Source organism: Hypanus sabinus, chromosome 14 (assembly GCF_030144855.1).
Source record: "Hypanus sabinus isolate sHypSab1 chromosome 14, sHypSab1.hap1, whole genome shotgun sequence".
NCBI lineage: Eukaryota > Metazoa > Chordata > Chondrichthyes > Myliobatiformes > Dasyatidae > Hypanus > Hypanus sabinus.
In genome coordinates this window covers 97130438-97202526 of record NC_082719.1, presented here as the reverse complement: position 1 = coordinate 97202526, position 72089 = coordinate 97130438, and positions in this window count along the sequence as shown.

The window sequence follows — 72089 nt, the reverse complement described above, 5'->3', positions numbered from 1 at the left end:
CGGCTCCAGAGTTATGAAAGCTGCCAAATTAAGGCCAATTTTTCTTCTTCACTATCTCCTTCTCAGCATTTTTACTCTGAGAAGATTTTGTGTTATCCAGGGGATCAACAAAAACTGCGTAAGTGGATTCAAATCAGGGTTTCAGTGAAGAATGAGATGGAAAATTGTAGATAAGAGTTCAGGTCTCTTTTAAATCACACCTCTTGTCTTGTATCTGTGACCCCTAGTTTTGGATTCCTTAACACTGCAAAAAAGATTATGACCATCTACCTTAACTCTCTTGATTTTTATAAACTGCTCCTGTACTTAATGAATACCTTGCTTCAGTATTCACTACGGAAAAGGACGTTGGTGACTGTAGGGATGACATACCTTGGATGGAAAAGCTTGGGCATGTAGATATTAAGAGGAGGTGCTGGAGCTTTGGAAAGCATCAAGTTGGATAAGTCACCAGGACCGGACGAGATGTACCCCAGGCTACTGTGGGAAGTGAGGGAGGAGATTGCTGAGCCTCTGGCAATGATCTTTGCATCATCAATGGGGACAGAAGAGGTTCTGGAGGATTGGAGGGTTGCAGTTGTTGTTCCATTATTCAAGAAAGGGAGTACTGTATAGATAGCCCAGGAAATTATAGACCTGTGAGTCTTTCTTTGGTGGTTGGTAATTTGATGGAGAAGATCCTGAGAGGCAGGATTTATGAACATTTGGAGAGGCATAACATGATTAGGAATAGTCAGTATGGCTTTTAGAAAGTCAAATCATGACTTACAAGACTGATTGTAATTTTTTGAGGATGTGACTAAACACATTGATGATGGTAGAGCAGTAGATGTAGTGTATATGGATTTCAGCAAGGCATTTGACAAGGTACCCCATGCAAGGCTTATTGAGAAAGCAAGGAGGCATAGGATCCAAGGGGACATTGCTTTGTGGACTTGCCCACAGAAGGCAAAGAGTGGTTGTAGATGGGTCATATTCTGCATAGAGGTCGGTCACCAGTGCTGTGCCTCAGGGATCTCTTCTGGGACTCTTACTCTTCGTGATTTTTATAAATGACCTGAATGAGGAAATGGAGGGATGGGTTAGTAAATTTGCTAAAGACACAAAGGTTGGGGGTGTTGTGGATAGTGTGGAGGGCTGTCAGAGGTTACAGTGGGACATTAACAGGATGCAGAACTGGGCTGAGAAATGGCAGATGGAGTTCAACCCAAATAAGTGTGAGGTGGTTCATTTTGGTAAGTCAAATATGATGGCAGAATATAGCATTAATGTTAAGACTCTTGGCAGTGTGGTGGATCGGAGGGATCTTGGGGTCCGAGTCCATAGGACGCTCAAAGCAGCTGCGCAGGTTGACTCTGTGGTTGAGAAGGCATATGGTGCATTGGCCTTCATCAATTGTGGGATTGAGTTTAAGAGCCGAGAGGTAATGTTGCAGCTATATAGGACCCTGATCAGACCCCACTTGGAGTACTGTTCTCAGTTCTGGTTGCCTCACTACAGGAAAGATGTGGAAACTATAGGGTGTAGAGGAGATTTACAAGGATGTTGCCTGGATTGGGGAGCATGCCTTATGAGAATAGGTTGAGTGAACTCGGCCTTTTCTCCTTGGAGCAATGGAGGATGAGAGGTGATCTGATAGAGAAATACAAGATGATGAGAGGCGTTGATCGTGTGGATAGTCAGAGGTTTTTTCCCAGGGCTGAAATAGCTAGCACGAGAGAGCATAGTTTTAAGGTGCTTGGAAGTAGGTCAAGAGGAGATATCAGGGGTAAGTTTTTTTACACAGAGGATGGTGAGTGCGTGGAATGGGCTGCCGGCAGCAGTAGTGGAGGCGTATACGATAGGGTCTTTTAATAGACTCCTGGTTAGGTACATGGAGCTTAGAAAAATAGAGGGCTGTGGGTAATCCTATGTAATTTCTAAGGTAGGGACATGTTCGGCAGAAGTTTGTGGGCTGAAGGGCCTGTATTGTGCTGTAGGTTTTCTATGTCCTATGAACCCGAGTTGACTATGTACATGTTGAAGCGCAGCGAGATGCTCAAACAAAAAAAAGTGCAGCGAGACATCTGAGTTTTAAAAAACGCTGAGAGAAAATGTGAGTGAAACAGTGCAGCACATACTTCTTCAGAAAAGGAGATGGTAGAGTTTCAAAAAAAGGCATGAAGCAGACAAATTCACAAGTTCATAACCAGTGAGTACCAAGTAATTATAAACATATATTGAAAAAATGTAAATGACTGGCTACATCAGAAAGATTGACACATTCAATTTTACAAGAGATGACTGGATATGTATATTGAGTAAATTAAGCTGTATATTGAAGCAAATGAAATATTCAATGAAAAGCGAGTACTGCATCAGCTTTGCTGGGTACATTGGGTGAAAAAGCATACAGGAGCTTAGGAGTTTAATTGCTCCAAAAAACCAGCCAGAATGAGCTTTGTTGATATCATGAACTCAAAATTAGACTCAAAACCATTGTTGACTACAGAACGCTTTAAGCTTCATAAACAGAAACAAAAGGAAGCAGAGTCTGTTTTGGTGTATGTGGCTCAGTTGGAGATTGACTGAGCATTGTCAGTTCAGTGATGGGCTTAATAATGCACCGAGATTAATTTATGGAATCTTACAAGAAAGCATTTGAAAATGGCACCTAATTGAAGCACAACTTAAGTTTAAAAGAACAGTTGAAATACTGTAGATGTATCAATGGAAACAGCAGACAGAGATGCAACTGAATTGCACTCAGGAATAAAAGTAAGAGTGAACAAAATTGTGATGTCCGAACAGAAACCATCCTGGCCAAACAAATTGTGTTACCATTGTGGTGGGGGCTCACATATGCCAGACAAATGCAGATTTAAGAAAAAAAATTCTCAGATGTAGCAGCAGAAGTAGGCTATTTGGACAATCAAGTCTGTTCCGCCATTCAATTCTTCCAGTCATCCCCACTCCCCTACCTTCTCCCCATACCCTTTGATGCCCTGGCTAATCAAGAACCTATCTACCTTTGCCTTAAATACACCCAATGACTTGGCCTCCACAGCTGCGTGTGGCAAAAAATTCCACAGATTTACCACCCTCTGACTAAAGTAATTTCTCTGCATCTCTGTTCTAAATGGACGTTCTTCAATCCTGAAGTCATGCCCTCTTGTCCCAGATTCCCCTACCATGGGAAATAACTTTGTTATATATAATCTGTTCAGGCCTTTTAACATTGAAATGTTTCTATGAGCTCCCCCCTCATTCTTCTGAACTCCAGGGAATACAGCTCGAGAGCTGCCAGATGTTCCACATACGGTTACCCTTTCATTCCTGGGTTTAATAATACTGTAGTAATATTAAGAACTTTATTGATCTCAAGTGGGAAATTGTTTTGTTTCAGCAGCAATATTTAAAAATACACTTAAGAAGTGTGCAGGCAACTAATACAGAATAATAATATACACAATAATAATTTTCCAATGTGCAATAATAATGTACTAAATAATAAAACAGAGACTATTGTACAATAATATGTGTTCTCCTGTCACAAAAAAGATGAACTGCTGTACATGCTTATTGCATTTGATATTAAAGATGTTCTGTGATGATCCTTGTGACAGTGGAGCTGAATGAGTCCGTTTGAAATGGTGCTCTGCTGCTTATTTTGTAAGTCATGGAGAGGATGTGCCAGATTGTCCAAAATGGATAACAGTTTGTTCAGTGACCTCCTCTCCACCAGAGTCCAGGGTGCAGCCGAGGATGGATCCAGACTTTCTGATGAGTTTATTTAATCTTTTTGCATCACCAGCATCGAAGCTGCTCCCCCAACATAAAGCCGCAAAGAAGATTGCATTTGCTACAACAGACTGGTAAAAGATCTCCAACGTCCTGCTGAAAACACTGAAGGATCTCAGCTTCCTTAGAAAATACCATCTGCTCATCATTACTTGTAAACAGCCCTGGTGTTGGTTTTCCAGTCAAGTCTGTTGTCGAGGTGAACACCCAAGTATTTGTACCCCTCCACCATTGCAACTTCTCCCAGAATGTATACAGGACGCGTTACAGTCCTCTTCCTCCTAAAATCAATCACCATCTCCCTGGTTTTGGCCACATACATGGGGGAGCAGATGATTCCTCCCGCACCACTCCACAAACTCATCCACCAGTCCTCTGTACTCCGACTCCTGCCCATTTCTGATAATGCCCAACCACTGCAGAGTCACCAGAGAAACTTGAAGAAAATGCAACATAGTAGGACACATGCAAAGAGCATGTCATTCAGACAAAATTAAATGGACTGCAGAGGGAAGAGACAACGATAAAAATTCAAGTTACAGTTTCAAAAAGGGCGATAATCTACATGCTGTTGACGAAAATCTGATGATGAGAGTGACACAGGACTGAGTAGTTTTGACATTTATTACGTGAAAACTAACAAGAGACAAGTAAGATGGCTTACACCTGAAGTGAAAAGCAAATTAATTAAAATGGAATTGGAATTGGCTTATCTGCTCCAGTGATTACACAAAATGACTTTGAATGGCATTTCAGAGATACTGAACTGAAGCCTAAAGATATCCAACTAAGAACTTATACTGGAGAAAACATAACTCCTGTGGGAATGACATTTGTAACAGTGAAATATAACAGCCACATTGGTCTTGCATGTGGTAAAAACGGGAGGGCTACCATTGTGGGAACTTGATTAGCTGAGTCAATTTAACTAGAGATCCATCCACTATTTGCATGCAATATCCCCTGCAACAGAGTCAAATTAAAGAGTATTAGAAAGTCACTGGATAATGCCACAGCAGCATTCAAGGATGACATTTGAAAGCCCAAACATATCAAGGGTAAAATAGTGTTAAATGAAAAAGCCGCACCCAAGTTTTACAAAGCTGGGCTGGTTCCTTATTCCATCTGTGATCAAACAGCCAGTGAGCTAAATTGCATGGAGGCTAAAGGAATTCTTTCCAAGGTTGAGTGGAGCCCATGGGCAATGCCAATGTTCCCAGCAGCAAAGAAGAATGAACCTTTCAGGATCTGTGGTGATTTTAAGGTCATCATCAACTCAGTACTGAAAGTAGATCAATGCCCAGGATAGAAGATACCCTTGTAAACCTTTCCGGAGTGCAGCACTTCAGCAAGTGGTCTTAGCTGAGGCCTACCTACAGATGCAGATGGAAGAGGAGTCCAAAGTGTTTCTCACAAAAGGTTTCACCACTATAATAGGTTTATTTTTGGAGTAGTATATGTGAAGTGAACTGAATTGACTTGATGTTATTTCTTATATCCTTCACGTACATGAGGAATGAATATCTTTATGTTACATCTCCATCTAAGTGTACAATGTGCAATCATAGTAATTTGTAATAATTTATAATGAATAGAATAGTTAATGTAACGTAGAATACACTTAAATCAGCATGAGTTCATCATTTTGAAGACCTGGTGCACGAAGTGGTCCTGGAGCCTGTTAGTCCTGGCTTTTATGCTGCGGTACCATTTCCCAGATGGATGATAAGGAATGCCTTCAGGATTCAAGTTTGTTCATTGTCATTCTTTAGCATGTACGTGCAAAGGAGAACAAAATGATTCTTACCCCAGGTCCATTGCAGCGTTAAAGAACACTATATAAAAAAACCCAAAAATAAACACTGAATATAAATCTAAAAAGCAATCCTATAAAACACAATGTACAATTAACTGTTTGTGCAAAAGAATACTTCCTTGTGGATATAAAGTGATAAAAGAATACCTTTTAAATATAGTTGTCCTGACAACACAATCCAAGTTTATACATTAATAATTGATTCTTGGAAGAGGTATTGGCATGGCATTCAGTTTGCATGAAACATTCGCCACCTGATGCAGTTGTCTTTGGAAAAGAATGAGGGGCAAAGAATATTTTAAGTATATATCTAAGGTCATGACACATAGAGGAATGTTAAAATCAAAATCTGTAGTACATATCAAGTGAAGGTATCTGATCTGTAAATACACATACAGACAATTATTGCAAAGCCCTCACTGTTGCATTCCCATGATCTTTTGTTATCTGTCCTTTCAGTTTCCTGAAGACTAATTGGTATTTCAACATAAAGTGTTGTTGAAACCAAGATACTATTTTCCCATCTTATCAGGGAGCAGTTAAGTTGATCGATTTATAGTTTAATTTTAAAAATAAGAAGGTAAATGATCAACAGAAGCTACTTAACTCCAGGGTGTGTAAGTACCTGGGTAGAGTCACAAATCACGGTACTACCATCCTCTCTTGGTTTGACACGTTGATAAGGAGCTCCTGAACTGACTTCTGTCACTCCTGTTTAAGTGGTTTCAGATCTGTTATGCACACATTACATCATGAACCATTGTGTAAAATTTGTCAGGATGTTGAGTTCTATATCAGAGCAGGTTGTAATGTCAGCAGAACATTGTGGGTAGAAGGGACTGTACTGTGCTGTAATGTTCTGTATATCAAGCAATTAAAACAAAGGTAAAGGGCACCACGCTAGCATAGCGGTTAGTGTTCCAGAGTTCGGAGTTCAATTCCGGCACTATCTGTAAGCAGTTTATATGTTCTCCCCATGAACCACATGGGCTTCCTCTGGGTGCTCTCGTTTCCTCCTATGGTCCAAAGATGTAACCAGTTAGTAGGTGAATTGGTCTTTGTACATTGTCCTGTGATTAACCTAGTGTTAAATAGATAGGTTGTAAGGGCCTGTTCTGTGCTGTATCTCTAAATAAAACATAACTAATGCTATGTCAATAAACCTGAATGGTGCTATGTTTGGCTCGTTATACAAAGGCCAAGATACACATGCAGTCACAATTCTTCGTCAAGAATCATCACCTTGTCGTAGTGGAGAGGCTTGTTAGTTCCTCAGATTCTGAGAGTTGTGTCTTCTGGAGTTCAGCCGTCCGATACTTAGATCCTGGTGGGTCACTCATGGTGGTAAGGTCAAGGGGGAAGTTCTAAAAAAAGAGCCATCCAACCAAGACCTCAAAGGTGGAGCTGGCAGCAGCTGCTGACCCATCACAAGGGGAGCGAAGGCGGAGGAAGGCTGCAGCGGTGAAGGGTCCCCAGTCATCTTGCATTCTGTGCCAGTGGACCCTGACCCCGACCTGCCAAGGATCGTGCAGAGCCTATCTGTGCGTCAGCCTCCAGGGTGTTAAACAAAGTCACTCGCAGGCATTCTTCTTTAAGGGAATCAAACCTAGTGTCCTGGATTAATATGTGGATCCAAGAATGGCCTCTAGAGAGCCACCTGAAGACCCACCAATAGACAACTCCTTAACAGGACATTAAATTCGACTCGATTGATCACTCTAGTACTACGTGCATTGATTACTTCTTTTCCTCTGCCCTTCATCACCCCACTTGCTTTCCTAATCTTCCTCATTAGGGGTTTTCACATGCAGGTATGTACTTTGTGGCCATTTTGTTAGCTACCTCCTATACATAATAAGGTGGCCACTGAGTGTATGTTCATGATCTGCTGCTGCTCAAGGTTTGATGGGCCTTGCATTCAGAGATGCTCTTCTGCACACCATTGTTGTAACCTGTGGTTATTTGAGTTACTGTCGCCTTCCTGTCAGCTTGAACCGGTCTGGGGCCATTCTCCTCTGACCTCTCTCATTAACAAGGCATTTTTGCCCAAAGAACTGCTGCACTCTGGATGTTTTTTTTTTGTTTTCCACTCCTTTCTCTGTAAACTCCAGAGACTGTGTGTGAAAATGCCAGGAGATTAGCAGTTTCTGAGATACTCAAACTAACCACCCTGGCATCAATAATCATTCCATGGTTAAAAGACACTTAGATCACATATCTTCCTCATTCTAAACACAAGAGATTCTGCAGATGCTGGAAATCCAAAGCAACACACAGAAAATGCTGGAGGAACTCAGCAGGTCAGGCTGCATCTATGGAAATCAATAAAAAGTCAACGACTGTTTATCAGAGTCCTGATGAAGGCTCTCAGCTCGAAACACAATTGTTTATTCTTTCCATTGACGCTTCCTGACCTGCTAAGTTCCTCCAACACGACTAATAACACCGTTTCTGAAGTAAATTCTGGTTAACTATCACCGTAAACAATGAAGAAGCAAGTGGAGGCGAAGATGATTTGAAGGATGAGCCTTGCTGGTGTATTGCAAAGCCAAAGCACAATGTGCTCAAGATCGGGTCGCAGGCGGTGTTGGTATCGTTGTCACTGTCGGGGTGAACGATTTGGAGGGGAGTCGATGCCCGTCCACTTAATCTGGGTGGATCGCTCCAAGTGCCAAGCTGATTTGGTGAGATCAAGAAGGACTCCGGGCTGTGTAGCCCAAGCGTGTCTCTGCGACCGTCATCACTGTGAGCTTCGCAACATTTTTGCCCCTCTAATATGATGAGCTGAGGTTGATGCTTGAGCCTACTCCAGCTGCTCCAGAGAGTGGATCTAAGGACTCAACGTCTTTCGGAATGCTGTTGTTTTCTCCTATGGTTTGCATGATGTGTTTTTTTTCTCCTCTTTCTCAGCGCAGTGGAATGGTCTTTCTTTTTTTTAAATTGGGTTCTTTGGGTTTCCTGCTTTGTGACTGCCTGTAAGCAAACAAATCTCAAGGTCTATAATTTATGCATTCCTTGATAGTAAATGCACTTTGAATCTTTTGTGCATGTTGCCCTTTCCCATTCTGATGACTGATCTGAAAAACACCTGATTCTCTTAACCATGTCTGCATGCTTTTATGCACTGAGTTACTGCCACATGATTGGCTAATTAGATATTAGCATTTCTAAGCAGGTGTAGAGAAGGTGTATCTCACCCAGTAAAGTGGCCAATGAGTGTATCTCTCACAGAGCAAATTGCAGATTTTCTCCATGAGTATAAAGTCATACGTCGTTCCAGAATATCAAATTCCCATCATTGAAATAAAAACAACATGCAGAAAATGCTCAACAAATCACTTGAGGAAACAGATAATCCAAAGGATGTGAGTATTGCAACAAGGCCAGAACCCTCAGCATCCCCTGCAAGCTGATTCATTTAAAAAATATCTTATTTAGACATACAGCACGGTAACAGGCTCTTCTTGCCCACAAGAGCCTGTGCCGCCCAAGTAATTCCAAATGACCAATTAACCGACTACCTGAAAACAGGAGCACCCAGAGGAAACTCACATCATCATCAGGACAACGTCCAAACCCCTTTCAGATGACGGCAAGAGTTGAACCCCGGCCACTGGCACAGTAAAGTGCCAGTGCTAACCGCTGCAGTACCATGCTGCTGCAATGGTGTATCTCCCTCTTGAACTACTGCCATCTATAGAGTGAAGATATTCTTATGCAAGTTCTTAAGTTTTGCCCAACCAAACTGAAGGGATAGTGAAGTACCTCCAAGCTAGATGGATGTGTAAATTAGATAGGAGGTTTTAAATGAAAAAAAAACTTAACATGTTAGATTGCATTTTTATCAAAACACACCTGTTTCTCCTTCCGATGAACAAATTCCATCTACTCCCATTCCTGTAGTCCCCACTCCAATCTTTCACATCTTCTCACCTGCCTATTACCTCCTCCTTCCTTTTCTCCTATTGTCAACTCTCCTCTTCTTTCAGATTCCTTCCTCTCCACCCTTGATTTTCCCACCCACCTGGCTTCTCCTATCACCTTCCTGCTAGCCTCCTTCCCCTCCCCCCACCTTTTTATTCTGGCATCTTCACCCTTCCTTCTCAGCCCTAAAGAAGGGTCTCAGCCTGAAACGTTGACTCTTTATTCCTTTCTATAGATGCTGCCTGACCAGCTGAGTTTTTCCAGTATTTTGTGTGTTTTGTTTTGGATTTCCAGTATCTGCAGATTTTCTCATATCTGTTTTAGATAGTGAATATCTTTCTAACTATTGACCAGGCATGTTTTTAATTTCTGTTAAATTTCTATTCATTAATTTTTTATCCTTTAACACTACAGGTTTGGTATACCTTCTTAAGGTAAAGGCACAACAGACTACAAATGGTGGAATCTGGCATATCACATGGTCCACTGGAGGTACTCAGCAGGCCAGGCAGCATCTGTGGAGTGAAAGGACCAGTTGATGCTTCAGGTTGAAATCCAGCATCGGGATTAATGCATACTTTTGACTCAAGATGTCTATAGTTCCTTAGTGCAATCAGTGATTACCAGAGTCAAATTCCTGCCACAGTTAGTAAAGACTTTGTATATTCTCCCGATGATTGTTCATTTTTGCTCTGGGTGCTCTGGTTCTGCCCACATTTCAAAGACGTACTGGTTAGGGTTAGTTAGTTCTGGGCGTACTATTGTTAGATCTCTGTTTATTTTCTGATCTTTGTGGTCCTTCCTGGAGTCAGGAATAACGAGCAGTCTTAATTCCAAGATTTAAGTTTATTTTAGAGTACAGACAAACATACAAATACTAAGCAAACTAAATAAGGAGCTGAGAAACAATGCTAAGAGGTGTATGGATGCAAAGACAAACATACAAAGAAGAAGCCAAGAAGTCAAAAATCCAAGATGGAGCCTCTGAAAAATCTATCACTTTCATAACAATATAAGGAAAATTCCTGAGATAGAGAATTAATTAGTTACTAGGCTACATAATTAAAACAATTGCATCACATGAGTAATGTGCTAATTCTTAGCCAATGAAAAATGACAAAGGTGATAAACCGTTAGTTTAGCTGCTATACTGATTTCTGCCAATGAGTGTGAAAAATAGACGAGTTTGTTAAAAAGTACAAATCTTATAAAATAATTATTTAAAAAAACACAGTGCTTTCCAACACGATGCCAATGCCAGAAATGTGCCAACAGTTGCAAGTTGACCCTAGCACAATCCTTGCAGATTTGATTTGATGCAAACGATGCATTTCACTGAATGTTTTGATGCTTTGATGTACGTGTACAATTCATCGAAAGTGGTGACACAGGTAGATAGGGTCATATAGAAAGCTTTTGGCACATTGGACTTCATAAATCAAAGTATTGACTACAGGAGATAGGATGTTATGTTGAAATTGTGTAAAACAAAGGTTGGGCCTAATTTGGAGAATTGTGTGCCATTCTGGTCACCTACCTATAGGCAAGATGAGTAAGGTAAATACAAGCAGACTTTTTCTACTGAGATTGGGTGAGATAGAACTAGTGATCACAGGTTAAGAGTGAATATTTAAGGGGAACCCTGGGGATAATTTCTTCACTCAGAGGGCCGTGAGAGTCTGGAATAAGCTGCCAGCGCAGGTGCTGCATGTGAACTCAATGTCAATGTTTAAGAGAAGTTAGAACAGGTACATGGATGGTTGGGGTGTAGAGGGCTATGGTCCTGGTGCAGGTCAACGGGAGTAGGCAGTTTAAATGGTTCACCATGACTCAATGAGCTGAAGAGCCTGTTTCTATGCTGTACTTTCCTGTGACTCTATGGAACAAATAAAGCTAATCTCTAATCTCCCTCCCCAGATACTGTTTGACCTGCTGAATTTCTCCAGTAGATGGTTGCTTCAATTTAACGTAGCAAGATGGAATCTTGAACCCAACCAGCCAGTATCCTACTGAAATTCTGAAGCCCAGAGGAGAGCCGTCCCTTTGCATGGCTGCACACATAAGTAGAGTTTGCCATCCTGCGGTTTAAATTTAAATGTTCAGTGAGAGGAGGCAGGAACACTCTGTAAACATTTAAATCAACTCCATATAGACTGAAGCAGTGCTTAGCATGTTTAAAAGCCCTCTTCTAAATCTGTCTTGACATTATATTGCAGATAGGACATAGAAGAATACAGCACAGAAACAGGCCATTCAGCCCACAATGTTGTGCAAAACCAGCTAAAAAAGCAAGTCAAAAAACACCTAAACACTAATCCCTCCTATCTACCTGTATACCATGCCCATATCCCTCCAACTTCCTTACATCTACGATCCTATCCAAACATCTCTTAAAAGTCTCTACCAGTATACCAGGCAGTGTATTCCAGGCATCTACAATTTGAGTGAAAAACTCACCCCTCCTATCCCCATTTAACATACTCCCTCTCACCTTCAATGCATGCCCTCTGGTATTAGACATTTCAATTCTGGGAAACAGATACTCTCTGTCCACTTTATCTATGCTTCTCATAATCTTATAAACCTCCACCAGATCTGCCCTAAACCTCTATCAGTTCTCCCTCAGGGAGCGTGAGACTGCTTCCACAGTTTGTGCACTGCTTGCTTACCTGCACTGCGGTTTCTTAGTAGCTGTTATACTTTATTCTGCGTTGTTATCATCTTACCTTGTACTACCTTAGTGTATTGTGTAATGGTTATATCTGTATGAACTATGTGTAAGAAAAACTTATTGTATTCAGCACATGTAACAATAATAGACCAATTCCAATTCTTAAACACACAGGGAATGCTGGGGAACTCAGCAGGTCAGGCTTCATCTATTGAGAGGTATAAACAGTTGACATTTCGGGCTGAGACCTTTCGTCAGGATTAGAAAGAGAGCAGAAGCCAGAATTAGGAAGGACAGACAGAAGATAGGGCAGAATTGTACTCAGTGGGTTGAGTTGCAGTGTAACAGGGGGACAAATTGAAATGGGTGACAAATACACGATTGATTGCACACAGTGTATGGAATAAGGTAGATGATCTTGTAGAGTAGTTAAAGATTGGTAGGTATGACATTGTGGGCATCACTGAGTCATGGCTGAAAGAAGATCATAGTTGGGAGCTTAACATCCAAGGGTACATGTTGTGTCAAAAGGACGGGCAGGTAGGTAGAGTGGGTGGGGTAGCTTTGTTGGTAAAAATTGAAATCAACTCCTTAGAAAGAGGTATGGTTCTGGAGGACTAGAAAATTGCAAATGTTATTCCACTCTTCAAGAAGGGAGGGAGGCAGAAGAAAGGAGTTTATAGGCCAGTTAGCATGATCTCCGTGGTTGGGAAGATGTGGGAGTCAATTGTTAATGATGAGGTTTTGGGGTGCACATGGTAAAATAGGCCAAAGGCAATATGGTTTCCTTAAAGGAAAGTCTCACCTGCCAAATCTGTTGGAATTCTTTGAGAAAATAACAAGCAGTTATAACGAGCAGACAATGGAGAATTGGTGGATGTTGTGTACTTGGATTTTCAGGCCTTTGACAAGGTGCCACACATAAGACTGCCTAGCAAGGTAAGAGCCCATGGTATTACAGGAAAGATGGAAAGATACTAGCATGGATAGAGCATTGGTGATTGGCAGGAGGCAAAGAGTGGGAATAAAGGGAGCTTCTTCTGATTGGCTGTTGGTGACTACTGGTGTTCCACAAGGGTCAGTATTGGGACTGCTTCTTTTTATGTTAGAACCATAGAACCATAGAAAGTTACAACACAGAAACAGGCCTTTTGGCCCTTCTTGGCTGTGTTGAACTATTTTTCTGCCTAGTCCCACTGACCTGAACCTAGACCATATCCCTCTCATCCATGTACCTGTCTAAGTTTTTCTTAAATGTTAGAAGTGAGCCTGCAATCACCACTTCAACTGGCAGCTCATTCCACACTTCCACTACTCTCTGTGTGAAGAAGCTCCCCTTAATGTTCCCTTTAAACTTTTCCCCCTTCACCGTTAACCCATGTCCTCTGGTTATTTTCTCCCCTAGCCTCAGTAGAAAAAGCCTGCTTGCATTCACTCTATCTGTACCCATCATAATTTTATACACCTCTATCAAATCTCCCCTCATTCTTCTACGCTCCAGGGAATAAGGTCCTAACCTATTCAATCTTTCTCTGTAATTCAGTTTCTCAAGTCCCAGCAACATCCTTGTAAACTTTCTCTGCACTCTTTCAACCTTATTAATATCCTTCTTGTAATTAGGTGACCAAAACTGCACACAATACTTCAAATTCGGCCTCACCTATGTCTATACAACCTCACCATAACATTCCAACTCTTATACTCAATACTTTGATTAATAAAGGTCAATGTGTCAAAAGCTCTCATGTTGTATATTAGTGATTTGGATGATGGAATTGATGGCTTTGTGGACAAGTTTGAGGACAATATGAAGATAGCTGGAGAAACAGGTAGTGTTGAGGAAGCAGAGAGGCTGCAAAAGAATTTAGAAGGACTACAAAAATGGACAAAGAAGTGACAGATGGAATACAGTGTCGCATACAGCATACAGAATACAGTGAATACATGGTCATACACTTTGGTAGAATGAATTAAAGTGTAGACTGTTTTCTAAAGGGGGAGAAAATTCAAAAATCTGAGGTGCAACGGGCCTTGGGAGTCTTTGTACAGGATTCCCTAAAGGTTAACTTGCAGTTTGAGTTGATGGTGAAGGAAGCAAATGCAATGTTAGCATTCACTTCAAAAGGACTAGAATATAAAAACAAGATAGATACTTCATGGATCCCAAAGGAAATTACAGTGTCAGAGTAGCATTACAAATGCACAGATAGACAAATATACAAATATTAGAAGGGAAGAAAGAATAAAGAATAAGTTACCTCAAATGGTCTAACAGGAGGGAGTCATCACTTCCCTGGCTATAGGTTGACTCATTATAGAGCCTAATTGTCGAGGGTAAGAATGACAGGGATGGAATGCGAAGGGTTTATAAGGCACTGGTGCGACCTCACTTGGAGTACTGTGAGAAGTTTTGGGCCCCTATCTAAGAAAGGATGGGCTGACATTGGAGGTGGTTCAGGGAAGGTTCTCAAGAGTGATTCTGGGAATAAAAGGATTGTCATATCCGGAGTGTTTGATGATTTGGGGTCTGTACTCATTGGGATTTAGAAGAATGAGGGAGTTCCCATTGAAACTTACTGTATGTTGAAAGGCCTAGATAGAGTGGATGTGGTAAGGATGTTTCCTATAGTGGGGGGGGGGGGGAGTCCAGGACCAGAAGGCACAACCTCAGAATAGAGGGATGTCCACTTAGAATGGAGATGTGAAGGAATTTCTTTAGCCAGAAGGTGGTTGATCTGTGAAATTCATTGTGAAAAGTGGCTGTAGAGGCCAGGTCATTGGGTGTATTTAATGTGTAAGGTACAGGGAGAAGGCAGGAAAATGGGGTTCAGAGAGAAATGGATTAACCATGATGGACTCAATGAGCCAAATGGCCTAAATCTCCTCCTATGTCTTTTGGTCTTTACTAAGTACCTCCTGGAAATATAATCATAGAGACATAGAGCTGTACAGCACAGAAATGGGCCCTTCGGCCCATCTAGTCTGTGCCAAACTATTACACTACCCAGTTCTTACATCCCACACCTGGACCATACCCTTTTCATCCATGTGCCTACCCAAATGTCTCTTAAATCAAACCCGCATCCACACTAACAACACGGCCTGAATGAAGAAACTCCCCACCAGGTTCCCCTGAACTCAAGGTGAAACCATCCACCAGTTTCCCATTTTCCACACAAATCACTAACATTTCCATTTCAGGATTTACATTCTATGTTGACTCTACCTGATTCCATTTTGGTCTTCCGAATACTTGGCTTCTAGTTCCTCACAGGGGCGGCACGGTAGTGTAGTGGTTAGCACAACACTTTACAGTATCAATGACCGGGTTCAATTCTCACCACTGCCTGTAAGGAGTTTGTATGTTCTCCCCATGGCTTTGGATTTTCTCTGGGTGCTGCAGTTACCTCCCACTGTGCAAAGACATACCAGTTGGTCGGTTAATTGGTCATTGTAAATTTCCCATGATTAGACTAGTATTAAATTAGTGGTTGCTGGGCGGCTTTCTGAAGGGCCTACTTCGCTCTTTATCTCAATAAATAAATAAAAATAATGGACTACATTAAATTATGCAATGATAGGCATCAAGTTAATAGATGTATATTATTATCTCAAGATCCAGGAGCATTTGCAGCCTTGAAGCACATTAAGGAGGGTAGATTTCCAGGGCCCGACCAAGTTCACTGCTGGACCTAATGGGAGGACAGGGGGGAAAAAAAACTTGCTGGAGATACTTGCTTAGTCGTTAGCCACTGGCAAAGCTCCAGAAAACTGAAGGTGATTGGCATTGACAAGCCAGAGAATTAGGTCGGTGAGCCTGGCTTCAGCTGAAAGGAAGTTTCTGGAGGAAACTTTGAGGGGCAAGATCTCATTGCTACCATCAGGGAGGAGATACAGGAGCCTGAAGACACACACACACTCAATGATTCAAGAAAAGATTCTTCCCCTCTGCCATCCAATTTTTGAATGGACATTGAACCCATGATCACTACCTCATTACTTTTTTTATTTTTATTTTTGCACTAGTTATTTAATTTAATGATTATATATATATATATACCTAGTGTAATTCACAGGTTTTCCCCTCTATTATTATATATTGCATTGTACTGCTGCCACAAAGACAACAAATTTTATGACGTACGCCAGTGATACTAAACCTGATTCTGATTCTTCCATCACTTGAATAGCCAAGGCCTGGTTAGGAATTGTCAGAATGGTTTAATGTATGGAAGTTCATTTCTGACAAACTATTTTGAAGCTATGACTAAAGGGAATAGATGATGATGGGGCAGTGGATGGACTTTAATAAGGTATTTGACAAAGTCCGGTGTTGGCACCTCATTTATCCATTATTAATGTGAATTATTTATATTTATTATTTATGTAAATGACTTGCCTGATCAGCAAGCTTTCTGATCATTCTAAATTAAGAGGTCTTGCTGGTTGCAAAGCAAGTTACAATGAATTGCTAAGAAATCTTAATCAGTTAGGGAGGTGGGCTAATGAATGGCAAATAGATTTCAATTTAGAAGTGTGAGGTGATGCATTTTGGACAGTTAAAGCAGGATAGAACTTACTGAGTGAATGCCGGGGCACTGATGAGTGTTGTAGAGCAGAGGTACCCAGCAGTACAACTACACAGTTTGCTGTAGGTGGCCACACAGGGAAGCTGGTGAACAGGGCATTTAGCATGTTGGCCATCAGTCAGGGCATCAAGTTTAGCAGTAGGGACATTATGTTGCAGATATTTCAGGCAATAATGAGGCAATGTCTTCAATTAGTTCAGTTTTATTAATCATTTTCACACCAATGACTTACAGTCACCCTGTTTTACAGTACCAGCGACCTGAGATCCATTCCCGCCGTGCCTGTAAGGAGTTTGTACGTTCTCTCCTTGACTGCGTGGGTTTCCTCTGGGTGCTCTGGTTTCCTCCCAAAGTCCAAAGATGTATCAGTTGATAGATTACTTGGTCATTGTAAATGTCCTGTGATTAAAGGTTGAACAAGTTAGGTCTTTATTCTTTGGAGCATAGAAGGTTGAGGGGGGACTTGATAGAGGTATTTAAAATTATGAGGGGGATAGATAGAGTTGACGTGGATAGGCTTTTTCCATTGAGAGAAGGGGAGATTGAAATAAGTTGAGAGTTAAGGGGCAAGAGTTTAGGGGTAATATGAGGGGAAACTTCTTTATTCAGAGAGTGGTAGCTGTGTGGAACAAGCTTCCAGTAGAAGTGATAGAGGCAGGTTCGATATTGTCATTTAAAGTAAAATTAGATAGGTATATGGACAGGAAAGGAATGGAGGGTTATGGGCTGAGTGCAGGTAGGTGGGACTAGGTGAGAATAAGCGTTCGGCACAGACTAGAAGGGCCGAGATGGCCTGTTTCAGTGCTGTAATTGTTATATGGTTATTAGGCTAGGGTTAAATTGGGGGTTGCTGGCAGCACGGCTGAAAGGGCCAGAAGGGCCTATTCTGTGCTGTATGTCAATAAATAGATATAAATTATAGGAACGATACTGTCGCACTGGAGAGGGTACCAAGGAGATTTACTAGGCTGCACTGGGACTAGAGGGCCTGAGTTAGAGGGAGAATTTGGCCACTCCTCATCTTTATTCCCTTATGTGCAGGAGAATAAGGGGTGACCACATTGAAGTTTACAAAATCATGAGGAGGTAATTATAAGGTGGACAGTCAGTCTTTTCCCTGGGGCTGGGGAGTCCAAAATGAGAGGGTGCGGAGACAAGATAAGATGAGACAAATTTAAACGAGACCTGCAAGGTAATTTTACACAGATGGTGTGAGTATCCTCTGATCACAGCAACCATGTTCTTATTAAGTCAGATCTGGCCCCAGTAGCCTACTCCTGCCTTTTTCTTCACATGCTCTTGTTTTATTTGCCTGAAAGCTATTAGAGATTCACCTTAAAGGTATAATTCTCTTCGTGACCTGTGCTCTTGTGATTAAAACTTTAATTTAATTATATTGAGGGAACCTGCAAGATATTGCAGAGTTAGGTAAGTGTGTTGTGGTTGTGAGATGTGTTTAAAATTCACTGAAGGCAGCTTTACACCACATCACTAGAGTGCAGGAGTCCACATCAAGTGACCCTACCTAGCAACAGACTCAAATTGCCAATCAACATGTGTAAATCATTCAATTAGACCAATGTTGACCTGGATATCTGTACTTCACACTAGGTCAATAGATTTGTGACCTTCTGGATCTTACTCATGAAAGCAAGTTGAGTACACAGAAGCAATTGAGGGTGCAGAATCAATGTATTGGAATTGGTTTATTATTGTCACATGTACCAAGAAAGCTAAAAGCTTGTTTTGCATATTTTTCATACAGATCAGATCATTACACAGTGCATTGAGCTGGAATAAGATAAAACAGTAACAATGCAGAATAAAATATAAAAGCTGCCAAGAGTGCAGTGCAGAGAACAATAAAGTGCAAGGTCATGATGAAGTGGATTGTGAGGTCAAGAGTCCACCTTATTGAACAAGGTGTCTGTTTAAGAGTCTCTTTACGGTGTGATAGAACTGTCCTTGAGTTTGCTAGTTAATGTATCTTCTGCTTGATGAGAGAGGGGAGAAGAAAGAATGTCCAGGGAGAGAGTGGTCTTTGATTATATGTCTATGTAACATCCATGCCAAACTCAGAAACAGTTACTTTCCCCAAGCAGTAAGGCTGATCAACACTCCCACCCAATAATCCACCTTCCACATTCCCTACGACCATTGCTTTATCATTCCCTGTCCGAGTCAACTCATGTACAAACACCCCTGAGCCTAGCATCACTTTATGGACATACAATCAATCTATGTATATAAGCTATCTTATGTACTTATATTTATTGTGTTTTTATTATGTTCTTTATGGTTTTTTTTGTGTTGTGTCAGATCCAGAGTAACAGTTATTTTGTTCTTCTTTACACTTGTATACTGGAAATAATATTAAACAATCTTGAATCTTTAAGGAGGCACTGAGAAGTATAGACAGAGTCCATGGGGGGAGATTGGTTCCAATGAGGCACTCAATGTCACGAAAATATATGAGTAAATGCTTGGTACTTGAGGGTACTTCCTGTGAAAAATGGTTTGCTCAGCATAGTTTTGCTGAAATGTTATTTTAAACACGTTGGAAGCCCTGTATAAGCCTGATCTACATTCCAGCGCAGGGGTTCTCAGCTTTTTTTATGCCATGGACTCTACCTTTAACCAAGGGGCCCATGGACTCCAGGTTGGGAACCACTTGTCTAAAGTAACACACACAAAATGCTGGAGGAACTCAGCAGTTTAGGCAGCATGTATGGAGAGCAATAAAGAGGACGACGTTTCTGGACAAGACTCCCTCTACTGTCACAATGAGGCCATTCTCAGGTTGTTATTTAGAAATACAATGCAGTAACAGGCCCTTCTGGCCCGATGAGTCCAGACCACCCATGTGACCCATTTACCTACTAAGCCATGCGCCTTTTGGAATGTGGGAGGAAACTGGAGCACCCAGAGGTCATGGGGAAAACATACAATCTCCTTACAGACAGCAGCAGACATTGAACCCTGCTCGCTGGTGCTGTAAAGCGATGCGCTAACCACTACTCTACCATGGTGCCTACGGTCTGGGTAGATTCCAATGTAGGAATGTAAACATTGATCTCTCTAACTTCTGGTAATTTCTCTCCTCCACTCCCTCCTCTTTTTTTCCCATTCCCCATTCTACTTTCCTTCTTATCTCTTTTCCTCACCTGTCCATCACCTCCTACTAAACACAAAGTACACTGCAGATGCTGTGGTCAAATCAACATGTACAAACAAGCTGGATGAACTCAGCAGGTCGGGCAGCATCCGTTGAAAGGAGCAGTCAACATTTCAGGCCGAGACCCTTCGTGAATCCTGAAAGGTCTCCGCTTGAAACATTGTCTGTTTAATTCTCTTCATCGATGCTGCCTGACTAGCTCAGTTCCAATATTTTGTGCCTGTGTGGATTTCCAGCATCTGCAGAATCTCCTGTGTTTATGGTACAGAAGGGAGTCTCATTTGTTTAATATCTCCTACTTCTTGCTTCTAAAGAAAGGCTCTTGCTTGTTACTTTGCCTTCAATGGCTGCCATCCTTTCTTGGAAGCTTTGGGACTAGAAGCAGCAAGATGCTCCTGGTTCGTTTGCAGCTCATTTACATCCTCTGAGAATAAGGAGCTATAAATGATGTCAGGTTAATCTGATAGACCAAAAAGGAAAGAAAAAAAGAGTGAAGGGATGAAAAAATAAAGAGAGAAGAGAGTATAGATCAAAAACGCAAGAGATTCTGCAAATGCTGGAAATCCAAAGTAACACACACACACACACACACACACACACACACACAAAGCTGGAAGAACTCCACAGGTCAGGCAGCATCCATGGAAAGGAATAAAGAGTTAACGTTTCAGGCATTTATCTGGAAATAATAATGTGTCCATGTTAAAATGTCACCATAAGACCATAAGATGTAAGACAGAATTAAGTAATTCGGCCCATCAACTATGTTCCACCATTCGAACAAGGCTGATTTATTACCTCTGATATATCAACCCCATTCTCCTGCCTTCTCCCCATAACCTTTGATGCCCTTTTTAATCAAGAACCTATCAACCGCCATTTTAAATGGTCAATCAAGCACTCTCTGAGTGATATGTGATCACATCCTCACTAATACCCACTCTCTGCTTCTGTAGTATCAGCAGTTTAAATTTGGGGCCTTTGGCTGCATCATGAACTGGATTTGTGAAAAGCCACACGTACAGATATTTACTTTTGTCTTTTAATGTTTAAAAAGAAAACTAGAAACATCCATAATGTGAATCTGAAGGATGAGGTTTCCTTTTCATTCAAAAATCAGGCAAGAAGATAAACTAGCTGTTTAGACACTGACTTTCAACGAAGTCATTAGGTCTATGTGATAAGCTTGATTTCCACGGTAACCAGAACTCTTGCTGTGATTGTTGGTTGTCATGGAAATTGGAACTATCCAATCAGGCAACACTTTGATCTCGTGCTCTTATAAGCATTGCATAACAGCAATAAATTGTCTACTAATGATACGTACAACACATTTGGTATTCCGTCATAATTAATTGTATTGTCTGTTGTGACAAGCATTCTTCATGTTGTAATCACTCTCGAGTATGAGACACACGCAGTTCAATTACTGCCCGGACGTGACCCTGGGATATTCAAAGCTGATATATAAACATCAATGGGACTCTTTGCTAAAAAGCTGACAGGAAATAATGTAATTTCCTTGTCCCCTGTGCTAATTAGGCCAGTTTCAAGCCATTTTAGCATGTCCAGGTAATCATATAAATACAGAACAAGAGCTGTTATTACAAATCCATCAGGCAGGAGTCAGCCATTATTAACTGTGAAACATTGTGTAGAAAGGACACTATGAACTGGTATGACGAGATCTGTTTATTATTCACTATTTTTAAAATTAGATTTTGATCTTGTCAAACTACATATTAGCCACGGACACAGGGGTCACCTGAGGCTGTCTCGAGACTGGCATGGCACATTTACCAGCAGAGTAAACCCTGACATTCCCCATCTGGTTCTCCTCTTTCCACTTCTGTACTCTTCACCTGCTCATAACCTCTCTCCTCCTTCCCTTCCTTCGATATTACTCCCCTTTCAGATTCTATCTTCTTCAGCCCTTTACCTTTTCCACCTATCATCTCCCACTATATACCCGTCCTTCATCCACCCACCTTCCTCCTCACCTGGTCTCATCAGTCACCTGCCAGCATGTATTCTTCACCATCCCTCCATCAACTATTCTGCCTCTGCTCCAACGTGAAATTTGTCCTTTTGTGGCTTCAATACAGTGCAAGACATAAAAAATACTTTGAATTACAATAAATAAATAGATTAATTAAAAGATAGATAAATAGACAGATAGATAGGAACATACATGCATAATACATATATACGTAATGAAAAAGGGGAATAAGACCATAAGACCATGATACATTGGAGCAGAATTAGGCTATCCAGCCCATTGAGTCTGCTCTGCCATTTCATCATGGCCAATCCATTTCCCTCCCAACCCAATTCTCACCATTACAGGGTACTTTTCATGGGTTCGTGAACCATTCAGAAATCCGATGGCGGAGGGGAAGAAGCTGTTCATAAAACATAGAGTGTGGGTCCTCAGGCTCCTGTACCTCCTCCCTGATGGTAGTAATGAGAAAAGGGCATGACTTGGTTGGTGGGGGTTCTTTAAGATGGATGCCTCCTTCCTGAAGCACTTGCCTTTTGAAAATGTCCTCAATGGTGGAAAGGCTTTTACTTGTGATGGAGCAGGCTAAGTCTACAACCTTCTGCTGTTTCTTTTGATCTCCATTCAGTTCACTAGCCTGGGCTCGTTAAGAAACCAGGGATCAAGTCATTAATGCTCATTATAATCAGAACATTCAAATATATTGTGCGTTTTATATTGAATATGGTGGCCTTGCTGCTTTATGCAATGAAAACATTGACTTTTACATTAATTTATTAGATCAAACATAAATCCTTTCTTATCCTAACAGCTACAAAATGATCTCAGACAAAGAATGGCATCTGAAGGGTTCCAGACCCGAAACGATAACATTTTCATCTTTAACAGATCTTATCTAGGTTGCTGAGATTCCTAGTGTCTTCTGTTTTTGTTTCAGATTTTCAGCATCTGCAGTGCTGAGGCTTTCTTTTTCCATCACTATGAGTTGTAGTCTGTCATCTCTCTTCAGCTTTCAAAGTATCTGTCCTCTTGTGCCAAGGTATTCACTTCCATGCCACTAACACATCTTGGGTCTACTTCCACTGAGCGTTTGTGGTGATTTCATCTTTCCTATTCGGTTCTTATTTTGCCCCTAAACTAAGCTCCTAATCATCTTCATTTCATATCCTCGGTAGTAACTTGAAAATGGAACCACAGGTAGATAGAGTCGTAAAGGGAGCTTTTGGCATGTTGGCCTTCATAAATCAAAGTAATGAGTACAGGAATTGAGATGTTATTGCTGAAGTTATATAGGATGATGGTGAGGCCTAATCTGGAATATTGTATACAGTTCCAGTCATCCACCTACAGGAAAGATAACAATAGTCTTGAAAGAGTGCAGAGAAAATTTACAAGGAAGTTGTCGATAACTAAGGACCTGAGTTATAGGGAAAGGTTGAATATGCTAGAACTTTCTCCATGCCCTCTCTTTTTCTATTCCCCATTGTTGGTCTCCACTTACCCCCTCTCTCCTCCTCACCTGCCCATCACCTCCCTCTGGTGCCCTTTTCCTTCCCTTTCTCCTATGGTCCACTCTCCTCTCCTATCAGATTCCTTCTTCTCCAGCCATTCACCATTTCCACACATCACCTCCAGCTTCTCATTTCATCCCTCCTCTCTGACCCACCCACCTTTCCCTCACCTGGCTTCAGCTATCATTTACCAGTCTGTACTCCTCTCACCAGCCACTCCACCTTCTTTTCCTGAATTCTTTCCCTTTTTTTCAGTCCTGATGAATGTTCTTGGCCTAAACGTCAACTGGAGTTTAGGACTTTATTCCTAAAGTAGGAGAATGAGGGGAGATATGGTAGAGATATAAAAAATTATGAGGGGTACAGATAGGGTAAATTCAAACAGGCTTTTTCTGCTGAGGTTGGGTGAGATAGAACGTGGTCTCAGGCTGAGGGTGAATGGTGAAATATTTAAAGTGAAATATTGAGGGGGAACTTCTTCACTCAGAGGGTGGTGTGAGTGTGGGATGAGTTGCCATTGGAAGTAGTGGATGCAGGTGATTTCAACATTTAAGAGAAGTTTGGTTGGGAAAGGTGTAGAGAGCTATGGTCCAGATGCAAGTCCCTAATTGTGCCCTTCCTATCCAAATACTGTACTTGTACATTGCTGTGCAAAAGTCCTGGGCATGTATATACAGCTAGGGTGCCTAAGACTTGCACAGTACTATATTTGTCAATGTGGAGCGGAGAGCAAGTTTGTAAATCTGCGGTGAGCAAAGGATATTGAGAATGACAAGGGTGGAGCACCATGGGATGGGTGTGAGACAAATGGCAGAGAAGTGCCAAGGGTGGGGAGGTGGCAGGGGTGCAAGCACATCCAGCCCTGAGACACCAGACAAGGTCATTTGATTCCAAACAATTGGTTTATTGATCACTTCAGAATCTGATGTTTCCTATTTCCTACCCTCTCCCTTCCCCTTTTCCCACTCTCATCCCACAATAGAGACCCATATCAGAATCAGGTTTATCATCACTCAAATATATTATGAACAGAGCAGTGCAATATATAAAATGACTACAGACTGTGTAATGCCTTAGGCACACTAGCTATATGTATATATTGCATGTGCCTAACACCTTTGCATAGTGCTGTATATTCTGTCCCTAAGAATACCTTCCAATAAATTAGCTACTACCAATGTCAAGCTCACCAGTTTATAATTTTCCAGCTTATCCTTAGAACCTTTCTTGAACAATTGTTCCAGGTTTCTGGCACTTCACCCTTGGCTAAGGATGTTTTAAATACCTCAGCCAGGGCTGCTGTAACTTCTGTATTAACCTCCCACAAGATCCAAGGGGACAGCTTGTCAGGCCCTGGGGACTTATCCACCCTAATTTGCCTCAAGACAGCAAGCACCTCCTCTTCTGCAATTCGGACATGGTCCATGACCTCACTACATATTGCGGGAAATAGGTTCAAGTTAACTTTCAGTGGAAAAATTGATTTTGATCAGTTGTCAAATTAAATGAAAATCTGTTCACATTTTATAAGGACATGAACAAGGATGCGTGGAGCAGTTTCTAGATAGGGAGAGTCTCCATAACAACTGCTATCAAATTTCCATTATCTTACTTCCATATCCTGATTGAAATCTACTTCCTTATCCCATTTGTCTCAATAAGATGTTACTAAAGAAGAGATATCTCTTCTGCTCCTTTAGACTATCACAATATAGCAGAGCATGTATATATTAACTCTGTACATCATATCATCACCTCATGCTCCCAATATATTTTGCTTATTTTTTTTTGTCTTTTTGTAATAATGCAGTTTGTTGTCTTTTGCACATTTGTCCATCTACCTGTGAATTATGTATTCTGTATCCCCAGATCCCTCCACTCTTATGCACCTCCAGTGCCCTACCACTCTCCATGTAAGACCAACCCTGATTGGTCTTCCCAAAGTGCAACACCTCACACTGGTCTGCATTAAACTCCATCTGCCACTTTTCAGCCCATTTTTCCGGCTGGCCCAGATCCTGTTGCAAGATTTGATAGGCTTCCTGCTGTCCATAACAAAGGGTCACGGCCCGAAACCTTAACTGTACTCTTTTTCATAGATACTGCCCGGCCTGCTGAGTTCCTCCAGCATTTTGTGTGTATAACACCTGCAGTCTTGGTGTAATCATCAAATTGGCTGATCCAGTTTACCACATTATCATCTAGTTCAGTAATAGCGATGACAAACGACAACAGACCCAACATCGATCCCTGTAGCACACCACTAGTCGCAGGCCTCCAGTCAGAAAGCCCCAGTATGAAGCGCCAATACCATTATACTGTTTACTTTTTAAATTTTGTAATAAATATACTTTATTATTTGTTAATTTATTCATGGTAATATTACTTATATGTTGAGTGTGAATTATACATACTGCATTGTGCACCTTGGTCGGAGGGAAGTTTTGTTTGGTGGTGCACACGTGTACGGTTGAATGACAATTGAATTGACTTTATTTCTTACATCCTTCACATACTGGAGGAGTAAAAATCTTTATGTTACATCTCTGTCTGAATGTGCAATGTGCAAATTATAGTAATTTGTAATAAATAGTCTGTACAACAGGACAGTCAATATAGCATAGAAATACAGTTGTGTCAGCATGAATTAATCAGTCTGATGGCCTGGTGGAAGAAGCTGTCCCAGAGTCTGTTGGTCCTGGCTTTCATGCTGCGGTACCGTCTCCTGGATGGTAGCAGCTGGAACAGTTTGTGGTTGGGCCGACTCGGTCTGCAATGATCCTTTGGGCCCTTTTTACGCACCTGTCTCTGTAAATGTCCTGAATAGCAGGAAGTTCACATTTACCGATGTGCTGGGCTGTCCGCACCACTCTCTGCAGAGTCCTGCAATTGAGGGAAGTACAGTTCCCATACCAGACAGTGATGCAGCCAGTCAGGATGCTCTCAATTGTGACTCTGTAGAAAGTCCTTAGGATTTGGGGACTCATGCTGAACTTCTTCAACTGAGGTGAAAGTGGCACTGTTGTGCTTTTTTCACCACACAACCATTATGTCCAGACCATGTGAGATCATTACGCCAAGGAACCCCAGATCCATTAATGTCAATAGGGATTAGCCTGTCTCCATTCCTCCTGTAGTCCACAACCAGCTCCTTTGTTTTTGCGACATTGAGAGAGAAGTTGTTTTCTTGACACCACTGTGTCAGGGTGATGACTTCTCTGTAGGCTGCCTCGTTATTAATTGAGATAAGGCCAATCAATGTAGTGTCATCTGCAAATTTAATTAGCAAATTGGAGCTGTGGGTGGTGACACAGTCATGGGTATGCAGAGAGTGAAGGAGAGAGATTAGTACACAGTCCTGGTGGGATCCTGTGTTGAGGGTGGAGGGGGGGGGGTCCTGTATCTTTAACCTGATCTTTAACTTGAACTTGAAAAACATTAAGCTTTCCGTTCAATTCCTGGAGTTGGTATACTGTCTTGTATGTCTGGGTGGGTGGGAGGGAGGGAGGAAAGGGGTTCGTTTTGTTGCTCGTTATATTCTGTCTTGTGTTCTGTGTACTTCTACCAAGCATTGTGGGCATACTACCTCGGTGTCAGAATATGTGATGACAATTGTGGGATGCCCTCTGAAAACCATTAGGTGTGCTGGTTGTTCATGCAAATGACATGTTTGATTATGTGGTTCCATGTTCAGTACTGTACAAAAGTCTTAGGCACATATATGTAGCTAGGGTGCCTAAGACTTTTGCACAGTACTGTAGTAATTTTATATATTGTACTGTACTGCTGCCACAAAAAAAAAGCGAATTTCATGACATATGTGAGTGATGATTCTGATATGGGTCTTTTTTTTTTAGTGCGTCAGGACTGGTCTCCTTTCGGAGTAACCAGGTCACTGACTCAACCCTTTTTTTTTATGAGGCTGAGTGACTAGCTTGGCGCTCAACCCAGCATGGATGGAAAGCACGCTTGGGGCGGGGTGGCCCAACTTGGATTCGAACTCTGGAGCCTTCGCTCTGGCGGCCGCCACTGATGCCACTGCGCCACCAGCCGCCCGATATGGATCTCTGTTGTGAACTGAGAATGGAAAGTGGGCAAGCAGAGGGGAATCATGGTTGGGAAAAGGGAAAGGGAGCAGGAAGCACCAGAGGGACATTCTGTAATGATCAATAAACCAAATGTTTGGAATCGAATGACCTTGCCTGGTGTCTGAGGGCTGCGTGTGTCTGCACCCATGCCACCTCCTGCCCCTGGCACTCCTGCTCTGCCACCTGTCCCACACCCCTCCCGTGGCACTCCACCATTTCCTTTCCCAACATCCTTTGCTCATGGCAGATATATAAACTGGCTCTCCTCTCCATGTTGACATATACAGTACTGTGCAAGTCTTAGGCTCCCTGGATATATACATGTGCCTAAGGCCTTTGCACATGTGATAAATAAGTCTGAATCTGAATTCATTGTATTCAATTTTCCCTTTATAATTCTCTTTAGTCATCCATATTCATTACCCTTGCATAAGTTTTTTTTTAATATATACTGTATAACCAACTCCTGCTATGATTTGATACTGATGATCTGGCATTTAAATTAACCTGTATCACAAAGATCCCTTTCAGGAACTGACAAGTTGATTAGAAAAAGGGTACTGACTGTAACTGTAAATCCCAGGGTTTAAGCACAGTGTTCTGAATTAATTGAGGAATACAATTCAATTTCTCCCTGACCATCTTTCCAGCAGATTTCCTGACATGTCCTACAGAGACAGTCAGCTTGAATGGTTATCTGTACTGCATGTTCTGCCTGGAGCTGTCCGCTCCATTTTGTCTGCCTCTGGCCAATTCTCAGTAAAAATTGCTGCCCTTCACACAGAAATGAAAGCACTACGTCCCCTTTCTCTGCTGACAGCTGTCACTGCTCATTGCTCATTGCAGTCAAATGGTGTCATAACATAATGAAGACCGGGGGCATTAAGGTCTGGAATGTTATAGATTTTTTCCCCATTTTTGCAAAGGGGTTGGATGCAACAAAATTCAAATCAGAATCAGGTTTTACATCACTGGCAAATGTTGTGAAATTTGTTTACTTTGCAGCAGCAGTACAATGCAATACATAATAATAGAAAAAACTCTGAATTAGAGTAAGTAGATTTATATTAAATACTTTTATTAAGTAAGTAGAGCAAAAATAGAAATTAAAAAGTACTGAGATGATGTTTATGGGTTCAAGGTCCATTCAGAAATCTGATGGCAGAGGGCAAGAAGCTGTTCCTGAATCATTAAATGTGTGCCTTCAGGCTTCCGTACCTCCTTCCTGATAATAACAATGAGAACGGGGCATGACCTCAGTGGTGTGGCTCCTTCACGATGGACTCCTTTCTGAGGCATCACTCCTTGATGATGCCCTGGATGCTGGGAGACTAGTTCAGAACTTTCTGCAGTTTATTTCGATCCTGTGCAGTAGCACCTCCACCCCCACCCCCATACTAGAGAATGAGGCATCCAGTTAGAATGCTCTCCGCAGTACATCTATAGAAATTTTCGAGTGTTTTGGTGACGTAACAAATCTTACGGTTGAGGGGTAGTAACTGTTCCCGAACCAGGTGGTGTGGGTCCTGAGGTTCCTGTATCTCATTCTTGGTGGCAAGAGAGTGAAAGGAGCGTGGCCTGGATGGTCCCTGTTGATGGATGCTGCTTTCCAGTGACAGTGCCCCACGTAGATCTGCACAGTGGTGGGGAGAGCTTTACCTGTGATGGGCTGGGCTGTGTCAACCTCTTCCTGTAGCTTTCCCAGGCTTTAGTGATTCCATAACAGGTTGTGATGCAACCAGTCAGTATACTCTCCATTGCAAATCTATAGGTTTGTCAAAATTTTAGAAAGTACAGATGCTATCATGCCTTCTTTATGATGGCACTAATGCATCAACAGACTCAAATGCTTCTCTGACCCTTATCATACCTGACGATGACCTCAGCCTTATCCCCAATGTCAACAACTCCAGCCCTTACACTCTATTCCTCAATTCCTCAAGTTCAAAGTTCAAAGTGAGTTTATTATCAAAGTATATATACCTCACCATATACAACCCTAGGATTCATATTCTTGCGGGCATACTCAATAAATCCAATAACAAAATAGAATCGGATCGCAAGACCCTGCAGCGGATAGTGAGGTCAGCTGAGAAGATCATTGGGGTCTCTCTTCCCGTCATTACAGACATTTACACTACATGCTGCACACGCAAAGCTAACAACATAGTGAAGGACCCCACGCACCCCTCACTCAAACTCTTCTCCCTCCTGCCATCTGGCAAAAGGCACCAAAGCATTCGGGCTCTCACAACCAGACTGTGCAACAGTTTCTTCCCCCAAGCCACCAGACTCCTTAATACTCAGCGTCTAGACTGACATCTACATCATTTATTATTATATTGAAATTTGTCCTCCACTGTGCCTATTGTCTTGTCTATTAATTAACTATTGTACTGCCCTGCACTGTTTTGTGCACTTTATGTAGTCCTGTGTAGGTCTATAGTCTAATGCAGTTTTTGTGTTGTTTTACGTAGTCTAGCGTAGCCTTGAGTTGTCTCACATAATCTAGTGTAGTTTTGTGTTGTTTCATGTAGCACCAGGGTCCTGGAGGAACGTTGTTTTGTTTTTACTGTGTACTGTACCAGCAGTTTATGGTCGAAATGACAATAAAAGGCAACTTGACTTGACTTGACTTGAAAGACCACTCCAACGGGCTCAACGACCAGTGTGAGAAAAGGCAACAAACTGTGTAAATACAAAAAGAAAGAAGAGAAGAGAGATAATAATTATTATTATAATAAGTTTGATGAGCCAGCCTATGGAGAGGAAGTGGAGAGATTGAGGCCCAGTGCCAGGCAAAGAACATCTTCCTTAACGTCAACAAGACAAAATTTGAAAAAGCTCACAGCTTCCACTGCTGTGCTGATGTAAAGGGGGGGGGGGTGTGGAGGGGTGCAGTCGTGACTACTCCTGAATTCGCTAACCATTTCCTTTGTCTTGTTGACATTAAGGAAGAGGCTATTTGACTGACACCAGACATCGATCTCTTCCACCTCCTCTCTGTAGGCTGTCTCATCGTGATTGGAGATGAGCCCCCCCCCATTGTCAAGTCACTGGCAAACTTGACGATATGATTGCCCAGCTGTTCGGTCCTGCATTCATGTGTGAGCAGAACGTACAGCAGTGGTTAGCACACAGCCCTGGGGACACCCATGTTGAGGATGATGGGGAGGGAGGAGCTGTTGTGCATCCTGACTCTCTGAGGTCTATTGTTTAGGAAGTCCAACACCCAGTTGCACATTGATGTATTTAGACTGAGGAGCAGGAGTCTGTTCACCAAGGTCTGTGTGACAATAATGTTGAATGCTGAACTGAAATCGAGAAACGGCATTCTGATGTCAGTCATTCATGATGCCATGGTTCATCCCAGTGCCTATCTAAGAGTTTCTTAAATGTCTCTAATGTATCTGCCTCTACCACCACTCCTAGCAGGGTGTTCAACACCCTCACCAATCTCTGTATAACAAACTTCTGCCATCCCCCTTGTAAATTCCTCCAGTCACCTAAAATTACAACCCCTAGTATTAGCCATTTCTGCCCTGGGAAAATGTTTCTGACCACTTGATCTAAGGCTCTTACCTTGTACTCCTTTATCCCATCCTCCTTCACTCCGAAGAGAATAACCCTAGGTTGCTCAACCAATTCTCATAAGGCATGCTTTCTAATCCAGGTTGTATCCTGTAACTGTCCTCTGCACCCTCTCTAAAGCTTCCACAATCTTTCCATAATGAGCTGACTGGAACACAATATTCCGAGTGTGGTCTAACCAGAATATTATAGAGCTGCAATATTACCTCACAGCTCTTGAACTCAGTCCCCCAACTAATGAAGGCCAACACACCATAAGCCTTCTAAACAACTCTATCAATTTGACAACCCGATGAACTTGTGGTCGAAACCTCAATCCATTGACATCCTGGTGGATGCACCCTACCCATCCATAACACATCCGCCTTTGCGCACAAACTAACAACTAACCTTGCACCCTGCGGATTAACCTGAATGGAACTAGATGGGCTGATTTTGATGCAGTCTTTTTTATTACCTTCACGTTTTGTATTGGAATGGTTTGACACACGTTGCTAGTGTTTCCACTTCCATCACCATAGTGCACAGAGGTGTAGAGGGTCTTTAAGAATTGGAACTGGTTTATTATTGGCACATGTAGTCAAGTACAGTAAAATACATGTCTTGCATCAATTCATTCAAATGGTGCATGGAAATAGTACAAGGTAAAACGTTAATAGAATGAGCACCACAGTAGCGTAGTGGTTAGAACGATACTATTAAAGCTCAGGACATCAGAGTTTGGAGTTCAACCTCAGCGTCTTCTTTAAAGTGTCTGTTTGTAAAGTGTGTTTTTTCCCCAGGTGCTTTGGTTTCCTCCCACTGTCCAAAGGCCTACTAGGTAAGCTAATTTGTCATTATAAGTTGTCCTGTGATTAGGTTACAGTTAAATCAGGGTTTCTGGGGAGTGCAGCTCGAAAGGCCAGAAAGACCTATTCCACGATGATTGGCGAGGCTCATGGCTGTGGACACAGTTTGGAGGACTTTGAGGTTCATATTGCATGTACTTCTGTATTCTGTTTGCACGTTTTTGAGCAGTTTGATTAGAGAGCTTTGGCAAAGACTGCCTCAGCAACCTGCAGTCTGCTAGCAGTGCAGCGCTGAGCTGAACTGAAATAAGCTGAAGACTCCTGGCTTGATGTTTGACAGTCCACATGCTGTTCGCTCCCTTTTCGTTGTTTGCACAATTTCTTCTTTTTTTGTGCATTGGGTGTTTGATGTTTTCTTTGAAAGGGTTCCAGGGAGTTTCTTTGTTTTGTCGCAACCTGCAGGAAGACGATTATCAGAGTTGTATTCTGTATACATACTTTGAATCTTTGAACGTGCGGAGGACAGCCTGCTAGTGTCTCCACACATTCCAGCACCAGCATGAATGGAAATGGTCTTTATTGAGTTTCACTCGAGCCAAACCGCATTTTCAATGCCAAAATACAACTAATCAACTGAATTTCTAGGTCAGTGGTTGCATCATCTACAAAGGTTGTTTTCTTTTTTTTAGGGAAATGGTATTAGAAGATAACTTCTCCAAGGATCATCACTTTGTCTTGGTGGAAAAGTTTGTGAGTTCCTGAGATCCTGTGAGCAATGCTGTTGGTGTTTAGATCCTGGTAAGGTCAGAATCAGAATCAAGTTTAATATCACTGGCATATCTATGAAATTTGTTGTTTTATGGCAACAGGACATTGCAATACATAATAATAAAAACTATAAATTACAATAACAAGTATATATAAGAAAAAAAATTAAATTGAATCTGAGGGCTCTGTTGGTTAGGGTCGACCATGGAAATTGTGCTGTCTGTGATACACAAGCCTGGGCAGTACAATATGGAGAGCAAACTGTCGCCCTCTCTCCACATATCTGATGAATCTGAAGGAATGCCAGAGACCGATACAGCAGCACTGCAGAAGGTGCCAGTCAGCATTGAATTCAATGCCTTAGGGCCTCCGGCTCCGGATTTTCCCATGGGGTTTATTCCCAAAGCCTTCTCCAAGAGTGGGTATAGCTGCAAGGCAGTGGAGGTTTGAGATCAGAGTTTTGAGATAAGTCATGCAAAAAGAGAGAAAAATATAGTGAGGTAGTGTTCATGGGTTCATTGACCATTCACAAATCTGACGGCGGTGGGGAAGAAGCTTTTCTTAAAACATCGAGTCTGTGCCTTTATGGGTCACCCATAGTGGTGAGGACGTTCCAGACAAAGAGAGATCCAACCAAGACCTCAGCGGTGGAGCTGGCAGAAGATAATGACATGTCACATTGGCAGTGAAGAGCTTCCAGTCATCTTGCACTCCAATCTCTCAAGGATTATCCTCCCCATGTTAAACAAAATCACACATAGGCTTTCTCCATTAAAGGAGTCAAACTTCCTTCAAATTAGAAGACAAAATGACAAGAGGAAGAAGAAGCAACACAATGAACTTCTGTAATGATTAGAAAAACCACAAAAAGATTCAGAGAGCTGGTGATAGGTACTCGAGTCTCCCATTTAAGTAATACATTCAGTTGTAATGTGAGAGTGCTGAAGGTTGTCTACGGGGAATGAAACTCATACTGAAGTAATTAGGGGTGTCAGTCAAAATATCCAGCATCCTTATTCTATGGAAAAAAAAACGGGTCAGAAGAAACTACCATTATCCTTCAGTCCCTCAAGGGTCAGCTGAGCCACTATTTCTCCCCCAATGTGATGACCACAACACAATTGATCGCCAGTGGCTATTCTTCAAAAAGACAATAAACTGAGGAAAGAAACAGTTATAATGAGCAAGAACCCACTTTGGGATTAATGAATTATATTAAATGAAAATGCAAGAGGAAAGCTCACATATTATTGACGATGCTGTTAATGCCGTATTCGACTGTATGCCTTAGCTCAGAAATGTTAACATCTATTATTTCCTCACCCCTTTTCTCCAAATCGTTTCTATTTCATAGAACATAGAACATGCAACAGTACAGCCCAGGAACAGGCCATTTGGCCCACAATGTTGTGCTGAACCAGTGAAAAAGCTAATCAAAAAACACCCAAACACCAATTCCTCCTACCTACACCATGCCCGTATCCCCCATCTTCCTTACATCCATTTACCTATCCAAGCATCTCTTAAAGCCTCGAATGTCACCATACTATGCAGCGCATTCCAGACCTCCGCTCTCTGAATAAGAAAATTACACCTTATATCTCCCTTGAACCTACCCCCTTTCAGCTTCAATGCATGCCCTCTGGTATTAGCTCTGGGAAACAGGTACTCTCTGTCCACTCATATGCCCCTCATTATCTTGTAAACCTCTAACAGATCTCCCCTCAGCCTCTGACACTCCAGAGAAAACAACCCAAGTTTATCCAGCCTCTCGTGATAGCACATTCCCTCTAAACCAGGCAGCATCCTGGTGAACCTCTTCTGCTCCCTCTCCAAAGCCTCAACATTTCACTTTGGAATATCTTGTAAATCACAAGTACCTTGTTATATCTGGTAAATCACAGAGAAGAGAAATCTACGTTTGTAACATATACAATGTGTTGAGAAGTTGGTCATTGATGCAAATGATACATTTCATTGTATGTCTCAACATGTACAGAATATGTGAGAAATAAAGCTAATCTTTACCTCTTCCAAGTTACTAAAAATGTTTTGATACTTCTCAATGGGATATTTATTTCTGCTTTTCCTGCTATTTATCTTGTACCTACTGAAATTCTCCTCAAGTTTTTAATTATACCTGTTATTTTAACAAGGCATTGCAAATCACAAGAGTTGTATACAGCAGATTGTTCACTAAATGTTACAGGGGAAAGAGTAGCGAGGGAAAATCATCATTGTCATCATTATGAACGGCGTCATATGACTTTGGCGATTATGGTCCATCCATGACCATGATTGTTCTTGATAAATGTTTCTGCAGAAGTGGTTTACCATTGCCTTCTCCTGGACAGTGTCTGAGACAGATGACCCCAGCCATTATCAATGCTCTTCAGAGATTGTCTGCTTGGCGTCAATGGTCGCATAACCAGGACTTGCGATCTGCACCTGCTGCTCATATGACCATCCACCACCTGCTCCCATGGCTTCATGTGACCCTGATCGGGGGCTAAGCAGGTGCTACACCTTGTTCAAGGGTGGCCTGCAGGCTAACAAAGGGAAGGAGTGCCTTACATCTCCTTTGTTAGAGACGTATCTCCACTCCGCACCAATGAGGGTTAATAGCTAGTAAATAGGGATGTAGATTATGCTAATGGGTTAACAGGGAACCACAGTCAAAAGTAGAGTCATGGAACGCAGCAATGACAACACTAAATTTCTATAGATGTGTGGGGGAGAGTATATTGACAGGCTGCATTACAGCCTGGTATGGAAACACCAATGCCCTTGAATGGAAGGTCCTACAAAAAGTAGTGGATACGGCCCAGTCCATCACGGTAAAGCCCTCCCCATTATTGAGCACATCTACTCGGAGCATTATTGCAAGAAGGTAGCATTCATCATCAGAGACCCTACCACCTGGTACATGCTCTCTTCTCACTGCTGCCATCAGGTAGAAGGTACAGGAGCCTCAGAACCCAGAACATCAGGGGATAACTTCACTCAACTTCACTTGCTCCATCACTGAATGGACGAGTCATCTCATGTTCTCAATATTTATTACTTACTCATCTATTATTGTTATTATTCTTCTTATAATTTCTTTTTTCTTTCTTTTTGTATTTGTACAGTTTGTTGTCTTTTGCACACTGGCGTTGGCCCTGTTGGTGTGGTCTTTCACTGACTCTATTATGGTGATTGCATTTATTGAGTATGCTTGCATAAAAATGACTCTTAGGGTCATACACAGTGATACCTACATAGTGGCATGTATGTACTTTGATAAAAAATGCACTTTAAACTTTGAAACAAGGAAGTATGATACAAAAATCCAAGAGCTTTCTTCGTCCCTTTCTTTTGTCCTATGAATGACAAAGTTAATTGGATTAATGTTCACAACTTCCTTTCAATGGGGTTTTTGACCATAAAAGATAGGAGCAGAATTAGGCCATTTAGGCCCTATGTCTCATTCCATTACCGCTGATTTATTATCCATTACAACTCCATTCTCCTCCCATCTCCCCAAAACTTTTGTTGCCCTTAATAATCAAACTCCACTTTAAGTATACTCAATGACCCGGCCTCCATAGCCATATATGGCAATGAATTCCGCAGATTCACCATACTCTGGCTAAAGAAGTCCTTCCACTCACTCACATAGGATGCCCATGTCAATGTCGGGTCTATTACTTTACCCTCAAGAAGTCAGGGTTGCTGACAATCAATTCTGTGCCCAAGTTGAGATTGGCTTACTTGTCAGGGAAAAGAGATTATTTGAAGGTTTGCTCTATAAATTATATTTCAGAAATGAATAACAAAGTGGGGAGTTAGAAGGATACTGTTGTCATGGCAAAGCATTTTATGCAGGAAGCTGTATGACAGTTTTCCCACTGTGCTCCCAGCCCAGTCCCATATCATTAAACCATGCTCCCACAGAGCTACCTCTGTGCCAACAGCTGACAAGCAGTAAACTTAGCTTTAATATTTCTAAATCGAGCAGTGTCCTGTAAAGTTATCAAAAAGATGAAGGGGATTTTTAAATATGGAAGTGTTTGATGGGGTAAACTCAGAGAAGATGTCGTTTGTGAGGGAGACCAGAACTAGAAGTCCAAAATATTGACTGATGATAAATAAGTTCACAATAGAGAAGATGGCCAAGGACAGACAGAATTGGAGAACCTTCATCACTGCCATAAATGCTAGAAGTGGAATGGGCAGTAAGTGAGTATAATTAAGTACAATTCTGATTTATTTATCACACGTACATTGAAACATATTTGAAATGCATCATTTGTGTTCATGACCAACACAACTTAAGGATGTGCTGGGCCAGCCCGCAACTGTCACTACATATTTTCAACGCTAAGCCCACAATGCTCGGCATTGGATGAAAGAAAAGATTACACAACAAGTAACAACACACCAATCGCAAAACAATCCCCTTTCTTCCCTCCTTCCCACCCACCAATCCACACAAACAGTCCTCCAATCCAAAACAGGCTTCGAGGTTTCCAGTCTCCAAACTCCAGATTTTTGGCCATCAGGCATTGACCCCTGGACTTCCTATCTACCTTTATGCTTTGACCTTCATTATCATACCCAGACTAGACAGTGATTGGACCCCAAACGCAATGCTTCAAATGCCAGGCTCGACGAAATTTACAGAATTTGGGTTTACAATCCAAACTTCTATCACTAGAGATTGGTTAAACACTTCTCTGGCGAGAAGTACAAGGAAGTACAATTCTTTATTGTAGGGAAATGCTTGGACAATGAGTCAGCCAAACAGCTCTGGACATGGACATGCTCTGGAAAAAGAAATAAGCAGGTCCATTGATTGGTCTAATGTCAAACAATAGCAAGGTGGCCTACAGGGAAGAAATCATCTCTCTGACACAGTGGTGTCAAGAAAACAACCTCTCCCTCAATGTCACAAAAACAGAGGAGCTGGTTGTGGATTACAGGAGGAATGGAGACAGGCTAACCCTTATTGACATCAGTGGATCTGGGGTTGAGAGGGTAAACAGCTTTAAGTTCCTTGGCATACACATCACCGAGGACCTCACGTGGTCTGTACACACCAGCTGTGTGGTGAAAAAGGCACAACGGTGCCTCTTTCACCTCAGACAGTTGATGAAGTTTGGTATGGGCCCCCAAATCCTAAGAACTTTCTACAGAAGCACAATTGAGAGCATCCTGACTGGCTGCATCACTGCCTGGTATGGGAACTGTACCTCCCTTAATCGCAGGACTCTGCAGAGAGTGGTTACATGGTGTCAGTCACCCTGAGCCAATAGGCTGGTCCTGGACTTATTTCCACTTGGAATAATTTACTTATTATTATTTAATTATTTATGGTTTTATATTGCTATATTTCTACACTACTCTTGGTTGGTGCGACTGTAACGAAACCCAATTTCCCTTGGGATCAATAAAGTATGTCTGTCTGTCTGTGGTGCAGACAGTGCATCTGTAGTTGTGAACTTCCCATGATTCAGGACATTTACAAAGACAGGTGTGAGAAAGGGGCCCAAAGGATTATTGGGGACCCAAGTCACTCCAACCACAAACTGTTCCAGCTGCTACCATTAAGGAAACGGTACCCCAGCATAAAGCCAGGACCAACAGGCTCCGGGACAGCTTCTTCCACCAGGCCATTAGAGTGATTAACTCACACTGACTTGAGTGTATTTCTATGTTACATTGACTGTTCTATTTATTATAAATTATTATAAATTACTTTGATGTACATTGCACATTTAGACAGAGACGTAACGTAAAGATTTTTACTCCTCATGCATGTGAAGGATGGCCACTTTATTCTGAACACCTGTACACCCACTTGTTAATGCAAATATCTAATCAACCAATCATGTGGTAGCAAATCATTGCATAAAAGCATGCAGACATGGTCAAGAGGTTCAGTGGTTGTTCGAACCGAGCAACAGAATGGAGAAGAAATGAGGTCTTATTGACGTTGGCTGTGGAATGATTGTTGGTACCAGACTGGATGGTTTGAATATCTCAGAAACTGCTGATGTCCTGGGATTTTCATGCACAACAATCTCTAGAGTTTATAGAACATGGTGCAAAAAAATTTAAAAATTTCCAGTGAGTGACAGTTCTATTGCCAAAAATGCCTTGTCAATAGCCAGAATGGTTCAAACTGACTGGAAGGTGACAGTAGCTCAAATATTCATGCATTTCCACAGTGGTGTTCAGAAAGGCATCTCATTTAATATCATTGGCATATGTCATGAAATTTCTTGCTTTGTGGCAGCAGTATATGCTAATAAAAACTATAAACTACAATAAGAAATATATATATATATATATATATATATATATATATGAAAATTAATAAGTAGTGCAAAATCCAATAGTGAGGAAGTGTTCATGGGTTCATTATCCAGTCATACATCTAATGGGAGGGGGAACAAGACATTCCTGAAAAGTTGAGTGTATGTCTTCAGGCTCTTGCACGTCTTCCTTGATGTTAGCAATGAGAAGTGGGCATGTCCTGGGTGATGGGGGGTCCTTAATGATGGATGCCACTTTTTTGATGCATCGCCTTTTGAAGGTGTCCTGGATGCTGGGCAGCTGGCTGAGTTTAAAACTTCCTGCAGCTTTTTCCTGTCCTGTGCCGTGGCCCCTCCATAGCAGATGATGATGCAACCAGTTAGAATACTCTCCATAGTACGTCTGTAGAAATTTGCAGATGTCTTCGGTGACATACAAATTCTCCTCATATTCCCAAAGAAATGGCTCCTAAGGCTGTCATAGCCAGGGTGGTGGTGGGGATAAGCTCCCACTACCTATAAGGTGCTCCAAATGGTGTGCAACTCTAACAGCCTCTGACAACCAAGTCCAACTCTTGGCCTTCATGTGCGGCTTAGCTTCTAGGCCTGGCAGAACTGTTTCTACTGACAAGAGAAGGGGCAAAGGCGGACCACTGGCATCTCAAAGCCAGTTGCTTTGGGCAGGTAGGACTCGTTAGCCTTGGATGACAGCCCGCCTAGGAGAAGGAAAACTCTGATTTTAAACCTTCGCTTCCCGCCCATGGGAAAGGCTTGGAGAGTAAACCCTGAGGAAGAAGTCTGGATCCAGGGTCCCTAAGGCAGTTTGACATTGTTTACAACTTCACTCTGGCGAACTCTGCGATGACACTGGTGCCGAGCTGCATCGGCACTTGCCCTTCCCTTCAACTACGTCAGTGATGTGGAGAGGGGGATCCCGCTGCATTGACAACAGTCAGTTCTTCAAATCTTCCCGCCCAGGCTTGCACACCGGAGAGGACACAGTCCACCAGAAACACAAACCCCTGGGATTGACGGCTGTCCAATGAAATACAGCCGCTGTCGTGCCTTCTTTGTAATTGCATCAATATGTTGGACTCAGGATAGATCCCCAGAGTTATTGACACTCAGGAACTTAAAACTGCTCACTCTTTCCACTTCCAATCACTTGATGAGAACTGGTGTGTATTCTCTTGACTTCCCCTCCCTGTGGTCCACAATCAATTCCTTGTTCTTTCTGACATTGAGTGCAAGGTTGCTGCATAACTCATTGAATCTCGAAGCTACAAAAGGCCATGGAAGTATACTCAGTGGCCAGTTTATTAGGTACAGGAGGTACCTAATAAAGTGTCCACTAAGTGCACATTAATAGTAATAGATAATTAGGGACATATGATAGATTAAGGCCAACATGGAAGCATTAGCTTGTCTCCATATTGTAAACACCACATGGGACAATGCTACTTTGTCATTTGCTCTACTTCTACAATGCACTACCATCGACAGAGTAGACAGGTTAGAGCTTTTTCTGTGCAGTTCAGATCACCTACCTACAGGAAACATGTAAACAAGTTTGAAAGGGTTCAGATAAAATTTACAAGGATGTTGCTGGGTCTGAAGTCTGGAGGACCTGAGTTATAAGGAAAGATTGAATAGGTTAGGACTGTTTTCTTTAGAACGTAGAGGGGTATAGATAGGATAAATGCAAGCAGGCTTTTTCCTCTGAGGTTGGGTGGGACTACAACCAGAGGTCATGGGTTAAGGGTGAAAGGTGAGAAGTTTGAGAAACATGAGGGAAAACATCTTCATCAAATTAGTGCGAAGAGAGAAAAAAAACTAGTGAGGTACTTTTCATGGGTTGGTTCATTGTCTGTTCAGTTCAGAAGAAACTGTTCCTAAAGTGTTGCGTGTGTTTCTTCATGCTCCTATATCTCCTCCCTGATGGTAGCAATGAGAAGAGAGATATTAAATTCTGGTTGGACATTTAGAGAAAATACTGCTTATGCACTGCAGGGTGGTCAGATTTTATGGAAATTTTCCATCCCCTCTCATTCGAATCATCTGACTGTAATCTCATGTACAATGGGGCCTACTCTAGGCTCAATCAACAATGCTTCATCCTCTATTTAGCCAGGTTGTGGCCTTCTGGATTCAATATCAAATTGAACAACTGCAGGTCATTAGCTTTCTCCCTTTTCATCTGTACTGGCCAGTTCTGCTGTCAATTATACATTTGTAATACTTACTCAATTTTTCACTCTCCTCGATCGCTGACAGATCTACCAGGAATTTCCAACACATATTTCATAGTTATTAGATGATCTATTGTAATGTTTGTATATTTACCCAATCAACTGAACAACTTATATCAATAATTTATCCTTGTGATAATCTTGGTCTCACCCCATCAGAGATGTTCAGATTCAGTATTATTTATTTATTGAGATACAGCACAGAATAGGCCCTTCCAGCCCTTTGAGCCATGCTGCCCATCAACCCCCGATTTAACCCCAGCCTAATCACAGGACAATTTACAATTACCAATTAAACTACCAAACAGTATATCTTCAGACTGCAGGAGGAAACCAGAGCACCTCTAGGAAACCCGCACAGTCGCGGGAAGATCGTACAAATTCATTACCAATAGTGGTGGGAATTTATCCATATACACATTGAAACATACAATGAAATGTGCAGTTTGCACTAACAACCTACACACCCAAGGATGTGCTATGGGCAGTCCACAAATGTTGCACACATTCTTGTGCTAACATAGCATGTTCACAACATTCAGCAAAACACCACAAGTAATAACTACAGAACAAATCAAGAGAGCGATGGCAAAACGAACCCCTTTCACGTACCTCCCACCCATCCTCTCACAAATCCAGACAGTCCTTCAATCCTAGGACAGGCCACCCCTGGCTACCAGACCTTGGCCCTGGACTCTCAGACATCGGCCTGCAACTGTGGACTGCATCCCAGCTTTATGAAAAAGGCGTTCAACTCTGCAATCAAAATCTGCTTAAAATGGATTCAATGCCATGGTTTCTTAGCATTCTCTGCTCGTGACCAAACAAAGCAAGTAAAGAGCATTCAGCATGCCAGTGAGTTCAAGGTTCACATATTAAGAGCACAGGAAAGTACTGAATCAGAATCAGGTTGATTATCATAAGACCATAAGACATAGAAGCAGAATTAGGCCATCTGGCCCATCGAGTTTGCTCCGCCATTCAATCATGGCTGATGTTTTTTTTTCTCTCCTCCTCAACCCCAGTTCCTGGCCTTCTCACCATAACTTTTGATGCCACCAGCAATCAAGAACCTATCAATCTCTGCCTTAACCTAACGACCTGGCCTCCACAGCTGCATAAGGCAACAAATTCTACAAATTCACCACCCTTTGGCAAAATAAATTTCTCTGCATCTCTGTTTTGAAAAGGCGCCCCTCTACCCTGATGCTGTGCCCTCTTGTTCTAGAATCTCCCACCATGGGAAACATCCTTTCCACATCTACTCTGTCTAGGCCTTTCAACATTCAAAAGGTTTCAATGAGATCCCCCCTCATCCTTCTGAATTCCAACAAGTACAGACCCAGAGCCATCAAATGTTCCTCCTAGAATTACCCTTGTGAACCTCCTCTGGACCCTTTCCAATGCCAGCACATCTTTTCTAAGATGAGGAGCCCAAAACTGTTCACAATACTCAAGGTGAGGCCTCACCAGTGCCCTATAAAGCCTCAGCATCACATCCTTGCTCTTGTATTCTAGCCCTCTTGAAATGAATGCTAACATGGCATTTGCCTTCCTCACCACCGACTCAACCTGCAAGTTAACCTTTAGGGTGTTCTACACAAGGATTCCCAAATCCCTTTGCATCTCAGATTTTTGGATTTTCTTCCCATTTAGAAAATAGTCCATACATTTATTTCTACTACCAAAGCGCATGACCAGGCATTTTCCAACTTTGTATTTCATTTGCCACTTTCTTGCCCATTCTCCTAACCTGTCTAAGTCCTTCTGAATCCTACCTGTTTCCTCAACACTTCCTGCTCCTCCACCAATCTTTATTTCATCTGCAAGCTTGGCAAAAAAGCCATCTATTCCATTGTCTAAATCATTGATATACAGCTGTAGCATCCGTGCCCCCAATTTACCCCCGTTCGTCTAGCGTGAACCGTTGTCGGCCCCGCCAAAAGTGCAATACTTCGGTGTAAATATGGTGTAATTCTCCCACAGTACATGCTCGCACACAAACACGAGATAATACATCAAAGGCGAGTAAAGATTTGCAACTTTATAGTTATTTCTTTGTGATGGGTTAGTAGAAATAGATAACCTAAAGGCGCCAAATCAGTTTATCAGTTTATCAGTTTGTGCACATATAATTTTAATATGTTGGAGCTCACACCTCCGGTTCCATCCACAATGACCTTCCAAGCCTTCAGCCACCGTCTGAACCGCTGTCTGCTCCTCACACTTCCGTCCTCCTCTCTCACCTCCCAAGAAAGACCGCAAACTCCCACTCAGCTTACACACTCAGCATAACAATTCTCCATTGGTTAGTTCCCCCCTTATCTGCAGTCATAACCCAAACGTTCCAGACACAGAAACCCATTACAGCTTTGAATAACATTACAGAGAAGCCATTTCATTATAACAATACAGAGAAGCCATTTTGTTAGCCTGAACAGTTAACACCACGGTTACTGGTACTGAGAGCCCTACACAGCATAAAAAGAAGTGGTTCCAACACCAACGCCTGCGGAACACCTCTAGTCACAGCCAACCAACCAGAAAAGGATCCTTTTATTCCCACTTGCTGCCTTCTACTAATCAGCCAATGCTCTAACCATATCAGTAACCATATCACTAACATACTGTATGTCATGAAACTTTTATGTTTTGCAGCAGCCGTTCCGTGTAATAGATATACAATACGATAAATTACAATAAGAAATATATATTTTTAAAAATTAAATAAATAGTGCAACCAGAGAGCAAAAATAATGAGGAAGTGTTTATGGGTTCAATGTCCATTCAGAAATCTGATGGCAGATGGGAAGAAGCTGTTCCTGAGTTATTGAGTGTGTGCCTTCAGGCTCCTGTACCTCCTCCCTGATGGTAGCAATGAGATGAGGGCATGTCCTGGGTGATGAGGGTCCTTAATGATGGATGTCATTTTTTCAGGCATCACCTTTTGAAGATGTCCTCGATGCTGGGGTGTCTAGTGTCTGCAATGGAGCTGGCTGAGATTGCAACCCTCTGTAGTTTTAAATCACATCTCAAATCCCCATGCGCCCATCCCATTAATGATCCCCTGCCCTATTATAGAGTTTATTGGTCCTACGTCGACCTCAACAACTGCCTCAGAATTAAGTTCAAGTTTAAGTTTATTGCCATCTGACTGAACATATATACAACTAAACGAAACAATGTTCCTCCGTACCACTGTGTTCCCACAAAACATACATCACGCACGGCACTTAAAATAATCTATCATGAATAAGCTAATAAATATAATTCAAAATTCATATAGTTTGCAGCGCAGGTAAACACTCAACAGTACAGTAAACAGTAGACAGTACATTGTCCTAGTGTTGAGACCTCAATGTTGGTGGAAACTTCATTAGTCTCACAGCCTGAGGGAAGAAATTGTTACCCAGTCTGGCAGCCCTGAATCTCCTGTATCTCCTTCCTGACGGTGTTGGGTCAAAGAGATTGTGGGATGGGAGGCAGGGATCCTCAACAACTCTTCAGGCCCTTTATTTACAACAGTATCGGTAAATGCGACACGGAGTGAGGAGGGAGACCCCAGTGAGACCTCTTGGCAGTCTCTGTGAAAGCATGCCACCCTCAACGTGAAGTGATCACCTAAGAAGATAATGCTTCAGAATCTGGAAGCACTTATCAGTTTGAATTCCTATCACCTGTATTTCTGTAAAATATATTTTTTTTATTTTGGTTTCTTTATTCCACCTAAAAGCAGCGTGAGAACAGAATATATTCCTCTGAGCCCATTAGCAGTCCCGGCATTTCAGAGAGCATCAAAGAACAGATAAATATTAACAGTGGGGGAGCAGTGCAGTGCAGACTTTTTCCTGCAGAAATGGAATTAGATGTCACTTCTTTTGATGATAATTAATTACCATTCTATTTTTTTTCTTCTTGACTCAAACTCCTGAGTGCCTATCAAGCTGATGACACCCTGGGGAGTCTTTGTTCTGAATGGGCACAACCTAACATGGAGAGAGAAAAAAAGAGAAAGAGGATTCCGGTCCAATCAATTCTTCCTAACAACTCTATTGATTAGCAGGAGCAACACTTTTCATTTATTAATTATGAGGAAATTTTTCACTGTTTCACCCACACCCCCACCACGATTCCTTTGAACCTTAGCAGCAGTCAGTATTTGTGTGTGTGCGTGTGTGTGTGTGCGTGTGTGTGTGTGTGTGTGTGTGCGTGTGCGTGTGTGTGTGTGTGTGTGTGTGTGCATGTGTGTGTGTGCGTGTGTGCGTGTGTGTGTGTGTGTGTGTGTTTGTGAATGAACTGACACCAGTGCTGTGTGGATTAAAGTTGGAAATACTATTTCTTTCATCAGTTTCTCTGAAAAGTAGAAATGATTTTAAATTATTTTAGAAAAATAAGACTGAAATTTCACCTGTCAATTAAGATTGAAAGAGTATAGAGAACATTAACAGGGATGTTTTCAGGACTTGTTCAGCTCCATCATGGGCACTAGCCTCCGTCGTATCCAGGACATCTTCAAGGAGCGATGCCTCAAAAAAGTGCCATTCACCATTAAGGATCCCATGACTTTTTCCTCATGGCTGCCATCAGGGAGGAGATACAAAAGCCTGAAGGCACACACTCAATGATTCAAGAATAGCTTCTTCCCTTCTGCTATCCAAGTTCTAAATGGACATTGAACCCATGAACAGTACCTCATTACTTTTTTATTTCTATTTTTGGATTACTTACTTAATTTATTTAATATATCCTGTATATACTTATGCTTTTTCTATTATTTTTATTTTATTTATTGCATTGTCTGCCTTCTCTGGCTATCCATCCCATAGGATGATGATGGTTAGTGGGGTGTTGAGGATACCCCACTCCTCAGAAGGGAACAGTGTGTGCGTGAATGGATTTTAGGTGAGTAGGGGGTTGACAGGTCCAGACCCACCATCTCGACATCCCCTCCCTGATCCAACAACGTGGTGGGGTCCAAGACGGCTGGGGGAAGTTCTGTTGCAGTGAATGGCCAGACCAAGCTTCGATGCAAGGGCTGCCCTTTCTGAGCTTCGTGGCACGTGCTTGCTAGATGGCCGTTGACCCTACGCGAGGGTTCATCCGCCCTTTGACAGATCCTGTTTTTCGTCTTGCAGGGTATCTAGCCACCCTCCTCACCAGGCAAGCCTGGTGGGGGAGCCGGTTTAGTCGCCGAGCTCCCGACCGTGCGACAGGTAGTACTGGGTCACGAGGTACCAGTAGCACTCAGACGAGTGACCTGACGATGTTATACTGCTGCTGCAAAGACAACAAGTTTCATGACTTATGCAGATTCTGAATAGGGTGGGATTTTATTCCCTAGAACATAGGAAAGTGAGGGGAGATTTGATAAGAGGTATACAAAATTATGAGTGGTATAGATAGGATAAGCATAAGTAGGCTTTTTTCACTGAGGTTGGATGAGACTAGAACTAGATGACATAGGTTAAAGGTGAAAGGTGAAATGTTTAAGGGGAACATGAAGGGGATGTACTTCACACAGAGGGTGTTGAGAGCAGCTGCCAGAGGAAGGGGCAATCCATTCACAAACACGTGTCCTGCCAAAGGGTTTCGGCCTGAAATGTCGACTGTACTCTTCTTCATCGATGCCGCCTGGCCTGCTGAGTTCCTCCAGCATTTTGTGCGTGTTGTAGACGAAGTGGTAGTGCAGGTTCAATATCAACATTTCAGAGAAATTTGGATAGGTACATGCATGGATGGGAGTGGTACGGAGGGTCTGGGTGCAGGTTGATGGGACAAAGCAGGTTAATATTTCAGCTAGATGGACCAAAGGGCCAATTTCTGTGTGGTAGTGGTCTGTGACTCTATGATTGAAAGGATTATTTTTTTTTGGAATTGGGAGCTGGCTTCTAAATCATTTGTAATTCAGAAACCGGAGTTAATAATCCTAATAATGGGAGGTGGCATGATAGCATAGCAATTGCTTCACAGCACTAGCAATCAGTGATTGGGGATTGATTCCTGCTGCCATCGACACAGAGCTTTTATGTTCTCCCTGTGACCACGCAGTCTGGTTTCCTCCAAAAATGTGTGGTTAGGGTGAGAGTTAGTAAGTGATGGCACCAGAAGCATTGCATCACTTGAGGGCTGCCCCAACACCGATTCGATTTGATGCAAACAATGCATTTCATTGTACGTTTCAATCTTTCAATGTACATCTGACAAATACAGCTGAACTCTTAAGGATGGGATTTAAGATCACATCATGGAGAATTTGAACTCAATTGGTTATCCCGTCAAAAATCATGAAATGAACATTTTCATCAGTAATAGTGACATTGAAGCTGTTAGAATATCATGTGCTAAAATGAATCTGGATCATCACCTTCTTGTGGCAAGTGGCTAAGGAAAAGGAAAATAAATCCCATTCTAACTATAAATACAAGAAACTGTAGACGCAAACTCCGATCCTCAAATTCACCTTGACCATCTCTGACACCCCTCTCTCTTTTAGGTTCATAGAAAAGTACAGCGCAGAAGCAGGCCAATTGGCCCATCTAGTCCATGACAAACTATTTAAATTGCCTATTCCCTTGTGAATTTTTTTTCTGCACTCTTTCTACCTTATTTATATTTTTCCTCAAGGAAGGTGACCAACCCTTTCTAATTATAGCACTGTTTTCAAGGAATTATGGATCTGTATTCCCAGATGGGGTGACGGGGTGGAGATACATCTCTGCCAAAGGAGGTGTAAGATGCTCCTTTGCACCACTATCCTGCAAATCACCCTTAAGCAAGGTGCAGAAGTTTTTGGGCCCCCCCGCCGATCAGATTCACGTGAAGCCATTGGAGCAGGTGATGGATGGTCATATGAGCAGCTGGTACAGATCACAGGTCCTGGTTATGCAACCACTGACGCCAGGCAGACAATCTCTGAAGCGTATTGATAGTGGCTGGGGTCTCCTGTCTTGTAAAGGCACTGCCCAAAAGAAGGCAATGGCAAACCATTTATGTAGAAAAATTTGCCAAGAAGAATCATGGTCACAGAAACACCACAACTGCCCACATCATCGAACACAACAGATAACAAACAAATTCCCGGATCACTCTGTTCCAGCACAGTGCTCAGAGACCCACCGCTCATTGAAAGTCAGCTGTAATCTAGATTACATGGCTCAGCTTGTCAAGACGCTGTACTCAACCCCAGAGAACAACTTCAATAAATTTCTAGCATGGCTAAACCAAATGTGACACTACATCGGGATGACTCACACAGTTAATAAACAAAAAGCCCCGGTAACTGTTGCAGCACAGTTCAATTTATATTAGATTTCTCTTTTTTATTACACCTGCAAGGAATATAAGGCTGCTATATCTATCTTGATGAATGTCATAACATTACTGCCTGCACAAAGTTCTTAGGAACCTGTCACCACACCCTACGCCACATCAGTGATCCTTCCCATCCATCCCTCAAGCTGTTTTATCCCCTACCATCAGGCTGAAGGTTATGCAGCATTAGGACAACAACTGTTAGAATGGGAAAAGGCTTCTTCTCCAGGCTGTGAGACGACTGAACTCCCTGCCACCACCTAGGTACCACACGGTAGGCTTATTCAGAAAGTCAGAAGGCATGGGATCCAGGGAAGTTTGGCCAGGTGGATTCAGAATTGGCTTGTCTGCAGAAAGCAGAGGGTCGTGGTGGAGGGAGTACTTTCGAATTGGAAGGTTGCGACTTGCGGTATCCCACAAGGAGCGGTTCTGGGACCTCTACTTTTCGTGACTTTTATTAACGACCTGGATGTGGGGGTAGAAGGGTGGGTTGGCAAGTTTTCTGATGACACAAATGTTGGTGGTGTTGTAGATAGTGTAGAGGATTGTCGAAGATTGCGGAGAGACATTGATAGGATGCAGAGCTGGGCTGAGAAGTGGCAGATGGAGTTCAACCCGGAGAAGTGTGAGATGGTACACTTTGGAAGGACAAACTCCAAGGCAGAGTACAAAGTAAATGGCAGGATACTTGGTAGTGTGGAGGAGCAGAGGGAGCTGGAGGTACATGTCCACAGATCCCTGAAAGTTGCCTCACAGGTAGATAGGGTAGTTAAGAAAGCTTATGGAGTGTTAGCTTTCGTAAATCGAAAGACATAGTTTAAGAGACGCGATGTAATAATGCAGCTCTATAAAACTCTGGTTAGGCCACACTTGGAGTACTGTGTCCAGTTCTGGTTGCCTCACTATAGGAAGGATGTGGAAGCATTGGAAAGGGTACAGAGGAGATTTACCAGGATGCTGCCTGGTTTAGAGAGTATGGATTATGATCAGTGATTAAGGGAGCTAGGGTTTTACTCTTTGGAGAGAAGGAGGATGAGAGGAGACATAATAGAGGTGTACAAGATATTAAGAGGAATAGACAGAGTGGACAGCCAGCGCCTCTTCCCCAGGGCACCACTGCTCAGTACAAGAGGACATGGCTTTAAGGTAAGGGGTGGGAAGTTCAAGGGGGATATTAGAGGAAGGTTTTTTACTCAGAGAGTGGTTGGTGCGTGGAATGCACTGCCTGAGTCAATTGTAGAGGCAGATACACTAGTGAAATTTAAGAGACTACTAGACAGGTATATGGAGGAATTTAAGGTGGAGGGTTATATGGGAGGCAGGGTTTAAGGGTTGGCACAACATTGTGGGCCGAAGGGCCTGTACTGTGCCGTATTGTTCTATGGTCTATGTTCTATCTTTAGGGAGCGGTGTCTCAGAAAGACAGCGTCCATTCTTAAGGACCTCCAGCACCCAGTGCAAGCCCTTTTCTCACTCTTACCATCAGGTAGGAGGCACAGAAGCCTGAAGACACACATTCAGTGATTCAGGAACAGCTGCTCCCCCTCTGACATCTGATTCCTAAATGGACATTGAATCTTTGGACACTACCTCACTTTTTTTTAATATACAGTATTTCTGTTTTTGCATGTTTTTTGAGCTATTCAACATATGTAATTGATTTGCCTGTTTATTTATTATTTTTATTATTTATTTATTATTATATTTTCTCTGCTAGATTATGCATTGCATTGAACTGCTGCTGCTAAGTTAACAAATTTCACGTCACATGCTGGTGATAATAAACTTGATTCTGATTCTGACATAAACTCAGCCGCTACTCTATTAGACTCTTACTTACTGCATGTTATGCTGCTGGCATTTAGAACAACAATGAAGGTCTTCTAGCTGGAAGACCGGTGGACCAGTCTTAGTCTGGACTCTGCCCTTTGAGCTGCTTGGCATGGGTGACCCTATCTTGATTGAAAGCACAAGGCCCTGACTCCAGCCAACATAGCCCTCTGGGTCACTGAGGCACACAAGCCTCCAAACCACAATAAGGTTGTGGTTCCCTTGAAGGTTATTAAAATGGCCACTGAGTGTATATTCTTACAAGTCGGGCTGACCTCTAGTGTGTTATCCGTTCTTTCATACCTCGCTTCTGAACTTTGTCAGGAGATTCACAAAACAGGAAAACATCAAGACTGTGGGAATCAAATGGCAGCACATAGAGGAATCATTGGCTCACAAATGCAAAATGGTGCCCTGGCCCATTTGAAAGGAGCTGAAACCAATGCAGACAGGAGAGAGAGAGAGAGAGAGTCCAAGGGAATACAAAAGGTTATGCAGATGCTGGAAATCTAGAGTAACACATACAAAATTCTGGAGGAAATTGGTAGGTCAGGCAGCATCTACAGGGCAAAAAAAAACAGATGACACTTCGTACCAAAACGTTAACTCTTTATTCCTTTCCCCAAATGCTATCTGATCAGAGCTGAAATGTCATCGTTTTTAGGTGCTTGGAAATAGGCACCGAGGGGACATCAAGGTAAGATTGTCAGAGAGTGGTGGGTGCATGGAATGCACTGCCGGTGGCAGGGGTGGAAGCAAATACAATTGGGTCTTTTAAGAGCCTCTTAGATAGTTACATAGAGCATAGAAAAATGGAGGGGTATTCGCTAGGGAAATTCTAGGCAGTTTCTAGAGTAGGTTACATGGTCGGCACAACATTGTGGGCTGAAGGGCTTGTAATGTGCTGTAGATCTCTATGTTCTCCTGAGTTTCTCCAGAATTTTGTTTTGTGGGGTGGTGTGGAGGAGATACGTCTTTACCAAAAGAGGTTTGAGCACCCCTTCTTTCCGCTAGCCTGCAGGTCACTCTTGGTCAAGGTGTAGCACCAGCTTAGCCCCCGATCCAGGGTCACATGAAGCCATGGAAGCAGGTAACAGATGGTCATATGAGCAGCTGGTGCATATCACAAGTCCTGGTTATGTGTCTACTGACACAATCCAGACAATCTCTGAAGATGGGTCACCCATCTTGTAAAGACACTATCCAGAAGAAGACAACAGTAAACCACTTCTGTAGAAAAATTTGCCAAGAACAATCATAGTCTTGAATAGACTATGATTCGACATAATGATGATAACTCAAGGGACTCTGCTCTTCTGACGTAATGTTTCATACTTTTTCAAAACGAAGGCAAGAATAAACAATTAAGTACAGTTTCAACTGCTATGATCACATATTTAACTTTAGTATTTTGAATATAGCTAGGTAAATTCTCATTGCTACCATCAGGAAGGAGGTACAGGAGCTTGAAGACAGACACTCAATGATTCAAGAACAGCTTCTTTCCCTCTGCCATCTGATCTCTAAATGGATATTGAACCCATGAACACTACCTCACTACTTATCTATTTCTGTTTTTGCACTACTATTTAACTTAACTAGTCTATATATATACATACACTTACATATATGTATGTATATATATACACACACACTCATTGGAACTCACAGTCTTTATTTCTATATTATCATGTATTACAACGTACTGCTGCTGCAAAGTTAACAAATTTCACGACATATGCTGGTGATATTAAACCTGATTCTGATTCTGAAATTTACAGAAGTACAAATTTCCTGTACAATGGTGGCACATCCCAACTAGCAGAAGCCCTCTGAAAATGCAAAACTGGTGTCTGTTCCAAAAGCCTCTGAGTATAAACTGCAGACAGCAAAAAAACTATCCCCTTTTGTCATGGTGTTGAAGGATGGCTCCATAAATATACAACTTATCAGAAGGTTAATTGTCAAAACAGGTCTGTCCTGCATCGAGCTTTTAACGGTGAGGGGGTGGGGGGGGGGGGATACATGTTTAACTATATACTAATGGCAGGAACATTCATCAGGTCCTGATGAAGGGTTTTGGCCTGAAACGTCGACTGTTTACTCATTTCCACAGATGCGGCCTGACCTGCTGAGTTTCTCCGGTATTTTATGTGTGTTGTAATCATTCATTGGTTACTGTTTGAAATCCCAGGGTGGACTTCTACCGAAGTTACCAAATCTAATATAGCTGACTATCACTTCCTGCCTCCTGCAAGACCGTGAGTGGTGGGCAGAGACATATCTCTGTTGAAGAACAGAAAGACAAATAAAGACTCACAAAGCACATTATGGCAATTGTGCGGTAATTATTTAACTTTGCTGTGCGAACATTTCAAAGGTAATTGTTAGAATGACTCAACCAGGCAAGCACTGGATAATCCTAACTATTTGGATATCCTAACTATTCTAAGGTAGAAAATATTTGCATCGGAAAGAGAGGAAAAACTTGAGCTTTAGTAAATTGCTGGGGGATCTCAGCAGTTCAGGCAACATCTATGGAATGGAATAAAGAACTATGTTTTTGGGCCATGACCCATCATCAGGATTGATTTTTTACTCCTCTCCATGGATGCTGCCTGACCTGCTGAGTTCCTCCATTTTGTGTGTGCTGTTCTGGATTTACAGTGTCTGCAAATTTTCTTGAGTTTACTATTCATCCATTGTTTTCCCTTACATAGTTTTAATGGGACACCATTGGACTGTCCCATGCCACAAATAATTGGCATCTCTAGCCACAAAGTATCAGTTCGAAGTCAAAGTGTGTACAGGTTTTATATCCTTGCAGGTTGTCATTTTAGTTCATCCATATTTAAGCCAACCATAATGTCATACCAACTCCAGAATAATCCCTAACAGGCAATACTCTGCTGAGATCAGCTATCCAGCCTAAACTAGAAGTGACTCTTCAGCACAGAGAAAGTTTTATGTTGCTCTTATGTCATATGTTTGTTCAATAAGTGGGGGCAATGGTTAGTGTGACGCTATTACAGCTCAGGGTGGTTCTGTTCGGAGGTCATTTCTGGCGCCATCTGTAAGGAGTCTGTACATTCCCCCGTGAACACGTGGGTTTCCTCTGGGTGCTCTGGTTTAGTCCAATAGTTCAAAGATGTACTGGTTAGTAGGTCAATTGCTCATTGTAAATTGTCCTGTGGTTAGGCTAGGGTTAAATCAGTGGGTTGCTGGGCAGTGTGGCTTGTTGGGCTGGAAGGGCCTATTCAACAATGTATCTCTGGCATAAAATAATATAATACAGCATTGAAAAACTTCCAATAATAAATATAACCAGGTTGATTCTGAAGCAGTTAATCACTTCTATTTGATACTTTCCTCTTTGAATTTAAAACTACAATGCTCTCACCACGCCAGGCGTATACACACTGTATTTTGAAGAGGCTGGTCTGAAGTATTCTGAAACAATCTGATTACTCCTGCTACGGTTACAGCAAAGGCTTGCAGAATTGAAATATTGATGAAAGCAGCTGAAGCTTAGGGCCATATCAACTCAGTGTAACAGCCAGGGGATGGAAGCCTTCATAAACCCATCGATCAGGACCATCGTCTGTTTGCATTACTGCACAATGCATTGAGCCTTGAGCTGCTGAGTTTGAGACATAACCTCTCCCGAACAACTGACTTGCTGTTCGGTATCTTGAAAGCACCACGCAAGCGTGAGATTAGTTTCACTTGTATTTCTGTCCATTTTGTATTGAGAAAACTTAAAAATGTAAAGAAAGCACAAAAATTCACAGTAACGCACATACACAAAATGCTGGAGGAACTCAGCTGGTCAGGCAGCATCTACGAAAATGAATGAACAGTTGACGTTTTGGGCTGAGACCCTTCACCAGGTCTGGAAAGGAAGAGGGCAGAACTCAAAATGAAAAGGTGAGAGGGGGAAGGAGGACTAACTAGAAGGTGACAGGTGAAGCCCGGTGGGTAGGAAAGGTAAAGGGCTGGAGACGAAGGCAGTTGATAGCGGAAGAGAGTGGACTATGGGAAAAGGAGAAGAAGGAGGGGCACCAGGGGGAGGTGATAGACAGGTGAAGCCTGAGTGGGAAATGGAAGAAGAAGGAAGGAGAAAACTGAGAAAAAAAATCACCAGAAAGAGAAATTGATGGTCATGCTGTCAGGTAGGAGGCTACATAGTTAGAAAATAAGGCTTCTTGGAAAATTTGAGCAAATAAAATTTAATTGACAGTAAGATATGACATGCACTTGTACGTAGAATACCCAAAGCATCGCCAGCACCAGCCTACCCGCCATCAAGGGTATACATATATGCAGAAAAAAGCCAGCAATATCATAAAGGATCCCACTCGCTCAGCTCACGGACTGTTTGTCTCAACCCATCGAGGATGAGGCAGCATAGCATTCATGCTAGGACCAGCAGACTCAAAAACTCCTGCCAGTCGGCAGTCTGATCCACACCACCACCCGTTATCCTTCCGCACCCCCACCACCACCAATGCATACACATCATCTAACATCACATCATGTACGTACCATCAGGCTACGTACTGTATATAACGATTACTTGTACATTGTGTTTTATAGGATTGCTTTTGTATTTATACTTATTGTGTTCTTTATGCTTCTTATGTTTATGTTTGCTGCACTGGATCCAGAGTAACAATCATTTTGTTCTCCATTACACTCACACTGAGGAATGACAATCTTGAACCATGAAAATGATGCAAACATTTAGCACAACTGAGTGGATACCTGCTCTTTTCGCTCAGTATGAGAAAAATGATTTCAATTGCTCTCTAATGATGCAATTATCACTTTACTTGGCATTAATGCTGGTACATAGAAACAGAAAACCTACACAACAATGCAGGCCCTCCGGCCCACAAAGTAGTGCCGAACATGTTCCTACCTTAGAAATTACTCGGCTTACCCATAGTCCTCTATTTTTCTGAACTCCATGTACCTGTCCAGGAGTCTCTTAAAAGACCCTATCATATCCACCTCCACCTCCGTTGCCGGCAGCCCATTCCACATACTCACCACTCTCTGTGGAAAAATCTTACCCCTGACATCTGCTCTGTACCTACTCCCCCACACCTTAGATCTGTGTCCTCTTGTGGCAACCATTTCAGCCCTGGGAAAAAGCCTCTGACTATCCACATGATCAATGCCTCTCATCATCTTACACACCTTTATCAGGTCACTTCTCATCCTCTGCCACTCCAAGGAAAAAAGGCCGAGTTCACTCAAACTATTCTCATAAGGCATGCTTCCCAATCCAGGCAACATTCTTGTAAATCTCCTCTGCACCCTTTCTGTGGCTTCCACATCCTTCCTGTAGTGAGGCGACCAGAACTGAGCATAGTACACCAAGTGGGGTCTGCCCAGGGTCCTATGTAGCTGCAACATTACCTCTCAGCTCCTAAATTCACATTCCACGATTGACGAAGGCCAATACACCGTATGCCTCCTTAACCACAGAGTCAACCTGCGCAGCTGCTTTGAGTGTCCTATGGACTCGGACCCCAAGATCCCTCTGATCCTCCACACTGCCAAGAGTTTTGCCATTAATACTATATTCTGCCATCATTTTTGACCTACCAAATAAAAAACACTTCACACTTACCTGGATTGAACTCCATCTGCCACTTCTCAGCCCAGTTTTGCATCCTATCAATGTCCCGCTGTAACCTCTGACAGCCCTCCACACTATCCCCAACACCTCCAACCTTTGTGTCATCAGCAAACCTACTAATCCATCTCTTCACTTCCTCATACAGGTCATTTATAAAAATCATGAAGAGTACAGGTCCCAGAACAGATCCCTGAGGCACACCACTGGTCACCAACCTCCATGTAGAATACGACCCGTCTACAACTACTCTTTGCCTCCTGTGGGCAAGCCAGTTCTGGATCCACAAAGAAATGTTTCCTTGGCTCCCACGCCTCCTTACTTTCTCAATAAGCCTTGCATTGGGTATCTTATCAAATGCCTTGCTGAAATCCATATACAGTACATCTACTGCTTCATCAATGTGCTTAGTCAGATCCTCAAAAATTCAATCAGGCTCGTAAGCCAGGTCCTGCCCTTGACAAAGCCATGCTGACTATTCCTATTCATATTATACCTCTCCAAATGTTCATAAATTCAGCTTCTCAGGATCTTCTCCATCAACTTACCAACCACTGAGGTACATTACTGACATTATGGTATGAGGCCTGGTGCAGAGTGTAAAGCCAGATGCAAATCTGGACTGTCCCTTTAAGGTACCTTCCCTTCCCCCCCCCCCCCCCACACACACAATATTGGAATTTAAGGTAGAGGGTTATATGGGAGGCAGGGTTTGAGGGTCGGCACAACATTGTGGGCCAAAGGGCCTGTAATGTGCTGTACTATTCTATGTTCTATGTTCTAAGCCTAAGCAATTGGGGTTACTTGATTTAGTGTGGTTGTGGTAACTCATAACGTTAGAATCCATGTAAATAGATGATTTTCTTAATCTTGTTTTAGAATAATTTTACCCCTTTAGTAATACCTGTGTTGTCTGGAGCATGTCAGAGTCCATGAATGGCTGGAGTTTTTATTTAATTGGGTAGATTTTGAAACCAAACCTGTCATAATATGCTGAACGGTCAATCTGCTATGAATGCAAACTTGCGAGCTCTGTTTGAAATCGGAATACCTTCCTTAAAAGCGTACTGTCTCAGTGACAACATTATAACTGTCTTTGAACCAGAGTATTTAATCTAAATATTTTAATGATAATTTTTGAGTAAGTTAATCAGAGGAGCTCTATCAGCAATGTGTGGACTGGACAGTCGTAATTTAACATTTTGATATTATAGGAGTCTATTTATTGAAGAAGGGATTGGTGCTGTCATAATTACTATTATCCTACCATTTATTTTTGGGACCCATATAACCATTCAGAATTAATTAAATTTGCCCTTTCTAATTGGTTAAACCTAATTAAATGTCTACTTACCATATCCCACTTTCAAAATATATTCAAAGATTTAGAATCAGAATCTAGTTTAATATCACATCATATGTCATGAAATTTGTTGTTTTGCAGCAGCAGTGCATTGCAATACATAATAATATAAATATATTATTATAAATATATAAGTAATATAAACTGTAAATTGCAACATAGATATAAATTATTATATATTATATAATATATGTAAGTTAACTAGTGCAAAAGAGAGCAAAATTTGAAGTAGTGAGGTAGTGTACATAGGTTCATTGTCCATTCATAAATCTAATGGCAGAGACGAAGAAGCTGTTCCTGAAATGTTGAGTGTGTGTCTTCAGGATTTTGTATCTCCTCCTTGATGATAGCAATGAGAAGACATGTCCTGAGTGATGGATGTTACTCTTTTGAGGCATCACCTTTTGAAGGTATCGCCACTGTCAAGCCTTCGTTGTAATTCCATCAATATGTTGAGCCCAGGATAGATCCTCAGAGTGTTTGACACCAAGGAACTTGAAAATGTTCAGCCTTTCCACTTCTGATCTCCTGATGAGGACTGGTGTGTATTCCCTTGACTTACCCTCCCTGAAGTCCACAATCCATTCTTTGGTCTTATTGATATTGAGTGCAAGATTGTTGCTGTGACTCCACTCAACCAGCTGATCTATCTCACTCCTGTACACCTCCTCGTCAGCATCTGAAATTCCACCAACAATAGTTGTGCTGTTAACAAATTTACAGATGGTATTTGAGCTGTGCTTATTCTAGTAATACACATTCAGTGGCTAATTTATTAGGTCCCTTCTGAGCCTGCAGTAATAAAGTGGCACAATATGTGTAAGTTTGTGGTCTTCTGCTGCTGTAGCCCATCCACTTCAAGGTTTGCTGTGCTGTATGTTCAGAGATGCTCTTCTGCACATCACTGGTGCAACACTTGGTTATTTGAGTTACTGTCACCTTCCTGTCAGCTTGAACCAGTATGGTCATTCTCCTCTGATCTCTCTCATTAATAATGCATTTTTACCCACAGAACTATTAGCCCCTGGATGTTTTTTTTTAATTCTCGCACTATTCTTTGTGAATTCCAGAGACTATTATTCATGAAAATCCCAGGAAATCAGCTGTTTCTGATATATTTAAACCACCCCATCTGACACCAACAATCATTTCAAAGTCACTTAGACCACATTTCTTTCCCATTCTGATCTGAACAGCTAAACCTCTTGACCTTGTCTGCATGCTTTTATGCATTGAGTTGCTACCATATGATTGGCTGATTAGATATTTACATTAACGAACAGGTGCACAGGTGTACAATAAAGTGCCCACTGAGTGTATATTTGTTATCTTGAATGTACTTTTGTGTTTTATGTTCCTTCATGTAAAATTATTCTATGTTGTTTTAATACTTTTATATGAATTCTTCAAGTCCTCAATTATTTAGACTGCAATAATTTTGCCAGTTCCCCTTTTCATAAGAAATTAAATCTGACCAAAATAGCTTTCCATTGTAATTTAAGCTCTTGACGCTGAAAGTTAACTTTACTTTTTTTCCCTTTGTGTCCACTGAGAGGGCAAATACCCCCCTCGCTAACTGAACAAATGGAGACTGGCCACCACTAATCTTGTACAGTTTGTCCTTTACCTCTCTGTGATGTGATCTTTTCTGCCTTTTTTCTATCATTGTGGGAAGTAAAGAACTGAACTAAATAATACATTGACACTATCTTAGGCGCTACGGTAGCATAGCAGTTATCACAATGCGATTACAGCTGGGGACATTGAGTTCAGAATTCAATCCCGGTGCTGCCTGCAAGGAGTTTGTACATTCTCCCCCTGAACACATGCGTTTCCTCCAGAAAGTCAAGTCAAGTCAAGTTTATTGTTACTTAACTAACTGTCAAACAAGATGCTTCTCTGAACCAGGATATAGAGCACTGCTGTACTCATAACACACATATAACACACAATAACTTACGAAAGTAAGGATGAAATATACAGACGGATTACACGTAAATCAACTAAAGTGCATAACTTAAATATTGTAAGGCGCAGAACAGATTAACCAGTGACACTTCGAATATGATGCTGCAGAGAGTTCAGAAGCCTAATGCCTTGGGGGAAGGAACTGTTACTCATCTTGATGATTTGTTTTTATGCATCAAAGTCTCCTGCCTGGTGGCAGAAAGTCAAAGAAGATGCTGGATGGTTGGGTGGGATCCCTGCGTATGCAGCACTTCTGATAAATGTCCCCGATGGATGGTATGGAGACCCCTATGATCCTCTCACTGTTCTCACAGTCCTTTGTAGGGACTAACAGTCCGATGCTTGGCTGCACCCATACCAGGTGGAGAAGCAATTTGTTCGGACACTGTCAGTGGTGCTCCTGTAAAATGCAGTTCAGAGTGTGGAGTGGTGGGGTGGGGGGGGTGAGGGGAGTCTTGTTGCCTCAATCTCTTTAGGAAGTGCTCTGCCTTCTTTGTTCAGGGATGATAAGACCTATAAGTTATCTATGTTCCTGGATCAGTAATTGCAATAATTATCCAGAAAATTTGAATTCCAATCCCATCTTGGAAGTTTAAGAATTTGTATTCAGCTTATAAAAGCCTAGTATACTGCAATGCTCTTCCCAAAGAGATTAAAATTAATTCTTCTTGTCATCAAGCCCAGGTAATTGCTCAGCTGTAACTGGCTAGAATAGACTTCGTGTATCTATGGATTAAAGAAAATTAGAGAGCTACAGTATGTGGGGAGGAAGGTTTAGACTGGATCTTAGAGTAGATTAAAAGGCTGGAACTACATTGTGGGCCGAAAGGCCCGCCCTCTGCTGTACTGTTCTATTTTCTATGTTTTATTAAGCACTAGACATCCAGATAATATTTCTTTATGCTGCCTATTGGAAGATAGGTGTTAGCCAGGATTTTAGAAGAATCAGTTGTGTTTTGAAAAGTTTACTTTCCCATGAGCAGATAGACAGACATCTGTTTAATGTCTCATTTGAAAAGATCAACCCTGACAGTAGAGAGTTCCTTCCATACTCCACTGATGTGTTGGCTGTCATTTGACTGGCAATAATTGCTCTTTGAGCATGGACAGCACTAACTCAAATAAAGGCTTCCAACCAAAAGAAAATGTCAAAAACTATGCTAAGTTGTTCATTGAAAGCTGTCAGAAGTTAGAAAGTAAACTGGAGCTTTGACTGCATTTCAATTTGGTTATCTTTAAGCAAAGAGTTCTGCATTCTACTATTTGAGTTGACTCTACTTTCTGAGGTGGCTGAAGAGAGCTGGACTTTACACATCTATTCTCAAATCCCTCTACAGATGTGCAGTTGAGAGCATCACTGCACGGTACGGAAACTGCACTGCGGCAGACAGGAAGCATCTACAATGGGCCGTCAGAACTGTCCAACACATCATCACCACATCAAGGACATATATACAGAAAGGTTGCCAGAAAAGAGCCAGTAACATCATGAAGGATCCCACCCATCCTGTTCGTGGACTGATTGTCTCACTCCCATCAGCAACACAAACATGAGAAAATCTGCAGATGCTGGAAATGCAAAGCAACACACACAAAATGCTGCAGGATCCCAACAGGCCAGGCAGCATCAATGGAAAAGAGTAAACAGTTGATGTTTCAGGCTGAGACCCTTCATTAGGATGCAGAAAGGATGCTACTAAGCTTCCAAGCTAGGACCACTAGACTCAAAAACAATTACTTTCCCCAAGCTGTAAGGCTGGTCAACACCTCCATTCACTAACCCACTCCTCCACATCCCCAACCACCTCTACTTTATCATTTCCTGTCAGTCACTTTATGTACAGACTGCCTAGTGTCACTTTATGGACATGCAATCAATATATATATATATAGATAGATAGAACCTATCTTATGTATTTATATTTATTGTATCTTTTTATTATTGTGTTCTTTATCTATTGGGTATTTTTTTTAGTGTTGCATCAGATTCAAAGCAACAATTTTTTCATTCTCCTTTACATTTGTGTACTGGAAATGACATTAAAAAATCTTGAATCTTGAAAGTTACTTTGCCAGCTGCATTTAACAAGTTAATGGATAATGATATTCTAATGTTTTTTAGCAACGTCATAACAAATCTAATATTATTTTTGTGTGCTTGAACTTATTTATTACATCTCAAAGAAATGAAAATTCAGATTCTGTAATTTTAATATATAGTTTGGACCTGCATCTGCTTAGACAATTTAAGTGCATACAAAGCACTATGGCAGTAATGCAAAGAATATTCTTATAGATTACTTTTACAATGGGTTTGAAATTTGTTTAGATAGATTACAGAAAGGGGGTATTAGAGCTTTTAAAAAAAATCAATCACTGTAAAAAAAGAAAATACTATAACTACCGATTTCATATTATGATGCATTAAGTGGCAGAAAACGACACTAAAAAGCATTAATTATTAAATTCTGCCCATGTCCACTGGATGAAACAGAGTAGCAGATTTTGAAAAAAATAACAATAGTTCCCAAAGAAGCATACGAGACTCAGGATGAGATTTCTACACACTGGTCAGAATATTCATCTTGATTTGTAAAGAAAGAAAAATTAAAAACAGCAATAATTGGAAATAAAATGAAATAATTGGGTCAATGTTGTGGCCTGGCTGTGAATGTAACACTATTACAGCGTCAACGACCCGGGTTCAATTCTGCCACCATCTGAAAGGAGTTTAGACATTCTCCCCAAAACGCATGGTTTTCCTCTCAGAGCTCTAGCTTTCTCCCTCACTCTAAAGATGTACGGATTAGTTGGTTTATTGGTCACCTGATACCGCGCTTTATCTCTAAATTAAAAATATAAAATTGCTCAAGTGATGAAAATGCATTCCACAAAATGACAACATAACTTTTCCAGTCCTTGCTCTTCATCAGGAAAGATAAAGAATAACTTTATATGTCACATGTAAATTGAATCATTGAAACATCCGGTGAAATGTATCATTTGCATCAAATCAAATCATCAGGAATCGTGTTGGGCAGCCCACAAATATCGCCATGGTTCTGGCACCACATCTCATTAACACCAACCATATGTCCCTGGAATGTGGGAGGAGCCACAGGAATCCCATGCTGTCATGGGGAGAAAGTACAAACTCATTACAGACAGCTTCAGAACTGAACCCAGATTGGTGATCACTGCCACTGTAATAGCATTACATTAACTGCTACTTTTCTTTACTTTTCAATTGCTGCTTTAGCTGCTAATATTGTGACAGCTACTGATTTAATACATTTGTCATATCAATACTTAAAAAATAAAGTTATTTGTTCAATGGTTCAGTGGCTCCATTTAATATCAGAGAACGTATACAGTATACAACCTGAAACTCTTGCTCACCACAGACATCAGCAAAACAGAATAAAAACCGTGAAGAATGAATGACAAAGAAAATGTAAGAACCCTGAAGCCCGACTGCTCCCATGCACAAGCAGTGTCGACCCTACCCCCTCCCCACATACCAGCAGAGATCATCAGCACTCCCACCACCCACCATGCAAGCAACAGCAAAGCCCCAAAGGGAGACCATGGTCTACAGTCCATCAAAAACTACGGGTCATCACAAGGTTCTGACATCCCACATGCGCTCTCTTTCACCAATAATGAACTCTTCGGGCCTGTGCAGGGCACCGGAGAGCAATGCGCTCTGAGGCTTTTAGAGCACCTGAATTGGTTCATTGTTGTTCAATGAGAGTCATTAATCGGTTAGGTTTCCTTATTTTTTTCCTGAGCTACTTGTTTTTTGTAATGCTGGCGTCTTCTATTTAAACTTGCTAAGCTTATTTTGATAGGCACAGGGATTCTGCGTCATTTGTATTATTTAAGCAATGCCCAATTAGCGCTAATCGTGGGAATGTTATGTCTCGCAGAGTGGCTTGGCCGAGCCATCACTGGTCTGTTGGAACTCATTGCTCCTGGAGGATGGTGGCAGAGTCTTGCGTCTTGGGCAAGGTTTAATCAATGCAGTTTGTGGTTGGACTCTGTAGTTCACGTTATATGTGTCTCTGGTTTCTGTTTACTCGTCTTTTTTTGCAATTTTGTGTGATTTTGATTATGGTATGCTAGCTCTGCACCCTGCAGTCAATAAACGACACGGCGCTACATTGAACTGAATTAATCTGCACATTCCTGGACTGTGTCAATTACTTTGTGGTTTGCTGTTTTATGCTTTTCGTTCATTTTTTGCCGTTTGCTTGATATGTTCCTTTTTTGCGCGTTCTTTTCTCTGAAAGGGTTCCATGTGTTTTTTTGTTTCGTGGCTGTCTGGAAAGACAAAATCTCAGGCATACATACTTCAATAATAAATGTACTTTCAAACTTTGAACCTTTGAATTTTATGAATAAACTCTGTCGCTGTCCCTATAATTGTCTTTCCTCTGCAGTTGAGTTCCGACATTGCCAGCGCACATCGTGACACTTACCATTTATTTTAGAATTGAATTCATGTTAAAATTCTTCATTTAAAAGAAGTAAAGTCCATATTGTTGAAATGCTGAAATAAAATGGAGAAAATGGTCTGTTTGAGATGAACTTCTGCTGTTCTACATGCTGGCAGTAGATGACCTAGAGCGGGATTTCACAACCTGGGGCCCATGGACCCCTTGGTTAATGGTAAGGCTCCATGGCAAAAAAAAACGTAGGGAACCCTGACCTAGGAGGTCTGTGGAACTATGTTTACACTTACAAAAGGTTCAAAATACTAGGTGATGATAGGAATCTAGAAGATTACAAAGCTAGCAGGAAGGAGCTTAAGAATGAAATGAGGAGAGCCAGAAGGGGCCATGATAAGGCCTTGGCAGACAGGATTAAGGAAAACCCTAAGGCATTCTGCAAGTATGTGACGAGCAAGAGGATAAGATGTGAGAGAATAGGACCAATCAAGTGTGACGGTGGAAAAGTGTATATGAAACTGGAGGGGATAGCAGAGGTACTTAATGAATACTTTGCTTCAGTATTCACTGTGGAAAAGGATCTTGGTGATTGTAGGGATGACTTGCAGTGGACTGAAAAGCTTGAGAATGTAGATATTAAGGAAGAGGATGTGCTGGAGCTTTTGGAAAGCATTGAGTTGGATTGAGTCCAGATGAGATGTACCCCAGGCTATTGTGTGAAGCGAGGGAGGAGACAGCTGAGCCTCTGGCAATGATCTTTGCATCATCAATGAGGATGGGAGAGGTTCTGGTGGATTGAAGGGTTGGGATGTTGTTTGCTTATTCAAGAAAGGGAGTAGGGATAGCCCAGGAAATTATAGACCAGTGAGTCTTATGTCAGTGGTTGGTATATGATGGAGAAGATCCTGAGAGGCAGGATTTATGAACATTTGGAGAGGCATAATATGATTAAGAATAGTCAGCTTGGCTTTGTCAAAGGTAGGTCATGCCTTATGAGCCTATTTGAATGGTTCGAACTCAAGTACATGCCAATGATCTGAGAAAATCCCCATTGAAAATTATTTTGAATGTCAAAGGTAGACTTAGTGGGCACAGCCTCAGAATCCAAAGGCATCCCTTTAGAATAGAGATGAGGAGGAACTTCTTTAGCCTGAGGGTGGTGAATCTGTGGAATTCATTGCCATAGATGGCTGTGGAGGTCAGAGCATTGAATATATTTAAAGTGGAGTTTGATAGTTTCTTGATTAGTAAGGGCATAGGGAGAAGACAAGAGGATTGTGTTGAGAGGGATAATAAATCAGCCATGAACCAATGATGGAGCAGACTTGATGGGCTGAATGGTCTAATTCTGCTCCTGCATCTGACAGTCTTATGGTCTTCCTTCTCTTTCATTCTCCCCTGCTGTGAGATGACTCAAATTCCTCTGATATCATTTATTTATTCTTAATTTTCTCAGGATCTGGAAAAGCCAGCATTGATCGCCATTATAGTCCTTTGCTGTGAAGGCCCTTCCAGAGCGCTATTGGTATGGAGTTTCAGAGTTTAGACAGAATAAAGATGAAGGACCATTGAGCAACATACTCAAAATGCTGGAGGAACTCAGTAGGTCAGACTGCATCCATGGAGGAAGATCAATGTCTCATGCTGAGAAATTTGTCAGGATTGGAAAGGGAGTAGGAGAAAGCAGAATATGAATGTGGAAGCAGGTGGTATGTGAGACCAGATGAGGGGAAGGTGGGTGGGTGGGGAAAGAGAGATGAAGCAAAAAGGCTGAGAGGGGATAAGTGAAAGGGGTAAAGGGCTAAAGAAGAAGGAATTAATGTGAAAGATAGGGTTTTGAATTATTAAGTATCAATTAATGGAAATACAGACGTAACTCAACAGAATGGATGAGATTGGCTTCTGAAGTGAAGTACTGTAAAATGATTTTTAGTGTTTGAAGTAGTGAACTAAGTTAAGTTGGTCTGCATGAGGATAAATGGAACAACCTCACATTCCCAGTGAGAAATCTATGTCTAAAATGGCCCCAATTGGAGATGGTTCTACAATCCTGTATTCACAATTCTCCACCTTCTGTTAAAGGTTAATGTAGCTCCTCACTCCTCAGATAGAATCGGGAAAATACTCAAAAGTTGTTGAGTGGACTAAACATATTTCAGTCACTGTCTGAAAGCAAATGCAGAGCCTGGCTCATTGTCATTGTAAAGGCAGCTGAATGGCAGTTTGGGTGAACCATAAAAGAGTTTGTGCTCCAGACTTTTCTTTGTCCAGTACCTCTGATGAAGAGGGTTTCTACCATTGTTCCAGTTTTCCTTAAAAGAAACAAAGGCATAGATCGAGTGGATAGCCAGAGACTTTTTCCCAGGGCAGAAAAGGCTAATACCAGGGGTCATAATTTGAAGGTGATTAGAGGAATGTATAAGGAGGATGTCAAAGGTAAGTTTTTTTGGGGGTTTTTTTTACACAGAGAGTGGTGGATGCATGAAACAACACATAACAGCTGGGGGGTAGAGGCAGATAGTTTAGGGGCAACTCAGAAACTCTTAAGCAAAGGATAAAAAAATAGAGGGCTCTGTAGGAGGGAAGAGTTAGATTGATGATATAGTAATTTAAAGTTCAGCACAACATTGTGGGATGCTGTTCTATGTTCTACATCCTAAATTTGTGTTTATTTATCTTTCACCAAGATTTTATTTAAAGATTAAAATACAATAGCAAATAATTGAAATCACTCTCTAGGCACCTGTCATAAGGGGACAGGAGGCTTTACCCAAGTGCAGGACACAGGCACTGAAGTACTAGGGGCAGGATGGGAACAACTAAACAATAGACAGGATGGGGTGACCGTGGTGTACGTGAGGGTTGTGACATTCAAGGTGATTCTTGGGTTCCGGGAGAGTCTTAGAGTTCAGGCAAGGCAGGATCCCAGAGTTCACTGGGTGAGCCGCATAACTCCTAGGCAGGGCCCAGACCTCCCAGGCAGGAGCACAGGGGCCTGAGCAGGTCACAGGGTAGGTTGCAGGGCACAACTTGTCAGCAGCAAGGGATAGGTAGGGACAGAGTCCCCCACCAGGCAACAGCAGTCCAGCCAGGCTTAGCCAACAGAGGCAAGGGATAGGAGGATACAAAGGGAACTAGGTTCAGGGTGACTACCAGAGTTACTCATCTTTAACCAAGAGAACTCCAATCTAAGGCAACCCCCAACTCCACTCAGTCCCAGAACCTCCCATATACACCGCCAGCTGATGGGCATCAGGTGCACCTCCTTGAGCCCCAACAAGCCACAATGATCCACAGGTGTGACTAATTGGGCTCAAGGGCAAAAGGAGGGTCAGCTACAAGACCTGGAGGCCAGAGTCCAAGGACCGGATCAAGACCCGGAATATGGGCTCCAGACCGGACCATAACAGCACCTTTTGTTATGTTTTGCAACTTCAAACATTTAAGTTAAGTTAGCAAATTTATAGATCTATAACCTCATTGCCTAAAGTGGCATTGTCATTTCTGAGATAATTGAAATAATGTTGGTGTTAACTGCATTTAGAGAGAGTGCAGAAGAGATTTATGAGTATAGGTTGAGTAAGCGAGAGCTTTTCTCTTTGGGGAGAAGAATGATGGGGGGATAACTTGACAGAGTTGTACAAAAGGCATAGATGACTATCACTTGGTAGCACTCACATCAACAGTGATAAAATGCTTTGAAAGGTTGGTCATGCCTAGACTGAACTCCTGCCTCAGCAAGGACCTGGACCCATTGCAATTTGCCAATCGCTAAAATAGGTCAATGGCAAATGCAATCTCAATGGCTCTTTGGCTCTTCACATGGCCTTAGACCACCTGGACAATACTAACACCAATGCCAGAATGCTGTTCATCAACTATTGCTCTGCATATAATACCATCATTCCCACAATTCTGATTGAGAAGTAACAGAACTTGGCCCTCTGTACCTCTCTCTGCAATTGGCTCCTTAACTTCCTGACCGGAAGACCACAATCTGTGCGGATTGGTGATAATATCTCCTCCTTGCTGATGATCAACACTGGTGCACCTCAGGACTGTGTGGCTAGGCATAGCTCAAATACCATTTATAAATTTTGCTGATGATACAACCATTGTTGATAGAATCTCAGATGGAGATGAGAAAGTGTACAGGAGTGAGATATGCCAACTAGTGGAATGGTGTCGCAGCAACAACCTGGCACTCAATGTCAGTAAGAAGAAAGAGCTGATTGTGGACTACAGGAAGGGTAAGATGAAGGAACACATACCAATCCTCATAGAGGGATCAAAAGTGGAGAGAGTGAGCAGCTTCAAGTTCTTGGGTGTCAAGTTCTCTGAGGACCTAACCTGGTCCCAACATATCGATGCAGGTGTAAGAAGGCACGTCAGCGACTATACTTCATCAGGAGTTTGAAGAAATCTGGTATGTCAACAAATACACTGAAAAACTTCTATAGATGTACCATGGAGAGCATTCTGACAGGCTGCATCACTGTCTGGTATGGGTGTGGGGTGCTACTGCACTGGACCAACTGAAGGGTTATCCATCTTGGGTACTAGCCTACAAATTTCCCAGGACACCTTCAAGGACCGGTGTCTCTGAAAGGCAGCGTCCATTATTAAGGACCCCCATCACCCAGGGCATGCCCTTTTCTCATTGTTACCATCAGGCAGAAAATACAGAAGCCTGAATGCACACACTCAGTGATTCAGGAACAGCTTCTTCCCCTCTGCCATCCAATTCCTAAATGGACATTGAACCCATGTCCTAATTTTTTAAATATACACTATTTCTGTTTTTTGCGTGATTTTAATCTGCTCAATATACTTATACTGTAAATTGATTTATGTATTTATTATTATTATTTTCCTCTTCTTCTATATTATGTTTTGCATTGAACTGCTGCTGCTAAGTTAACGAATTTCACGACATGTGCCGGTGACAATGAACCTGATTCTGATTCTAAGAATGGACAGACGGAGTTGAAGAGTGCATGGAACACACAGCCAGAGATGGTGCTGGAGGCAGTTACATTAGCGACATTTCAGAGACCCTTACACTGGCACATGGATGAAAGACAAATGGAGGGTTACCTTAAGTAGGTTAAAGAGTTGGCACAACACTAGGCTGAATGGCCTGTACTGTGCTGTAATGATCTATGTTCTGAAACATTAAACTAATTCCAAGGAAGACACAAGAGTCTGGGAATATGGGTGTAACTTCATTCTTTATTTTTAGTGAAGTGCACACATATCACCTGGTAGCTTGATGTAGGTAATTCACACATTATTACATATAACTGATGCTTAATTATTTAAACAGCCGAGAATATTTAATCAAACAATATATATACAAGATCACTCAAATACTGTTGAAATATTAAATCCTTCCTGGCTTAGCTATAAATTTCAGCTTAACTGAGAAAGCATTTCAATGATATACACAGTATACTATATAAAGCAACTACTATATACGGACATCCACAGCATAGTAAATTTTAAATTGTCCCTCCTCATTCCCTTTCTCCAATGGTCCACTCTCCTCGCCTATCATATTTCTTCCTCTGCAGCCCTTTATCTTTCCCACCCTCCTGGCTTCACCTATCACCTTCTAGCTATCCTCCTTCCCCTCCTCTCACCCTTTTACTCTAGCATCTTCCCCCTTCCCAAAGAAGGGCCTCAACATGAAACGTCAACTGCTTATACCCAACCTGCTGAGATCCTCCAACATTCTATGTGTCGCTTTGGATTTCCAGCATCAGCAGACTTTTTTTGTGTTTATAGTGATTAAAAATCCTGTTGTCATTTTGTACTTTCTAAACACAGTTTCCTTAAAAGATATACGAAACAAAAGATTATATAAAATATGAGGAAGATAAAAGAAATATTCAACTTTTTCATGAATGAAATATATCAGTCCTGTTCTTCCTTTAAGTGCCTATGCTATAAGTAGGACTTGCTTGCATCCCAGAACATCTGGATTCTTTACATTCAGCTCAGCTCCTTTTACATCAGCTGCCCTTGACAGCAACTGTGGATGGGAAGGCTCTACAATGAGTAGTTAAAACTGCACAACAAATCTCCAGCACCAGTCTACCTACCATCAAGAACACATACACAGAAAGGTTGCCGGAAAAAAGCCAGCAACATCAGAAAGGATCCAGCCCACTCTGTTCATGAACTTTTTGGGAAGAGACTATGCAGCATCCATGCCAGGACCAGCGGACTCAAAAACCTGTTACTTCCCCCATGCGGTCAGGCTATTCAACACCTCCACACCCCACCACCATAGAGAATTAGAGTCATAGAAAACTACAGACAGAAACAGGCCCTTTGGCCCATCTAGTCCATGCTAAACCAGTTAAACCCCCTAGTCCCATCAACCTGCACCTGGACTATAGCCCTCCATATCTTTCCTATCCATGTACCTATCCAAACTGCTCTTAGGCATTGAAATCGATCTCACATGCACCACTTGCGCTGCCAGCTCATTCCACACTCTCACCATTACCTTATTATTTCCTGTCAGAGTCACCTGACGTACACATACTCCTGTCATAGCGTTACTTTACAATTATGCAATCAATCTATGTACACACACCAGCTTGAATATTTATATTTATTGTGTTTCTTTACTGTGTTCTTTATGCTTGTTGTAACATATACAAAATGCTGAAGGAACTCAACAGGTCAGGCAACATCTATGGAAAGGAATAATATAACCGTATAAGCATATAACAATTACAGCACGGAAACAGACCATCTCAGCCCTTCTAGTCCATGCCGAACGCTTACTCTCACCTAGTCCCACCTACCTGCACTCAGCCCATAACCCTCCATTCCTTTCCTGTCCATATACCTATCCAATTTTACTTTAAATGACAATATCGAACCTGCCTCTACCACTTCTACCAGAAGCTCATTCCACACAGCTACCACTCTCTGAGTAAAGAAGTTCCCCCTTGTGTTACCCCTAAATTTTTGCTCCTTAACTCTCAACTCATGTCCTCTTGTTTGAATCTCCCCTACTCTCAATGGAAGAAGCTTACCCACGTCAACTCTATCTATCACCCTCATAATTTTAAATACCTCTATCAAGTCCCCCCTCAACCTTCTACGCTCCAAAGAATAGACCTAACTTGTTCAACCTTTCTCTGTAACTAAGGTGCTGAAACCCAGGTAACATTCTAGTAAATCTCCTCTGTACTCTCTCTATTTTGTTGAAATCTTTCCTGTAATTCGGTGACCAGAACTGGACACAATCCTCCAAATTTGGCCTCACCAATGCCTTGTACAATTTTAACATTACATTCCAACTCCTATACTCAATGCTCTGATTTATAAAGGCCAGCATACTAAAAGCTTTCTTCACCACCCTATCCACATGAGATTCCACCTTCAGCGAACTATGCACCATTATTCCTAGATCACTCAGTTCTACTGCATTCCTCAATGCCCTACCATTTACCGTGTACATCCTAGTTTGATTAGTCCTACCAAAGTGTAGCACCACACACTTATCAGCATTAAACTCCATCTGCCATCGTTCAGCCCACTCTTCTAACTGGCCTAAATCTCTCTGCAAGCTTTGAAAACCTACTTCATTATCCACAACGCCACCTATCTTAGTATTATCTGCATACTTACTAATCCAATTTACCACCCCATAAAGAGTCAATGTTTTGGGTCAAGACCCTTCATCAGGATTCCTGGGCTGAAAAAGTTAACTGTTTATTCCTTTCCATAGATGCTGCCTGACCTGCTGAGTTCCGAAAGCATTTTTTGTATTTGTATAAGTGCGTGTGTGTGTGTGTGTGTGTGTGTGTTTTATGCTGCACCAGATCTGGAGTAACAATCATTTCATTCTCCTCTGCATTTCGTGTACTGAGAATGACAATAAACAATCTTGAGTCTGGAGTCACTGTAACACCGATGTCAGGTGCCCATTATTCTAAACTGCAGCTGGCCTTGGCTTTCTTAGCCTGCCCTGTTGCAAGAGGTAGCCTTCTTCCACTGAGCAGGAACAAGAAGGGAAGACAAAAAATATCTTGTTTCCATTGTGGAAAAATAAAGGGTGGTCCAGGGCTGAGTGAGGATTGTATATGCGGCCCTTTTGTCAGCTGTGGGCTTGTATGGGATGCTCGTGGCAAACCTGACTTGGAACCACTTCAGTGCCTATAATTCACGTATCCATATAATCTATAATCCATTATACTTTCAATAAATAGAGAGCAAAGAAGCACAATGCAGTGAAGTGTCTCCTATTTGCAT